Consider the following 72089-nt stretch of genomic DNA (forward strand, 5'->3'; position numbering starts at 1 on the left):
AGCACATCTTCAACAACAATAATAACCTATATTTATATAGCACCTTTAACATAATAAAACATCTCAAGGCACTTCAAAGGAGCATTATAAAACAAAACATGACACCGAGCCACAAAAGGAGATTTTAGGTCAAATGACCAAACGCTTGGCCAGTGATGTGGGTTTTAAGGAGTGTCTTAAAGGAGGAAAGTGAGGTGGAGAGGTAGAGAAGTATAGGGAGGGTATTCCAGAAGTTGGGGCCTAGGCAACTGAAGGCTTGCCACCAATGGTGGAGCGATTAAAATCGGGGATGTTCAAGAGGCCAGAATTAAAGGAGTGCAGATATTTTGCAGGGCTTGTGGGGCTGGAGGAGATTACGGAGATAGGGAGTGTGAGGCCATGGAGGGATTTGAAAATAAGGATGAGAATTTTAAAATCAAGACGTTGCTTGATGGGAGCCAATGTAGGTCAGCGAACACAGGGATGACAGGTGAACAGGACTTGGTGCGAGTTAAGACACAGACAGCAGAGGTTTGGATGATATCAAGTTTATGGAGGGTAGAATATGGGAGACCAGCCAGGAGTGCATTGGAATAGTCATGTCAGAAGTATGCTAATGGCTTGCTCAATGACACGTCTGGTCATCATATGGTTTTTATTGTATTGCTCCTGGGCCTCATTGGTTGGGTTCTTCACGGGTGTCATCAGCAATGTTTTATGTGGGTATCCCTTGTCTCCGAGCAACCAGCATGTAACTCTGCTTCAGGATGCGAAGAAATCAAGGCGGGTGGGCTGCCGCAGGATGAAAGCATCATAGCTTGGGAATCCTGCACACATCTGCAGAAAGATCTCTTTGTGGCTGCAGATCAGGTGCACATTGCAGGAATGGAAGCCCTTGCGGTTGATGAATACCCCTGGGTGATCCAGGGGTCCCTAAATTACTGTACAGTTGACGATACCCTGCACCTATGGGAAGACAGCCAGAGCTGCAATTCCAAGTGCCCACTGATTCTGACTGATGTCATCACAGGGAAACTGCACATAATTGTCAGCCTTGACAAACAAGCCATCGGTCACCTGTCTAATGCATTTGTGGGCTGCTAACTGCGAGAGCCTGAAAATCCCTCCAGCAGAGCCCTGGAAGGATCCAGAGGCAAAGAAATTGAGGGCAGTGGAGACTTAGCCAGCCGCTGCTAAAGCAAGGCCGCCAGGTTTACTTGGCAGCAGGTCTTGTTCCAGCAGGCGCCACCTGATATGAGACCCTGAGTGTTCTGAGACACTGGTATTTCGGCATGTTGAGGAAGTTTATCCTCTGCCTGTAGACCCTGTGTGTTGGATGTGGCCTGCTGTGAGCTGTACCTCTGCGCTGATTCCTTCCTTCCTGTGGAGCTGCGGGACTGTGAGGAGCAAGCTGTTGCTGCTCCTGCTTTTCCTGCTCGTGCTGGTGCTGCTGGTGTTGCCCACGCGGTTCTTGCTCCTGCTGGTGATGGTGCTGGTTCATCTCGGTCCTCATCCAACGTTAAAAGTAACACAGTATCAGCAGCACCCATGCTGACCTCATAGATCATACGAGCATACGAACATACAAATTAGGAGCAGGCGAAGGCCACTCAGCTCCTCGGGCCTGCTCCGCCATTCAATAAGTTCACGGCTGAACTGATTGCTTCACATTCTCGCCTACCCCCGGTAACCTTCCACCCCCTTGCTTTTCAAGAATCTATCCACCTCTGCCTTAAAAATATTCAAAGATTCTACTTCCACTGCCTTTTGAGAAGGACAAAATTCCAAAGACACACGACCCTCTGAGAGAAAACATTTCTCCTCATCTCTGTCTTAAATGGCGACCCCTTATTTTTAAATCGTGACCCCTAATTCTAGATTCTCCCACAAGAGGAAACATCCTTTCCACATCCACTCTGTCAAGACCCCTCAGCATCTTATATGTTTCAATCAAGTCGCCTCTTGCTCTTCTAAACTCCAGCGGATACAATCCTAGCCTGCCTAACATTTCCTCATAAGACAACCTGCCCATTCCAGGTATTAGTCTCGTAAACCTTCTCTGAACTGCTGCCAATGCATTTACATCCTTCCTTAAATAAGGAGACCAATACTGAACACAGTACTCCAGATGTGGTCTCACCAATGCTCTGTATAACTGAAGCATAACCTCCCTACTTTTACATTCAATTTCCCTCACAATAAACAATAACATTCTATTAGTTTTCCTAATTACTTGCTATTTTTTTTGATTCATTCCTGGGATGTGGGCGTCGCTGGCCAGGCCAGCATTTATTGCACTTCCCTAATTGCCCTTGAGAAGTGGTGTTGAGCTGCCTTCTTGAACCGCTGCAGTCCATGTGGGGTAGGTACACCCACAGTGCTGTTAGGAAGGGAGTTCCGGGATTTTGACCCAGCGACAGTGAAGGAACGGCGATATAGTTCCAAGTCAGGATGGTGTGTGACTTGGAGGGGAACTTGCAGGTGGTGGTGTTCCCATGTATTTGCTGCCCTTGTCCTTCTAGATGGTAGAGGTCGCGGGTTTGGAAGGTGCTGTCTAAGGAGTCTTGGTGCATTGCTGCAGTGCATCTTGTAGATGGTACACACTGCTGCCACTGTGCGTCAGTGGTGGAGGGAGTGAATGTTTGCAGATGGGGTGCCAATCAAGCGGGCTGCTTTGTCCTGGATGGTGTCGAGCTTCTAGAGTGTTGTTGGAGTTGCACCCATCCAGGCAAGTGGAGAATATTCCATCACACTCCTGACTTGTGCCTTGTAGATGGTGGACAGGCTTTGGGGAGTCAGGAGGTGAGTTACTCGCCTCAGGATTCCTAGCCTCTGACCTGCTCTTGTAGCCACGGTATTTATATGGCTACTCCAGTTCAGTTTCTGGTCAATGGTAGCCCCCAGGATGTTGATATTGGGGTTTTCAGTGATGGTAATGCCGTTGAATGTCAAGGGGAGATGGTTAGATTCTCTCTTGTTGGAGATGGTCATTGCCTGGAACTTGTGTGGCGCGAATGTTACTTGCCACTTATCAGCCCAAGCCTGGATATTGTCCAGGTCTTGCTGCATTTCTACACGGACTGCTTCAGTGTCCCAGGAGTCACGAATGGTGCTGAACATTGTGCAATCATCAGCGAACATCCCCACTTCTGACCTTATGATTGAAGGAAGGTCATTGATGAAGCAGCTGAAGATGGCTGGGCCTACGACATGACCCTGAGGAACTCCTGCAGTGATGTCCTGGAGCTCAGATGATCGACCTCCAACAACCACAACCATCTCTTCCTTTGTGCTAGGTATGACTCCATCCAGCGGAGGGTTTTCCCCCTGATTCCCATTGACATCAGTTTTGTGAGGGCTCCTTGATGCCATACTCGGTCAAATGCTGCCTTGATGTCAAGGGCAGTCACTCTCACCTCACCTCTTGAGTTCAGCTCTTTTGTCCATATTTGAACCAAGGCTGCAATGAGGTCAGGAGCTGAGTGGCCCTGTCGGAACCCAAACTAAGCGTCACTGAGCAGGTTGTTGCGAAGCAAGTGCCGCTTGATGGCACTGTTGATGACACCTTCCATCACTTTACTGATGATTGAGAGTAAGCTAATGGGGCAGTAGTTGGCCGGGTTGGATTTGTCCTGCTTTTTGTGCACAGGACACACCTGGGCAATTTTCCACGTTGCAGGGTAGATGCCAGTGCTGTAGCTGTACGGGAACAGCTTGGCTAGGGGCGCAGCAAGTTCTGGAGCACAGGTCTTCAGTACTATTGCCAGAATATTGTCAGGGCCCGTGGCTTTTGCAGTATCCAGTGCCTTCAGTCGTTTCTTGATATCACGTGGATAGAATCGAATTGGCTGAAGACAGGCATCTATGATGCTGGGGACTTGAGGAGGAGGCCGAGATGGATCATCAACTCGGCACTTCTGGCTGAAGATTGTTGCAAATGCTTCAGCCTTATCTTTCGCACTGATGTGCTGGGCTCCCCCATCATTGAGGATGGGGATATTTGTGCAGCCACCTCCTCCAGTTAGTTGTTTAATTGTCCACCACCATTCTCGGCTGGATGTGGCAGGACTGCAGAGCTTAGATCTGATCCGTTGGTTATGGGATCGCTTAGCTCTGTCTATCGCATGCTGCTTACACAGTTTGGCATGCAAATAGTCCTGGGTTGTAGCTTCACCAGGTTGACACCTCATTTTGAGGTATGCCTGGTGCTGCTCCTGGCATGCCTTCCTGCACTCTTCATTGAACCAGGGTTGGTCTCCTGGCTTGATGGTAATGGTAGAGTGGGGGATATGCCGGGCCATGAGGTTACAGATTGTGGTTGAGTACAATTCTGCTGCTGCTGATGGCCCACAGTGCCTCATGGATGCCCAGTTTTGCATTGCTAGATCTGTTCGAAATCTATCCCATTCAGCACGGTGATAGTGCCACACAACACGATGGACGGTATCCTCAATGTGAAGGTCGGACTTCGTCTCCACAAGGACTGTGCGGTGGTCACTCCTACCAATACTGACATGGACAGATGCATCTGCGGCAGGCAGATTGGTGAGGACGAGGTTGAATATGTTCTTCCCTCGTGTTGGTTCCCCCACCACCTGCCGCACACCCAGTCTAGCAGCCATGTCCTTTAGGACTCGGCCAGCTCGGTCAGTAGTGGTGCTACCGAGCCACTCTTGGTGATGGACATTGAAGTCCCCCACCCAGAGTACATTTTGTGCCCTTGCCACCCTCACAGCTTCCTCCAAGTGGTGTTCAACATGGAGGACTACTGAGTCATCAGCTGAGGGAGGGCGGTAGGTGGTAATCATTAGGCGGTTACCTTGCCCATGTTTGACCTGATGCCATGAGACTTCATGGGGTCCGGAGTCGATGTTGAGGACTCTCAGGGCAACTCCCTCCCTACTGTTGACCACTGTGCCACCACCTCTGCTGGGTCTGTCCTGCCGGTGGGACAGGACGTACCCGGTGATGATGATGGCAGTGTCTGGGACATTGTCTGTAAGGTATGATTCCGTGAGAATGACTATGTCAGGCTGTTGCTTGACTAGTCTGTGGGACAGCACTCCCAACTTTGGCACAAGCCCCCAGTTGTTAGTAAGGAGGACTTTGCAGGGTTGACAGGGCTGGGTTTTCTGTTGTCGTTTCCGGTGTCTAGGTCGATGCCGGGTGGTCCGTCCGGTTTCATTCCTTTTTATAGACTTTGTAGCGGTTAGGTACAACTGAGTGGCTTGCTAGGCCATTTCAGAGGGCATGTAAGAGTTAACCACATTGCTGTGGGTCTGGAGTCACATGTAGGCCAGACCAGGTAAGGACAGCAGATTTCCTTCCCTAAAGGACATTAGTGAACCAGATGGGCTTTTACAACAATCGACAATGGTTTCATGGCCATCATTAGACTAGCTTTAATTCCAGATTTATTAATTAAATTCAAATTCCACCTTCTGCTGTGGTGGGATTCGAACCCATGTGCCCAGAGGAATACCCTGGGTCTCTGGTCCAGTGATACGCCACCGCCTACCCATGTTAGTATGCTATACCTGCATACTAACCTTTTGCGATTCATGCACTAGGACACGCAGAACCCTCTGCATCTCAGAGCTCCGCAATCTCTCACTAATTAGATAATATGTTTCCTTTTTATTCTCCCTGCTAAAAGGGACAATTTCACATTTTCCTACATTATACTCCATTAGCCAGATCCTTGCCCACTTACTTAACCTATCTATATCCCTTTGTCACCTCCTTATGTCCTCTTCATAACCTAATTTCCTACCTATCTTTGTGTAATCAGCAAATTTAGCAACTATACCTTCGGTCCCTTCATCCAAGTCATTTATATAAATTGTTAAAAGTTGAGGCCCAACACTGATCCCAGTGGCAGACCACCCGTTACATCTTGCCAAGCAGAAAATTACCTATTTATGCCTATTCTCTGTTTCCTGTTAGCTAGCCAATCGTCTATCCATGTCAATATGTTACCGCCTATTACCTTTAACTTTTTTAGTTAACCACAGATAGCAGGTGCTCTCCTTGGAATTTTTCTTTCTCGTTTAAATGTATCGATTCTGTGCATTCTGAAATATCCCCTTAAATATCTGCCACTGCATCTCTATTGACCTATCCCTTATCTCCAAAGAGCAGATCAGACGTACAAATCGCCAAAGTTATCAAAGTTACCTTTCAGCACAAGTACTGTGAATGAAGCCTTTCATACAAGCAGGCAAGGAAGCAGCTGTGAGATTTCAGCACTGATTGTCATATTTTCCCATTCAGCCCTTTCAATTGCCATTGTGTTGTCACCTTGCTTTCACTGACGAGTTCCAGGAAGCCCGGGAAAATTCATGGACCCACAGTTAAATTGCCAAAGCCATGCTAATATCATTGTAATTGACACTGATTAACATTTTGAAATTGATGACTCGCTTCTCTGGGCTGGGATGTGTAGGGGGAGCTGCTTGCATGCAGGTTAACACGCTGCAGTTAAATGTGGAAGTCAGTGGGTTAGAGACAGCATCTCCAGATTTAACCCCACACCTACTCCTAATACTACATGTTTTTGCACATTAAAATTCAGCTGTGCATGTGCGTGTGTATGTGGCTGGGGAGGACAGCGATGTAGTTCTTTTATGATGGATGAGCTGCTGAAGTGGGGGAGAGGTGTTTTGCATTGTTTTCCACAACTGACTTTGAGATCTGTAGGTTGCAATAGATCCTTAACCAGTGCCAAGGGAATAGGAAGATATTTTCTTGAATTTGCAATGAATAATACACAGACTGGAACTTTATGTTCCTTATCCTTAACAATAACACCCATTTTTCCTACAAGTTTTCATCTTTGTATGGCCATCACAGAAAATAATTGTGACACAGAATATCTGCTCTCTGGCCTTTTTATTCATTTTATGGAAAAATGAAATCTGATAGTTTAGACTTCATTATTTCTGAACAAGCCAGCCCATTATTGAGTGTCCTTGCGTGACAATTCTCACTTCTGTCTCACTGACTTCTATTTGCAGCCTCTATTCTCTGGACATTTCCCTCTCTCTGAATCCCTTTGAACAGTGTTGTAATGATTTGGATCTTTCGTTACCACATGTATGCTGCGATTCAGAACTCCATTTTTGAAAGGGAAATCCAAATGTCAAAAAAAAAAGCATCGTCAATGGGACTTCATGTTAACTTTTATTTCCTCTTGGGCGGCACAGTGGCGCAGTGGTTAGCACCGCAGCCTCACAGCTCCAGTGACCCGGGTTCAATTCTGGGTACTGCCTGTGTGGAGTTTGCAAGTTCTCCCTGTGTCTGCGTGGGTTTTCTCCGTGTGCTCCGGTTTCCTCCCACAAGCCAAAAGACTTGCAGGTTGGTAGGTAAATTGGCCATTATAAATTGCCCTTAGTATAGGTAGGTGGTAGGGAAATATAGGGACAGGTGGGCATGTGGTAGGAATATGGGATTAGTGTAGGATTAGTATAAATGGGTGGTTGATGGTCGGCACAGACTCGGTGGGCCGAAGGGCGTGTTTCAGTGCTGTATCTCTAAACATAAACATATGGGCAACACTGATAAAGTAGTATTTATTGCCCATCCCTAATTGGGGTGAGGGCATGAGGAGACAATCACATTCTGTGGGATTAAAGCCACATGTCGGCAATGTTTCCCTCATTGAGTGGATCAGTTGTATTTTTATGACAATCCAGTAGTTTTCATGATTACTTTCTGGGACTAGCTAATTCATTTACTTTCATTGCTTGTTATGGGAGTGCTTGAGCTCACAACCTCTGTGTTAATAGACCAGTACCATAACACAGAAAGATAGAATCTAACCATCTCCCCTTGACGTTCAATGACATTACCATCACTGAATCCCCCACTATCAATTGACCAGACACTGAACTGGACCAGCCTCAAAATGTGGCTACAAGAGCAGGTCAGAAACTGGGAATCCTGCGGCAAGTAGCTCACCTCCTGTCTCCCCAATGCCCATCCATCATCCACAAGGAACAAGTCAGTAGTGTGATGGAATACTTTCCACTGCCTGGATTGGTGCAGCTCCAACAACACTCAAGATGCTCGACACCATCCAGGACAAAGCAACCCGTTTGATTGGCACCCCATCCACCACCTTCAACATTCACTCCCTTCACCATCGACGCACAGTGGCAGCAACATGTACCATCTACAAGATGCACTGCAGCAACTCACCAAGGCTCCTTCAACAGCACAGCACCTTCCAAACCTGTGAACTCTACCATCTAGAAAGACAAGGGCAGTAAATGTATAGGAACACCACCACCTGCAAGTTCTCCTCCAAGCCACACATCATCCTTGCTTGGAACTATACCGCTGTTCCTTCACTGTCACCGGGTTGAAATCCTGGAATTCCCTTCCTAACAGCACAGTGGGTGTACGTCCACTCCAAGGACTGTAGCAGTTCAAGTAGGTGGCTCACCAGCACCTTCTCAAGGGCAATTAGGGATGGGCAATAAATGCTCAGCTACCATTCCTCTCCGATTGCAGCTTTAAGACAACTGGTAAGATAAATGCGGGAGAACTGAACCTGGTCACATTTTCTAGAGATGGTGTGATGTACCAATGATGAGGAACTATAGCAATCAATAGAATATATTAAATAGAAAGAATAAAAGTGTTTGCATGTAAGTAGAGCCTTTCAAATTGTCAGGACATCCTAAAGTACCTCAGAGCCAATGAATTACCATTTAAATGTAACCATGGCAAAACAATAATTCAAATAATGATACAGTTATACTGCTGTTTTTCTATTGATGTGATGTGTCTTTCATATTGCATTGATTCAGAAACTTCAGTATAACCAGGGAATTAAGTCACTGATCTGACAGGTGTCAGACTGGCAAGCTAGGCTAGACTACCTGAAGGATATAATTTTGCATTGATTGTGCTTCCCACCGCCTGTAGCACATTGACAACTGATACAAAGTTAAACATTGAATAAAAAACAAAGAACGTGGCAGGTAGTGCAGTTGAGATTTCAGTAATTTTAGAGATTTAATGATCATCTTGACCAGACCATGCAAATTGGATGGAGAGTCGGGGCACAGGCTAAGGAAGGGAGATGAAGATGGAAGCTCCACCTGAGCTCCTTAATCAACAGGATTCTGCAGATGGACCGTATCAATGATGGAGTGGGATGGGAAGGAGGTGAAAACTATTGCATTTAGGTAGGTTTTCTTTATGTTCTCACAATTGCAAAGTACTATAGATAATTTTTTCCACATAAGTCTTTGTATGGAGTCAAAGGGCTGGACTTTGTTCTGTGGTTGGGGGGGTGGGGGTGCGGAAAATCGTTGCGGCAGCAGCCACCACGGAACCTGACGCTGGGATTGTCGGGCCCGATCTTCCCGCCAGCGGGGAAGCTCCATGGTGGACCCTCCATCGCTCTGCGACAGGACCCGACTTAGCATATTTACATTTCACATTTGCATGCATGAAAATATAAACCACAGCGATCTTACCTTCAGTTCCCGATCCTTAGCACGACGAGCGCCACTCATGCGCCTTCACTTTCCCGTCCAGGGAAAGCTGGCGCCACCGAGGTGTGGAAGGGGTGAACTCTGCATTTTGTGTATAAGGAAGGGGGGGAAGGGGGGTCAACACCGCACTTTGTTGACCTGTCTGTCGTGCTGGCAGCCTTTAAAAAATGGCGTCAGCACTGCTTCCACATCTGTGACGGCGTGAATGGCGTTGCCAATGCAATCTCTGCCATGTGATGGGGGGTGGGGGGTGGCCGCCGTGAATATGTACAGTGGCCGCCCGACGCAGAATCGTGGTGGTGTGGCAGCGCATGTCTTGCGCGGGATGGCCGCCATTTTCCACGTCCGCCACCTTTCCCAGCGGCAGGATTACAAAATCCAGCCCAATGTGTGGGCCTGAATCTGAGTAACCTAATGGTTGTGGTCAGCGAGGAAGAGCTGCAATCCTGATCTCTGACATAATCAGCTCTATTTCCACTCCTGGCCAGGGAGTCTGTGAAGCAAATGGATGGCCCATCAGTAGAGTCAAGAGAGGGGCTTGGATGATTTTAGTGGGCTTCCTTAACATGCTGCTAGCCGACTTCTCAATGATTTTGATCTGTAAGTGAGTGGGAAGCCATCGCTGTTCCTCCACTCAGGCCACAGGATCAAGGAGCAGATTGAGCCTTGCTGATATCTTTGGAGCCTGACCTACATATTTATGGACTCCCTCCTGGCTTGGAACAGGTGTCCTTGCTGCCTGTAATTTAAAATTGCAGTCCGCCAGATTGAGGTGGGCAAGGAATGGGTAAGACCCTTAGTGCATTTTAACTGTCTCCCCAACCTGGTTTCTGCTAGGATGGGAGTGGAGTGGGGGCTGGACAGAGTGGGCCGGGGGTTGTTAAAATCAATACAATAAAATAAAGTCAGACAACCATTGTAAAATGCCACCTTTTTCGAACCTGGACATCATTCTGCCATGAGTACTATTTTGTGGATAAAGAAAATCAGAGGGTCCACAGATAACTACAAATGTAATGATATGTACCCAGGTTTTGCGGTAGTAATGACATCGAACTGTCAGTGTTTGCCGTCTTTACTCCTCTGAAACTGACAGCAACTTCTAGAGTCCGCCCATGTGGAGTTAAACACAGAAATCCAGAAGTTGCCGTCAGTGATTCTACACTTCCCCACAGGGTGTGATGTTGAGGCACCAACAGCCTGCAATCAATGAGAAATCATTGCATTGATGAGAGCTTCTACTCTTACACTCTTCTTGATGGATTTTTATTCCGGTGCCGGGGGTCCCGGTGGCGGGCTGGAAGGCTGGTATTGGGGGCTGAATCCCTCTTCAGCCCTCCATCAGATCCCCATTTCAATTCCACGGCAGGCAGCCAATTAGCTGCCCGTCGTCCCTTTAAGGTATGAGCGCCCACCTCCAGAGCTTCCGGCCAATCAAAGGGCTGGCAGCACTACAGTGCCTGCAGCACCACTGGGAGTGGTGGCCACAGCTGGCATTGCAGGAAGCCTGCAGTGCCAAAGATGGAAGCGACCCCGGGACACAGGTAAGTGGGGTTGGGGTTGGGGTCGGGGGTCGCGGGGCCAGTCAGGCAGGCTCTGGTGATGAGATGGCAGGGGGGGCTTGTCAGGGGCAGCATTGATGCCGGAGGGCCCTCTGGGGGAAGTGGATTGCCCCTAAAGGAGGGACCCTCCATCTGAGCTCGCTAGGAGGCATGCAGTGGCAGGCTCCTCCATGTTCCATAAAATTGGAGCAGAGGTGGGAGGCCCTCAAATGTTCTGGGGCGGGAAGGCCATCCCGAACAAAATGACAGGGGGCCAGGACAATGTCGGGCATGGCACCCCTTGCTATCTTATGGGGGCCCCCCCTCCCTGCCTCCATTCCGTCTCCAAGGACAGGATCCAGCCCTTAGTCTTATTGTAAAAACCCTTGAAAAAAATGTCACCTTGTTGAATGAGGTATAACTATATTTTTAACAGCGTATAAATTTCATAATTACTGCTGAACACCCTCACTGGCCTTGAAAGAATAATTTTATATTTGTTGAATATCAAATTTCTCCATTATAATAAGAAATTCCCTGTATTTTTAAAATAAGGCTTTTTTGAAGTTTGTTTATCTTCTACTTTGATCCCATGTGTCTGCCCCAATCATTTATTTCATTATCTGTAAAAATTAAAAATTAAAAGTGAAGCGAATCAGTGTTTTTTTACTTCCTGGTTTGCTGTCTGTGAGAATACTTCAATGTGATTGGTTGCTTACCCTGCTAAATGACCTCATTGCTACTGGATGCCTATAGTTCCCCTCGTCTTGGAGCCAGATTCAAACTGACGTCAAGAAATGGGAAGTCTGCACCACAGAGATTGCTACATCATTGTGGGCAGCTTTCTTTGAGGTCAGCAGCAAGTTGCTTCACAGCTGACTGCAAAATCTAGGCCATTTCTTTGAAAACAAGCATCCTCAGGGAATTAGCATACCTGTTAAAATTAAACAATAATTAAAGAATTTTAAAAACATATTTAAGCCACATTTCTATCACTTCTATCTTTTTGTATGTTATAAACAATGGCCGGATTTTATGTTGGGTGGGAGGCCCCACCCATCGGCCAAAGAGTCAGGGGCGAGCCCACCTCTGCTGGACCTGGGGAGCCACACCAGGATTTTACGCTCCCCAGGACCTTAATTGGACTTGGGCGGGACTTCCACCAACTTGAGGCAGAAGGTCCCACCTCCAAGAGCTGCCAGCCAATCAGCCAGCTGGTAGCTCTTAGTCCCAGCAGCGCCACCGGGAGCGGTGGCCAATGCTGGGAATGCATCCAGCCAACAGCAGGAACTTGGATGTCGGCCCCAAAATGAATTTTGGGGTCTCGCCAGGGACAATTGGCCGGATCCCGGCGAGGCAAGGGGGTGTCAGTTGGGAGGCGGGGGGACTTTGTTTCAGTGGGGGCAGCTGGGGTTCCAGTGGGGCCCCTCTGTTGGGCACAGGGTAAGGAGGCCGCCAGTTTTACCTGTTCGCCTTCTGTAGGGCCTAAGGCGCCCGCCGGCCGCTGGTGGCAGTTAATTTGCCACATAAGGGCCTTGATTGGCCTGAGGCGGGCGGTCGTTTCTCGCCACCACCTCCCCTGGCAAAATTGCAGTGGAGGTGGGGAGGCATCGGGAACGGCACCCCCGACCTCCCACTCCATTTTACGACCCTCCCCGCCCCCAACCCACTCCTGTGGGGCGGGGGGGGGGGGGCGCTCATAAAATTCCAACCAGTGAGTATTAAATGTGACACCAATATGGAGGGATTTCTGAGCCTGGTACCGTGAGGTAATTAATTTCTGTGGAAATCTACTCAATTCATGTTAATTTTAACTGTATCTGTTAATTTCCATCCCCAAATATTCCCTCTCTACAGGGTCAGTAACTCCAATGTTGCCAACAGTCCCAATTCTCTCCCAAAGCAGTTCCTAAGTGGAAGTCTGGAGTTGGCAACACAGTGCATCCATAGGGGATGGTCCTACAGCTCTGTTTCAGCACTACCTTGAGACTCCCACTTAATTAATCACTGTGTTTTGAGAATTGAAAGTGTTAGCAATACTGTAACTGCTCCAAGATAAATTTCCCAGTGTTGTCATGAGCATCCATAAACAAAAAAATGTTCCAAAAGCCAAACGTTCCAGAGACTTGAGCACATAATCCAGGCTGGCACTGCAGCAGAGTACTGAGGGAGTGCTGCATGTCAGAGGTGCCACCTTTCAGATGAGCTATTAAACCAAGGGCCCATCTTCCCTCTCAGATGGATGTAAAAGATCCCATGGCAGTAGTCAAAGAACAAAACAATTCTGTCCAGATCAATATTTACCCCTCAACCAACATCACTGAGTTGTATAACTCGAAACTGTATGTGGAACCGTGCTGTATGGACAGTGCCGACTGTAGTTTCCACATCACTACAGTGACTAGATATAAGATTGGCTATAAAGTGCTTTGGGATACCATGAAGTCATGAAAAATACTTTCTTTCTTCATAACTAACCAGGAATCCTCTAAAACTGTAGCAATAACTAAATAAATGATAATTTCCGAACATTTAAATTGCCAGTAGTGCAAGGGATAACAAATAGTTTGATAATGAATTAAAATTACAAGTACACCATGTGATTGAAGTGATACAAAGGCTAGTCTGTCTGTTCCATGCAGTGAAACACCAGACTATTTATTTCTTATAATGATCAATTATAGTCAATTAAATCAGGCTGCTCGTGATAGGGTCTTAGGTTTGTTTGCTGTTCTTTAAAGTAGGAATTAATTTGGTGTATTTGTTTAAATGGTACTCAATGATATTACTGTGTAACTAAATCTAAGGGTTTGACAAGTGTTCGTCCCCAGAGACCAGTTCCCCTCTGGTGGGAAAGTGGGTGACTGTAACGGGAAGCTTTGTGAGATGGTTTGGTTGGGGCAGGGGGAGGGCCCGTAAAATGTGAGGGAAGGCAGGGGGTGGAGTGCCTGTTGCCTTCCTGCCACCATGTCATTTAGCCAGCGGCAGGGAAGGTGGAGGGGGGGGCCCCCCTATTCAGGCACTCTTTGGCCCATGGCTTGTTTACCTGCAGCCATCAGCTTAAGCCTGCATTGCACCAGAAGGCACTGCTAATGCCTCTCATCTCCTTTCATTGATATTGTAACATCTTATGGCTTTGCTATCCCAGCTGTGCTTCAATAAAAAGGGGAAGAATTAATTAAGAAAGAACATAACAGCATAAGAAATGTGAGCGGGAGAAGGCCATACGGCCCCTTAACCCTGCTTGGCCAGTCAATCAGATCATAGCTGATCTGATCTTGGCCTCAACTCCACTTTCCTACCTGTTCCCCATAACCCTTGACTCCCCTATATTCAAAAATCTGTTTATCTCAGCCTTGAATATATTCAATGACTCAGCCTCCACATCCCGCTTGGGTAGAGAATTCCAAAGATTAATGAGAGAAGAAATTCTTCCTCATCTCCCTCTTAAATGAGACTATTCTCCCTAGTTCTAGATTCTTCCATGAGGGGAAACATCCTCTCAGCATCTACTCTGTTGGGCCCTCTCAGAATCTTATATGTTTCAATAAGATCACCTCGCATTCTTCTAAACTCCAATGAGTATAGGCCCAACCTGCTCAGTGATTCCTAATAAGACATCCCCTTCATCCCAAGAATCAGCCTAGTGAACCTTTTCTGAACTGCCTCCAATGAAGTATATCCCTCCTTAAATAAGGAGACCAAATTGTACGCATTACTCTAGGTGTGGTCTCACCAACACCCTGTACAGTTGTAGTAAGATTTCCTTACTCTTGTGCTCCATCCCCCTTGCAAAAGAGGCTAACATTCAGGACGGAGTCCAGCAAGTTGGATGGTAGCTGGGAGGTGGCGTAAAATTGAGCGTGAGGCTCCGAGAGGCCTTCCCAGCCTGCTCCCGCCTCTACCCCAATTTATGTGGGCCGCAGGGGAGCGAGAAATGGGCCGTCTGCCCCAGGCCAATCAAGGCCTTTAAGTGGCCACTTAACGGTCACTTAAGGGCCTTCGCCTGCCTCCACGGGGATTTTACCTGTTGCATGCGGGCGTCTGGGAGACGTGAAAGGCCGCTCAGTGATACCTGGCGGCCTCCCAGTGCACTGGGGGGCCCTGACAATCGGGCACAGCATGCCCAATTGAGGGCTGCCTCTGCTTCTCCAACCACCCCAGGACCCGAGAAGCATCTTTCCCCCCAAACGACCACCCTTGACTCGCCAGGTCACGACAGATTCTCACGGCGAGGCAAACCCCAACCTACCTTCAGTCCCAGCTCTGTGTCCTTGGCTGGGCTGCAGTCCCAGCAGTGACCACCGCTCCCAACTTTTAAGTTGGTGGCCAGCTTCCGTCTGCTCGACATAAAATCCTGCCCTCCATTTACTTTCATAATTACTTGCTGTACCTGCATATGCTAACTTTTTGTGATTCATGTACAAGGACACCCAGATCCCTCTGTACCTCAGCATTCAGTAGTCTCTCTCCATTTAAATAATATTTTATTTTTCTATTCTTCCTACCAAAGTGGATAACCTTACATTTTCCCACATTATACTCCATCTGCCAAATTTTTTCCCACTCACTTAAATTATCTATATCCCTTCACAGACTTTCTATGTCCTCTGCACACTTGCTTTCCTACCTAACTTTGTATCGTCAGCAAATTTGGCTCCAATATACTTGGTTCCTTCATCCAAGTTATTAATATAGATTTTAATAGTTGAGGTTCCATTACTGATCCCTGTGGCACCCCATTAGTTCGGAGTAAATAATATTGATTTTTTTGGGTTTCTAAGACTGGAAATTATTGTTTGCAACTTTAGCCTAAATGCTAAGACAGTCATACGACATTCCTCTACAGTAACTGCACTTCATGAGTACTGATGAAGTTCTGATGAAGGGTCAATGACCTGAAACATTAACTCTGCTTCTCTCTCCACAGATGCTGCCAGACCTGCTGAGTATTTCCAGCATTTCTTGTTTTTACTTCAAAAGTACTTCATTGCCTGTAAAGCACTTTCAAATATGAAAGTCACTATATAAATGCAAGTAATTCTTTCTTTTCTTGTATAATTATTTGAATGGAGGCACAACTTATTTGAAACAAGTAACTCATCACCGTTGTTAAAATAATGAAGTAATGCCAGACAGTCAGGACGAAGTTCTAGTATCTTATTGAAATGTAGAGGGTGGTTTGCAATTAACTGAAATCCTATTTTTAACTCATGTTTGAGGAAGACAAGAGAACATATGACCAACAGAAGTAAGAAAGGATTAATGTACTTCTTTCTGCCGGCCAAAATACCTATTCCTCATTGAATGCTTTGTTACTGTCATCATGCATCCCGTTACCAATGCGAACAACCAGGGACATCCCAAGTTTCAAAGGAAACTACTATGACGAAGGGCCAGATAAACAAGGTTTCTTTAGCCTCAAAAAGAGGTGTCTTAGGTGAGATACATGACAACATTTAATGGAATAGAGTTTATCAAGGCAGCATCAGGGGCAAAAGGATACATGTTCCCACTGTGATGGGCAACTTTGTGACCGCCTTTAGGCAGAGGGTGAAGAAACAGTTGGAATGAGGTGACATGTAGGATGGTTGTAATGACATGCTCCTTACCTGTATTTACTGAACTTTTAAAAAAGTTTATTCTGTAATCTCGATATGGGCTGACACACACACACACACACACACACACACACACACACACACACACACACACACACACACACACACACACACACACACACACACACACACACACACACACACACACACACACACACACACACACACACACACCTGAAAAACTGAATTCTATTTATTCATGTATGATAAACCAATCTGTAGTCACGCCTCATCTCAAATGAGAATTTACAATTCAGCTTCTGTAAAAAGAGAACACGTGTGATGGCACCTCTGATATTACAGTGGCCAGTAAATGCAGCAGGAATATATGTTATAAACGCAGGTCACAAAATCTTTTGACTAGAATTGGGCATTAAAAGGTGCATTCTGCATCATAGGGAATACAAGGTCCGCTGATAGGAGCAATCAGAGAAAATGAACCCTAGAGAGTATCTAGCACAAAAGTGTGACAGTGGTTGAGGCCAGTACAGTGAATTTGTTTAACAAACTGCTAGGGGTTGTACTGCAAATTAAGTAGGTTTGCTGTCCTGAAATGATGAGATCAAGTGGACAAAGGGGTCTTTTTCATTAATTTTTCATTTTTCTTTGCCTTCTTCAGATCATATGAACTGGGTTTGAATCCAGGCTAGACTGATACTATAAACGTCCTAACGGAGAGGAGGCTAAGGGTTCTAAAGGAAGTTTGTTTGGGGATATCTAGAAAGAGTAGCAATTGCACAAGTTCAACATCATGAAACTGATCATAAATTGACAGTTCAGTTAAAGAGTCCACAAGAATAGCTGGTGCAAGAAGCACAAAGATCACAATGATGCTATGTAATGTGACAGTTAGGACACTTGGTTGGACCGGAGCATACAATCTGTGTCATGTTCACAGAATCATACACGACAGAAGGATGCCATCTCGTCTATAGTGCCTGCTCCAGCTCTTTGAAACAGTTATCTAATTAGTCCCATCACCCTGCACTTGCCCCATAGCCCTGCACGTTTTTTTCTTTTCAAGTCTTTATCCAATTCCCTTTTGAAAGTTACTATTGAACCTATTTCCACTGCCCTTTCAGGCAGTGCAATCCAGATCATCATAGCATTAAAAAAATCTCCAGATTTCAGCCACCCCACCCGTCCATTCTTTTGCCAATTATTTTAAATCTGTGTCTTCTGATAATCGACCCTCCTGGCAGGGGAATCAGTTTCTCCTAATTTACTCTATCACAATTCCTCATAATTTTGAACGCCTCTATTAACCTCTCTGCTCTAAGACCAATCCCAGATTCCCTAGCCTCTCCACATAACTGAGGACACGCGCCCTGGTACCATTCTAGTAAATTTCCTCTGCACCGTCATTAAGACCTTGACATTTTTCCTAAATTGTGACAGATTTTCTAAAAGCGCCCTCTCAACATGGAGCCTCGCCCTCCAGGAGTGCATACTGGAACATTATGGTCAGAAACCCTCAACTCTTCCAATATGCACTCTCAAAGGCAGCAAATACACATTCAGAAATTCAGAAACAAAAACAAGAAATGCTGGAACCACTCAGCAGGTCTGGCAGCATCTGTGGAAAGAGAAGCAGAGTTGACGTTTCGGGTCAGTGACCCTTCTTCAGAAATTCAGCCTGTAGATGCCAAATGTACTGTTCAGCACTGACGTTCTACATCTAAATGAGACTTTACCCATGCAGCCCCCACCCCCCACCACCAACAACACATTTAATTTTATTGTTGACTGCTATAAGTGCTTAGGCTCCTTTTATAGTCCTCATGGGTTTAACAGTGCAGCATGAGGTATAAAGGGTGGCAATGAGCACATTGCCAGCATTTACAATATCCTTATCTTGTACTACACACATGGGGTTAGAAGCCACACAAGCAGCATAGAAATCAATTTTAGACAGTTTGAGCTCATGTTTGAGCTATCAGCTAGGAATGCTGCTTTAAATTCTTCAAACCTCTGCGCTCTAAACAGCTTTTGTCTTTCTCATTTCGTAGCATAATACAGCAATAAATTGTATCACATTAATATAAGCATGGAGCACACTAGGAGAGTAAATGCACAATCAATATCTGTACATTCTTTATTGCCCAACTCCTGCATTAGATGGTGAAATATGTTATGCCAATTGTAGATTTCATTTATAAATAATTGTCCTTGAAACTATTGTTTTCAGTGTAACAAAGGAGCAACTTTAAGTAGAAGAAGCAATAGGATCAAGTTTGTTGCCTCCTGTCAGCTTCTATGGTCAAGCTACTACATGTGTCTGCTGTAATTCACTGAGTAGTACTCTTGCCTCTGAGTTAGATGCTTGTGGGTTCAATCCCACACCAGGACTAGGCTGCAAGTGCAGTGCTGCCGGTGCTGCCTTTCAGATCAGAGTTGATGAGCTGGAGTCCAAGCTTCGGATACTGCGACACATCAAGGAGGGGGAGAGTTACCTGGACACTGTGTTTCAAGAGACAGTCACACTCCTTAGATTAACTACCTTGAATTGGGTCAGGGATAAGAGGGTGTGGCTAGGAGTGAGGCAGGTAGACGGATCCAGGAGGTAGTGTTGCAGGAGCCTCAGCCCTTGTCCTTGTCCAACAGGTTTGAGATTCTTACTCCCTGTGTGGATGAGAGCAGGGACTGTAGGGAGGATGAGCAAACTGACCAGAGCACTGTGGTACAGGTAGCCATTCAAATGGGGGGAGAAAAGAGAAATGTAGTTGTAATGGGGGATAGTATAGTTAGGGGCATAGACACTTCTCTGTGGCCAAGATTGTGACTCCCAAAGGCTGTATTGCCTACTTGGTGCCAGGGTTCAGGATATCTCATCTGGGCTGCAGATGAACTTGGAGTGGGAGGGGAAAGATCCAGTTGTCATGGTCCACGTAAGCATCAATGATATAGGTAGAGCGAGGATATAGGTTCTGCTGAGGGAATATGAGCAGCTAGGGGCTAAATTAAAAAGCAGAAGCAAAAAGGTAATAATACCCAGATTACTACCTGAGCCATGAGCTAATTGGCACAGGGTCAATAAGAGTAGAGAGGTAAATGTGTGGCTCAAAGATTGCTGTGGGAGAAATGGGTTTAAATTCATGGGACATTGGCACCAGTACAGGGGAAACAGGGAGCTGTTCCGATGGGACAGGCTCCACCTGAATCATGCTGGGACCAGAGTCCTGGTGAATCGCATAACTAGGGCTGTAGATAGGGCTTTAAACTAAATAGTGGGGGGAGGGTTCAGTCCATGGAAAATTAGGAAGCCAAAGTTAAAGGACAAGGTAGGAGTGCAGGTTAATGATGAGGCTGATTGTCACCAGAAAATAAAAGGAAGGGACAGAACGTGTGAACGTCATATTGCACCAAGGAATCATACAAGAGTAAAGAAATTTGATAATAGAACAAACTTAAAGGCTTTGTATCTGAATGCACGAAGCATTTGGAATAAAATAAATGAGTTAACAGCGCAAATAGAGACGAATGGGTATGATTTAGTGGCAATTACTGAGACGTGGTTGCAGGGAAACCAGGTTTGGGAATTGAATATCCAAGGGTACTCAGTATTTCGGAAGGATAGGCAGGAAGGAAAAGGAGGAGGTGTAGCTTTGTTAGTAAAGGAAGAAATCAGTGCTGTAGCAAGAATCGATATAGGCACTGGAGATCAAGGCGTAGAATCAGTCTGGGTAGAAATAAGAAATAGCAAGGGAAAGAAGTCAAAACAAGAAATGCTGGAACCACTCAGCAGGTCTGGCAGCATCTGTGGAAAGAGAAGCAGAGTTAACGTTTCAGGTCAGTGACCCTTCTTCGGAACTGGGAAAGAAGTCCCTGGTGAGAGTAATTTATAGGACCCCAAACAGTAGTTCCGCAGTGGGGCACAGTATAAACCAGGAAGTACTGGTGGCTTGTAAGAAAGGTACGGCAATAATCATGGGTGATTTTAATATGCATATAGACTGGATTAATCAAATTGGCAAAGGTAGCCTCGAGGGAGAGTTCATTGAATGTATTAGAGATTGTTTTTTGGAGCAATATGTTGTGGAACCAACCAGGGAGCAGGCTATTCTAGATTTGGTATTGTGTAATGAGGTGGGATTAATTAATGATCTCATAGTTAAGGATCCTCCAGGGAAGAGTGATCATAGCATGCTAGAATTTCAAATTCAGTTTGAGGGAGAGAAACTGGAGTCCCACACTAGTGTTCTGGAGTTAAACAAAGGTAATTACATAGGCATGAGGACAAATTTGGCCCGAGTGGACTGGGCAGGAAGACTAAAAGGTAGGACAATTGATGAGCAGTGGCAGATGTTTAAGGAGATATTCAATTCCTCCCAACTAAAATATATTCCAGAGACAATAAAAGATTGTAAGAGGTGGAAAAACATCCATGGCTAAGCAAGGAAGTTAAGGATAACATAAAGACAAAAACTAAGGCATACCATATTGCAAAGGCCAGTGGCAGGCTGGAAGATTTGGAAACTTTTAAAGATCAACAAAAGGTTACTAAAAATGTAATAAAAAGAGCAATGGTAAATTATGAAAGACAACTAGCGCAAAATATAAAAACAGATAGCAAAAGCTTCTATAAGTATATAAAAGGTAAGAGAGTAGCTAAAGTGAATGTTGGTCCCTTGAAGGATGAGACTGGGGAGTTAATAGAGGGGAACACAGAAATGGCAGAGACACTAAATCAGTACTTTACCTCAGTTTTCACGGTGGAGGACACTAGTACCATCCCAATAGTAACAGGCAATGCAGAGGTTATAGAAGGAGAGGAACTTAGAAAAATCATCATCACGAGGGAAAAAGTACTGAGGAAACTATTGGGATTGAAGGCAGACTGGCCTACATCCCAGGGTCTTAAAGGAAGTGGCAGCGGAGATAGTGGATCCATTGGTTATAATATTCCAAAATTCCCTGGAGGTGGGAAAGATTCCAGTGGATTGGAAAAAGGCTAATATAACGCCCTTATTCTAAAAGGGAGGGAGGCAGAAAGTAGGAAACTATAGACCAGTTAGTTTAACATCTGTCGTTGGGAAATTATTAAGGAAGTAATAACAGGACATTTAGAAAGTCAAAATGCAAGCTATCAGAGTCAGCATGGTTTTATGAAGGGCAAATTGCGTTTGACTAATTTGATAGAGTTCTTCGAATCTGTGACAAGCAAATGGGGACCCTGTAGATGTAGTATATCACTTCCAGAAGGCATTTGATAAGGTGTCGCACAAAAGGTAAGATTACATGGGGTTAGGGGCAATTTATTAGCTTGGATTGAGGATTGGCTAACCAACAGAAAACAGAAAGTCGGGATAAATGGGTCTTTTTCTGGTTGACAAGATATAACTAGTGGGGTGCCACAGGGTTGGGTCCTCGGGCCCCAACTATTTACAATCTGTATAAATGACTTGGATGCAGGGATAGAAGGTACTATAGCCAAATTTGCAGATGACACTAAAATAGGTGAGATTGTAAGTTGCAATAAAGAAATAAGAAATTTACAAATGGATATAAAGGGCCAAAATTTGGCAGATGGAGTTTAACGTGGATAAGTGTGAGGTTATCCATTTTGGTCAGAAGAATAGAAAGGCAAATTATTATCTAAATGGAGAGAAACTTCAGAGTGCTTCAGTACAGAGGGATCTGGGTGTCCTCGTACATGAATCACAGAAAGCTAATATGCAGGTACAGTAGGTAATAAGGAAGGCAAATGGAATTTTGGCATTTATTGCTAAAGGAATAAAATATAAAAGTAGGGAAGTGTTGCTGCAACTGTACAAGGCAGTAGTGAGACCCCACCTGGAGTATTGCGTGCAATTTTGGTCCCCTTACCTGAGGAGGGATGTAGTTGCATTAGAGGCAGTTTATTTTATTTTATTTAGAGATACAGCACTGAAACAGGCCCTTCGGCCCACCCAGTGCCGACCAACAACCACCTATTTATACTAACCCTACAGTAACCTCATATTCCCTACCACCTACCTACACTAGGAGCAATTTACAACAGCAAATTTACCTATCACCTACAAGTCTTTGGCAGTGGGAGGAAACCGGAGCACCCGGCGAAAACCCACGTGGTCACAGGGAGAACTTGCAAACTCCACACAGGCAGTACCCAGAATTGAACCCGGGTCTCTGGAGCTGTGAGGCTGCAGTGCTAACCACTGCGCCATTGTTCACTAGATTGATTCCAGGGATGAGGGATTTGTCTTATGAAGAGAGATTGAGCAGTTGAGGCCTTTACTCTTGAGAGTTTAGAAGAATGAGAGGAGATCTAATTGAGGTATATAAGATGATTATGGGGATTGACAAAGTAGTCATACAGAGGATATTCCTCTTGTGGGGCAATCTAGAATGAGAGGTCATAGTTTTAGGATAAGGGGTAGCAGATTTAAAACAGAGATGAGGAGAAATTACTTCTCTCAAAGGGTCGTGAGTCTGTGGAATTCACTATCCCAGAGTGCGGTGGATGCTGGGACATTTTGTAAATTTAAGGAGGAGATACAGATTTTTTATTGGTAACGGGTTGAAGGGTTATGGAGAATGGGCAGGAAAGTGGAGTTGAGGCCGAGATGAGATCTGCCATGATCGTATTGAATGGTAGAGCAGGCTCGAGGGGCTGAATTGCCTACTCCTGCTCCTAGTTCTTATGTTCTTAAGTTTTTATGTTAAAAATGAGATGCTAAATCCAGGCCTCATTGCTCAGATGGGTGCGAAAGATCTCAGGTTGCTGTTTTGAAGAAGAGCAGGGGAGTTCTCCCTTAATCAACTTCACGAAAACTGGTCATTATCAAATCGCTGTTTGTGGGAGCTTGCTGTGTGAAAATTGGCTGCTGTGTTTCCGATATTACAACAGTGACTGTAGCATTCTGAGAATTGCATTGTACAATTTGTTCACTTGAGGCTACCTTGCACACATGAGCCAGCAGAGGAGGCTGAAAGAGAAATGGGCTGAATTTTACAGCCTGCCTGACGTCGGGGGTGGTGGAGGGGGTGGCGAAGGGGGCAAGGGGGGGGGCCCGGAAAATGCCTCTGGCAGAGGCCCTCCCCGGGCCTCCACGCTGGGAAGACCCGGCCCAACATTGCCAGAGGTGGTGAGGCATAGTGGCAGCCACCCTGCCTCTCGGCTACAGGAGCCCCATTTAAATATTTAAATATATTCAAATAAATGAATTGATTATGTACCCGCTCTCGCCGTCCATTCCGGAGCGATAGTGGTGCCGGTGGCTGGCATTCCCGTGCCATCGGATCCCCATCCGGGAATCCGAGGTGGTACACTGGGGGTGGGGGGTGGGGGGGGAGGGGGAGCAGGTAAGTTTTTCATTGCAGTGGGGGTGGTGGGAGCAGGGTCAAACTCATCTGATTGGTGTAGGGGTGGTGGGAAGGGGTAAAGTTCACAGTTTATTAATTTTGTGGGGGGAGGGAAGGTCAGCTGCACAAGGTATGTATGTTGGTGGGGGAGAGGGCAAGGAACGAATTCAATGGTTATTGGGGGTGTTGGGTGAGAGGGGTTAGAAACATTTATTTAATTTTTTTGAATCAATTTTAAATCACTATATCTTTAAAAATTTAAATTAAATGAAAGGGCTCGAAGCCCTTTAAAAATGGCATCAGCGCTTGCACAAAGGCAGCTGATGCCATTGCCGGGGAACAGGCCACTCGCCTCCTCCACGTAATTGGTAGGGGGGGGGTGGCGCGTTCCGCCCCGGCCATTTAAATGAGCCTCCGCGTTTAATATCGCGGCGGCTCCGCGAAGTACGGCACGCACGTGAGGGCCGCCGTTGTTCACATCTGCTGTCGTATAAATTTCAGTCCAGTGAAAGTATAACAGAATAAAGAAGACTCCATTATGTTCAATAGCAAGCTGTTTCTGTCTCTACCTCATATTTCTCACTAAACACAGCTAAATCTTGCTCCAGTCCCGAGAAAATCACAGTGGAACGTCCTGTGGTCATGAAAAGTGCAGTACAAATGTAAGTCTTTCTTTTTATTTTCTCACGTAAAGCTTGAAATTCCAATGGTTTAAAGGAAATAAACCTGATAGGTCTAACTGGGATGGGCTTCTTAATTTGGCACTTTAAGAAAAATTGGCAGTTTATGACATCTTCAAGTTCTTTCCTAAATTCCACTGTAAGTGAGGAAAGATATAAATTTGCCCATTGTATGGGTATGGTACTGTAGTGGTTATGTTACTGAACTCGTAATCCAGGGCCTAAGCTAATAATGTAGAGAAGGTGAGTTCGAGCCCTAACTAACTCCCTGTGTCTGCGTGGGTTTTCTCCGGGTGCTCCGGTTTCCTCCCACAAGCCAAAAAGACTTGCAGGTTGGTAGGTAAATTGGCCATTATAAATTGCCCCTAGTATAGGTAGGTGGTAGGGAAATATAGGGACAGGTGGGGATGTGGTAGGAATATGGGATAAGTGTAGGATTAGTATAAATGGGTGGTTGATGGTCGGCACAGACTCGGTGGGCCGAAGGGCCTGTTTCAGTGCTGTATCACTAAACTAAATGCCAATTCATCATCTGAATTATCTATGTAAGCTCAAGTGAAACTGTCTGGTACAATTTGAGAATCTGAATTCAGTTTAAAAGGAAAGCTGGAAATAAAAAGCTAGTATCAGGAAAAATGTGACCATAAAACTGTCAGATTGTTGTAGAAACACAATTAAATCACTAATGTCCTTTAAGAAATGAAACCTGCTGTTCTTACAAGATCTACCTTTATGTTTGACTCCAATCCCAAACCAATGTGGTTGACTTTTCACTGCCCTCTGAAATGGCCTAATAAGCCATTCTATTATAACAAACCATTGCAAAGAATAGCAGTTCAAAAAGGAGGCCCACCATTACCTTCTGAGGGCAACTAGGAAGCGTGTTACGACCGAGGCAGGAGAAGTGTACTGTTTATTCTCGTCCCACTTGTCCACAGGTCACAACATGTATTTACATTTTCCCACATACTGGGCTGAATTTTACTAGCCCTTCGGCATCAGGGGTCGTGGCGGGGGTGGCCAGGAATATTCTTCTGGGAGAGGCCTGCCATGACCCCCAATGTCAGGAAGGCCCTATCGCATTTTACTGGGGGCAGTGAGGCCTCAGTGCGGCCCCCCCACTACTCAACGGCGGGGCCTTCATTTTCATATGAAAATGATACTAAAATTAAAGAATAAATACTTATTTGGTAGCAACGGCCATCCCACGTTGATATTCCGGCCGATGGTTGAAGCTCCTGCGCCTTTGGAAGTCTGTTTGGAATTCCGAGACGTGACACTGGTGGGGAGGGGGGGGGGGGGGAGTGAAATTTTCAGGGTGGGAGTGGGGGAGGTGGTGGAAATGGCAGAATCCTATGCGATTGGTGGGGGGGGCGGAATGCTGGGTCGGGGTTGAAGGGTAAAGTGGTGAAAGTTCAGGGGGGAGAGGTCGGAATCTAATTTTTAATTTGAAAGGGCTATTCAGATATAGCATTCTCATTGGAAAGGGGTGGGTGAGGGGATTTGCAATGATAATAAAGTTTAAACTTTAATTTTTCACACCTGTTCCTTTAAAAATTTTAATTAAACTGCAGGGCTTGAAGCCCTTTAAAAATGGCGCCAGCACCTGCGCGGTGGCACCAGATGCTGTTGCCGGGGACGGTGTGCTCGCCTCCTTTACGTCAACGGGAGCGGCTGCTCTGCCCCCTCCATTTAAATGAGGCCCCAGGCGAAATATTGCGGGGCCTCAGCGGTGGCCAGTCCACAAGGGTGGACTGCCGACTTCATAGCGCACCTCTGCAAGTTGCGGCGCGCTATTAAATTCCAGCCCACTGATACGGTCAATCATATACTCTATTTTTCCCAGAATAAAACACACCAACCAGGTTTCTTTAATGAACAACAAAATTATCAGGTTATTATAAAAGAAATCTTAACCAGTAATGAAGCAAAGAATAAACACACAGATTGAGGTATAGCAGTTCCCTTTTTACCTTAGCCCTTCACATTCTCACACACACACACACACACACACACACACACACACACACACACACACACACACACACACACACACACACACACACACACACACACACCGGTTAACTAGAAAAATAAAAGGGATTTTTGTTTAGAGCTCTGTTACAGACAAAAACACTTGGGCTGAATATTTGTTCATTCTACAAGAAACAGCAGATGAGATATGTGTTCCAAAACTGGCGTACAGCCTGGCCTCCGAATACACGTAGACGGGTCACTGGGATCTTATAGAACAGCTTTTTTCAGGTGGCATTAAGAACTAATTTAGCAGGCTTTTCTTTAAAGACAGGAGACGAGATGAGTTGATACAGAGGACTTCTCAGGATCTTTTAGAGAGGTGCTGGAAAGCTGAGCTGGGTTGTGGTCTTCTTTCCTTCCTGTGAAGTTTTCTTCTGTCCTTGGAAGTTCTCTCTTTCTTCTGCAGGGTTTTTAAAGAGGTGGAACAGGCTGGGCTGAGCTGGGGTTCTGTCCATCAGTTTTATTTTTTAAAACTCCAACCCCTTTTAAACAGTTCAATCCCAAATCCAAACAATTCAAAAGTGAAGTTGGAAACAGCAAGTCCACCTTCTGACCTGTCACTTCTCTGTACACATCTTCCCCAGTTACCAGGGTTTCTGTTCTATTTTTAACGGAGTCGTGTGACAACCAGTAAATGTTGTTGTCAAACAAGTCCTTTCAGTCTCCTCTTGATGACCCTCTTGAAAGAAACTGGTCCAACCTTTCTTCAGTTTGACTATAAATCCTCAAAAAATGTTTTAAATAAAAACAGAAGCACTTTCATCACAAGGGGCAATAAATGCCAGCCTTACCAATGACACCCACATCCTAAGATTGAATAAAAAATCTAAGTTGCAGTCTTATAATTTCCATGTCTCTATCACTCCTATCACAGGGCACTGATAGGACCAAAATAAGGAGGGAAATAGAAATATACCAATCACCCAATGACAATTCATCATCTAAACCAACTGCATAAATTGATTGAGATCTGTTCAATCAGTGCAGATCAAAAATTGCATCTGGAGCCTTCCTGATGTGTATGATCTCCCTATGAGCCTGCGGGAAGCATTCTAATTTTTTTTTAACACAAATCAATAAATCCACAGCTTATTTACATCGCTTCCGCAACACCACCCCCCACCCCGCCCCCAACACACACACAATATTTTACTACAAAACCTTTGCCATAAACTTTTCAGGCTTTTATAGAATCATATGGCTAGGGCCCTACCAAATTCACAGTTGTGAAAAATGTGTCACAGACCCTGAAATCTCGGGTCCTCCGTGAAATCGGCCATTTTGCGAACTTTGTGTGTTTTCTTCATTGACATCAGGCTCATCTTGCTGATTACTGAGCATGTTGCAAACTTTGCGCATTTTAGTGATTGACACAAGGCTCAGCTTGTTGATTGGTAGATGAGGGAAGGTTTCCAGTGAAGTTTTGAGAGAAGCAGTCTCGAGTGTTAGCAGACAAGTGAGAATGCCAGAAAGAGCAAATCAAAAACGGTCACAACCATTACTGCAGCACATCGAGTGAAAGAATTTGGAAGTCAAATTCTGCATGCCGATGGTGAAATACTGCTTTGTACAAGCTGCAATGTTTCATTGGATCACACACGGCGGGCAACGGTTCAGCGCCACTTGGAGTTCAAAAGCCATCGCAGCAGAAAGAAAGCATCCAACACCGCACTGCTGGAAAATGAACACGCAAAAAAACAAGCAACGATTTCATCTGCTTTTGAGGAGTCAACAGAGAGCTCAGAAAATCAACAGTTGGTTACAGTGGAACTTGTAGATGCTTCTGCAAGCACTAACACACCATTGGAAAAACTTGATCACCCAACACTGCAGGTATTCATTCAACATAACATGCAAAATGGTGGTTGTTTGCCAAGTGCAAATAAACTATGGCAGGATGACCTACTGAAGATTTTTGCTATACATTGTGAGGATACGAAGTCTCAGATTAACGCATGTGAGTCTTTTGCAATTATTGGTGCTGAGTCCACCGATGAGAAAGACAACTATGTGCTGCATGTTTTGTTTGATTTTATGTCTGGTAAATATCGTGCAGATTTCAAGAAAGTGTCTGCTTTCATTAGTGACATTCAAATGAACATAACAAATCTTTTAAATCTGTGCTCCAAGGTATAATACCTAATGCTGTCCATATTACATGTAAGTTACATATAGGGCTGGATTTTAAGAGCCCGCTGCTGATCTCGGCGGCAAGCTCAAAAAATGGTGGCCCGCATGTGGGGGCCGCACGCCAAAGAGCCACCGCAATCTCAAGCGGGTGGCTCATTTAAATAGCCGGGGCAGCCCACCCCAAACTCATGGAGGGGGTGGGCTGTCCATCCCTGGCAATGGCATCAGCTGCCTGTGCGCAGACTTGGCGCCATTTTTAAAGGGAAACCAGCCCTTCCACCTAATTTAAATTTTTAACGACATACCCACCAAATTGAAATAAATAAAATTCCATCCAAATGTGATCTTCCCCCCACATACAGCACAAAGTTTAGAGTTCACCCCTTCCCACCATCCCCTACACCCATTCCGTTTGTCTGACCCCGTCTCCCCCCCCACCCCCCATAGAAAATATTAACCTCTCCCCTCCCCACCAGTGTCACGCCTGCTTTCCCCAGATAGGAGTGCCGGCCACCACACCAAAGATCGTGGTGGGTCCTCAAGGTTGCAGGTAAGTCTATGTAAATGTATTCATTTTATTCATTTGAATATTGTAATTGAGGTCCCGTTGCCCAGCGTGCAAGAAGGCCGCCACGGAGCCTCGTCGCTGCCAGGAGGATCAGACTGGACCCTCCTGGCATCGAGGTCTGTGGCGGGCCTCTTCTAGACCCATCTTCAGGTACCAACCCCCGCTCCCCCCCACCACGGAGCATGACGTCGAGAGCTTGGTAAAGTCCAGCCCATAATTTCTCTTGTCAATGAGCTGTGGAAAAGAGAGTTTGGTAAAGTCGATAAACCAGTCAGCTACATTATTAAGATCTTCAAACACTGCCCTAGCTGCAAGCTTCGATACAGGCAATACATTGCAAATGTTGCTGAAATGGGGAACAAAACATTACCTTTCCTCCATAGCCAGTAATTAGACGTAGGAATTCTGGTTTTCAGGAAGTACAGGATCATGTAGCTCACCTGAAGTACTACTCAGACTTCATCTCAGAAGAGCTCACACTGACGCTGAAAACACAGGTTTTAACGACATTGTAACTCTTCTAAATGATGCTCTGCTTAATGAGGAGGTTCAGTTTGCTGCCAAGAATGCTACGCAACTGATGCACCTAATCACTTAGTTTGACTTTCGACATGTCACAATCCACAAAGCTTACAATAAAGTGTACTGTTCTGGGCTGAAGTACAGTCAGACGAACAACACTCTGATGATGCTGAATTAAACGCCTGTGCTCAACAGGTGTTTTCTTGCATGGCAAAGAAGCTCAAACAATCTTACTGCTACGGGGTAGAGTCAAACGGTGAAGAGAAAGCGGTGCAGAGGTTTCAACAACCTTCTGTGGCATTCCTGAAAGCTGTGCATATTTTGACTGTACAAACGCATTCATAAAATCAAACCAAACATGCAGCACATAGCTGTCTTGCTAATCGGTGGACTCATGTTGATGCTGATTTAAACTCGTTTGTTGCAATTCCTGGCTTTAACAAAAACTGCAGGCTGGAGATTCCTGCTTATAAAAGCATTGCAAAAGAAGAAGATTGTACTTTGCCTGTGCTGCAGTTTTGGAACTCTGTGGAATGCAGAATCCCCACCTCACAAGGCTAACACGGTGCTATCTGACAATGTCAACAAACTCTGTGGACACAGAGAGAGCTGTGCCTAAACATGGACAAGTGTTCACAGCGCAGAGACAGGGAATGAAGAAAGAGACAGTTGCAGGTTGCTCCATGCTCATATTCAACCACTGACTTCAGTGAGTACAGAATGTGACCTGTTTATAGTCAGCTTTTTACTATAGTTTTTGAGTAAACAATAAAGGCCATTTGAAACCAGAAACCTCCTTTGTCTTTTTTTTTTGTTTTAAATAGATCATTTTCATGGTTTGTTGCGACACCGTGAAATTTACAATTTAAATATGTGACATTATGAAATTTACAATTCTTAAAATGCTGCGACCGTGAAATTTGTAAAATTTGACCGTGAATTTAGTAGTGCCCTACATATGGCATAGAAAGAGGCCATTCGGCCCATTGTGCCTGTGCTGGCTCCTTGAGTTATTCAATTAGTCCCACTCCTCCGCTGTTTCTCCGTAGACCTGTAAATGTTTCCTTTTCAAGTATATAGCCAGTTCCCTTTCGAAATACTTCCCTTTCAGGCAGCACATTCCAGATCATAACAATCGCTGAGTGGAAAAAATTTTCCTCGTCTTCCCTCTTGTTTGTGCTGCATCTGTACCAGATAATGCAGTAAAACTCAGTCAAAAGGCAGTACCTCTTTCTTTATGTCAAATCCATCCCTTCTTCACTGCCCTTTGGGGCTGGTTAAATTGCAAGTCTTCATTTATCATCATCTAGTATCAAATTAGGAGTAACATTAACCTTTATGAGAAAATGCAATGAAATCATCAATCTATTTATAGTGGGATTCAGTTCTTAGCAACCATATGACGTACACGGGAGTAATCCATTCTAGGAGAGGGCAGCATTACCCCCAGCTTACATTTTTAGAACATTACCCATAAAGAATTGAATTAATTGGCCAAGAAATTCAATTTTGCTCAAAAATGGGCATGAAAGGGGAAGGGGTGGTCCCAGTGATATTTGTGATATCAGCTCATTACCATGAAGCAGGCATACAGTCAGTGCCACTCACTCTATTCACTGACTGTGTGACGGTTTTTGTGGGGGGGTGATGGGAGAGGGCAGGAAACTAGGCTTCATTGACACCACTTAAAGGCAGCCAACCTCTCTTAAAAGGGAGCTGCACCCTGGTTGCTGACACTAGGGAGCGCGTCTGAAGAAAGTAATGGCGGCAAGACATGCAGATTAGGTCGTCAAGTTCTCTGGTGCCATTTTGAAGGCCCTGGTCCAGCTCTTCCTGCATTAAAGGTCCAATTAAATGCCAGTTGTTGTCGTTCTAAGGAGCCAACAGGTCCTGTATCAATGCATGTTATTTCTTTCTTACGTTCCCTTCTCTATTCTGGGAAATATTACCCAGCCTTTTGCCATTGCCTGTGCCCTCCATTCCTCTGACAGAGTTACTGCATGTGGCCTTTCCCATCCACCCCATCATCAGAGGCTCACCTTTCAGCCACGGTGCCTCTGCTCTCTGGACTTCCACAAAACAACTTTTTTTAACCACCTCTCCATCTCTCACTGACCTCTATTCCAGCCCACACCCTCCCCAGCTCAGAGATATTAGCTCAGATTTTCTGATCAGGGCATTACGTCAGCGCTAGCTGGCTTTAAATGATTGCATTGATATCAGGATTTAAATAATGTTGATTAGAAAACCTAGACTGTTGTTTTACATGAGAAATGCTTTTGTAAATGTGAGTTGCAATTTTTAGAATGCCATTACATGTTGGCAATGTATTCTAGCCAGTGATGTGACTCCGGTGAAGTGGGTAATAAAGCAAGAATGCAGTTTTGTCATCATAATTCTCATAGGAAGAACTAGCTGACTTGAGCATCTATCATTAAAATTATTTATGAATAATTAACGTCACCTAATGGTAGTTACCTTTGCACATTGCTGTTTTTGCACATCTTTCCTTTGAAATGCAGTGTAACTGGTATTCAAATTTAAATGTCCCTTCAGATTATATAAATTCTATTTATCATGTAACCGGTATTCATTTCTAAATAGGCCTTAATGTATCATAAATTCTAATATTTATTGGGACGTGATGATCGATACCTGTAACTTGGTACCATTAACTCATGTGTTGATTAAAATTCAGTTCTTTGTATTTTCTTTAATGCAACTTCTGATTTATTCTTTTGTGAAAAGGAGGTGATTATAGCACATTTCTTCCACTGCTTGACACACATTGTTCTCCATTTACTTAGTGTGATCTGCTTCATCAGTTTCTTAATCATTCGGCCGTACCACCTTGTTATATGTTTATTTAGTATTTTTACCGTCTGTCTCTGAAATGTCTCAAACTGCTTTACCATACTTTGATGTGCACCAACAGTTGTTTTGTACATACAAACATACGAACTAGAAGCAGGAGTAGGCTATTCGGCCGCTCGAGGCTGCTCCGCCATTCCATAAGATCATCGCTGATCTGTTTGTGGACTCAGATCCACATTCCTGCCTACCCTCGATACCCTTTGACTCACTTGTTTGTCAAGAACCTGCCTACCTCTGCCTTAAAAACATTCAATAACCCTGCCTCCACCGCTCTCCGGGGAAGAGAGTTCCACAGACTCACCACCCTCAGAGAGAAATAATTTCTTCCCATCTCTCTCTTAAATGGGAGATCATTTATGGTAGGTGTGCCTGGCGGCCATTTTGTGAACAGTGCAAGCCCACAAAACATTATGAAATGAATCACCACTTAATCAGTTTCTGGTAGCATTAGTTGAACGATGAATGTGGGCTGGAACGGCAGGAGATTTACCTGCTGTTGTGCCTGGCACAGGGAATTGTGACCCTAGTTGAAGAACTGCATCTCCAACAATTCTGGTCATTGGAGCATGAGCCAGATTAAGTCCTGGAGTTGGGCTTAAATCCATAACAATCTGACTCAAGATGGAAAGATAGATTTGCATTTATATCATGCCTTTCATGAGCTTAGGATGTCCCACAGCACTGCACAGCCAATGAAGCTTTTTTGAGGTGTAGTCACAGTTCTTCTTCTTTGGCCTCCTTATCTCGAGAGACAATGGGTAAGCGCCTGGAGGTGGTCAGTGGTGTGTGGAGCAGCGCCTGGAGTGGCTATAAAGGCCAATTCATGAGTGACAGGCTCTTCCACAGGTGTTGCAGAAAAATTTGTTTGTCGGGGCTGTTACACAGTTGGCTCTCCCCTTGCGCATCTGTCTTTTTTCCTGCCAACTGCTAAGTCTCTTCGACTCGCCACACTTTAGCCCCGCCTTTATGGCTGCCCGCCAGCTCTGGCGAACGCTTTATAATGTGGGAAATGGGGCAACTAGTTTACCGATTTGTGCACAGCAAGCTTCCACATACAGCAATGTGAGAATGACCTGATTTTAGTTAAGGGATAAATCTTAAGAAGGGCACTGAGGATGACTCCCCTCCTCATCGACAGGCTTCCTTGTTTTAATGTCTCATCCAAAAGACAGCACCTCCAACAGTAATGCACTGGAGTGTTAGCTCAGATTTTGTGCTCAAGCCCCTGGATTGGAATTTGAATCCACAAGCTTGTAACTCAACAGCACAAATGCTGTCAACTGAGCCAAAAAGGCATCTAACTCATCTCTGTTAGCATGGCATTTTTCTGCTAAGCATAGGCAAATTATATCAACGCAGAGTTGAAAATTCCTGGATGAATCCTGCCATGGTATTTTAAGTTAACGGTTGTTGCCTTGACGGTTAGTTTACCACAGAACACAAGTGTTCAGTTTGCTCATGATTTTGAAGAGATGTTACGGTAAGCCAGGCAACCTAAACAAATAAGAACAGACTCTTCCGACCCAAGTGGAAGAAAGAACTGAGGAACATTCACAGTAATTAAATGGAATGGGTAACATACTGAAAGGAATATTCTTATCAGTGAAGGTAAATTATTTTCTCATACTAGGCCCCTTATTGTCCACTCTGTGGCTCCAGGTGAGGCACAAGAGCATTGTAAGGGACAAGCCTCACTATTGAAAAAGGCAATTTTGCAGGTTTCCCCAGCAGTTTACTGGATTTGAAGTAATTAATGTCACACTTGCAATACGAGTCATTATGACGAGGAAAGGTTGAATTCTTCAACTTTTAAAATCCTTTTCAATAAAAATGTCTAACTGCATTGGCAGCTGGGTTCCCATCTCCATTTGTCTGACAGATGTTTTGATTATTGTGAGAGATGAAATGTCACACTAGTACAGCATGGGTTGGTGTCATGTCGTTGGGGGATAAGATGCATGTGGGGAGCATTTCCTCTGTAATTAAATTATAAACTGCCCTTTAGGAAGGGGTTTGCAATTCTGTTATGGAGTGAAATCTTCCTCTAAATGTGGAGGTAGAATAAACTGTGCTCAGTTCCTGGATCATGCTAAACTGAATAGGGGAGTGCTTACTTTAAAAATATATATAATCGCCACAGCACTGACATCCCGACTTTGACAGGCACCAAAGCAAAACGGATCACCTTCAGGTCACCAATAATAGATCTTTCGCCCCATTGAATTAACATTAGTGATTTTACATCAGATCCTTTGTATTGCTTGATTCCAGATATAGAATAAGCAGGGCTTGGATTTTGCATCACTATAGCTGCAGACTTTGCATTCTGGCTTGAAGAATCAACTGTGACACTTTTCAGATGATTTGCTGGCATCAAACTAGATGCTGGAAGCTAAGCATGACCTCTTTTAGAAAGAATGTGAACCATTTGGGCAGGAATGGGCCATACGTTCTCTCAGGTCCACTTTACTGCCTTATTTTATACCCCATTCTGTCACTTTGATTACATGTCTCGCCACCATCTAATACTCATTAATTTAATGGAAGATTTCAACATTAACTGAAATGACTCTATGTTGATGATCTATGTAGGTAATGATAGCTCTGGTCTCTTTCAGATGGTCATAAAGCCAACCTTAGCATTTCACTAGCTCAAGATCTTAATTAATCATTTTTACAGCTCTAAATCCAAATTTGTCTTCTTTCTTTACTTTTTCAGTGTATTCTGCAATTCTCTTAATCATCACCATCTTGTGGTCCATGAGAACCTTTATTGTACATGAGGGTGCACATGAAACAATGAAGAGAATGGGATGGATGAGATGACGTTTGTTTCTTTGAACCAAGAGAACGCAATAAAATGGTATTGAAGTCAATGGCACAATTGCTTCTTGATAGAGCAAGCTCATCTCTGCAGTTTTGCCCTCAATCCCTTTTCTCTCTGAAAACACAGCTAATTGATTTTTAAGCACACTTGTGCCATTTGCTTCAAGGCCCTCTCTGCTAACATAGTAAAAAGTTGTAAAAAGTTCTGTCTGATTTCATGGACTGATATCTTTTCGCTGATAGTCAATTCCACCGCTGGGTCTGAAAGCGGGAGCCAAGTCAGCTCCAGTAGGCGGCAGGACCCTGGGCAGCAATTTGCTGGCGGTGGCTAATTAAGAGGCCAGCAGCCCGCCCCCAAGAATTGCTGGCCCAATCAGAGGGGCTAGCAGCTCGGTAGTCTCAGCAATGCCACCGCTGGCAGTGGCCATTGTAGAGCCTTCATCATCAGGGAGAAGCGATCTCGAAGAATGGTAAGTTTGGTTTGGTTAAGGGAAGCCGGGCCCAAGCAGGCAGGCCCCAGTGATGAGTGGGGTGGAGAGTCGTGGTGCACCAGCAGCACCGTTGCTGCAAGGGCATGGCCGTGGGATCCCTCCGTGGGCCATGAGTTCCCATCATGGGTTACCTGGCGGTCTCCCCCTGCAGCGGCAGGTCCTCCCAATGTAGGTAAAATGCCCGTGGGGGCGGGAAGTGGCCCTTAATTGATTACTTGAGTGGCTCAATTGGCTGCCCATTGGGCTGCCATGCTGCAAGTGTTCCCGCTGCTAAAATATGATATGGCGGCAGAAGACATCAGGCTCCCCTCCCGATACCTTCCCCCGCCATATTGCCAATCTTCCTGCCTCCCAGCCTGTCTCCAATGGCCCAGAAAAATTCAGCCCCTTGTTTTTACTCCTAACATTATCAATCTTTTAAAATGTTGTTGTTTTGTAACTTGGGCATTTGATAGCTTCCCAATAAGAAGATCAACTTTGTCAATCCCAATTGTTCAAAGGGTCAAATTCCCCCAAACTCCCCCCCAAAATAATAAAAACAAGCCCAACCTGCTCAACCCATCCTCATAAGTTAAAATCGAGACACCCAGAGTCATTGTCCTTATAGAGGGATGGCCATAAGACAGGATGGAAGGGAGCTGAAAAGTCTTGGGTTAAGACAGAATTTTAGCAGATATAATGGCTTAGTGCTAGTGCAGGAATCTGTAATCCAGCAATACCTGTACAGGGCAAATATCTTAGAATCTCAGAAACACGAGCTGACACTTCTCCACCAAATTAGAACGCAAAGAAAGTTTGAGAAAAACTCCCAGCTAGTTTGTTTGGTACTATTGACTGTACAGACTAAGTGTGCTGGTCTCGGTTGTTTGGAAGTGCATTAGCCTCATACCCTTGGGCGAAAGTTGAGGTGGGGGTTGGGCTGAGTGGCAGTGAAGCTTGAGATTCTGCTGTTGATTGCTATCAAGTGGCTTCTGCTGGAAATCATGCATGCATGGACATTGAGTGAGGATGGGATTGGCCTAGGCTGTGATAAGTTGTGAAGAACTTTGCAACTCACTAGCCATACCCCTCTCTTCCCAGACAGAAGAGAAAATGTGAATGCAAGTACGATTAAAGTGAAAAGGAATTAAGAGTGGCAGAGAAAAGGTAGAGTTGAATTGCTCATCCTGATTCAATGCAATTGGCAAAAAGATCAAAATGAGGAGAAATTGCCAAGCGCAGTGAGTTATTATGATCTCAAATGCACTGACTGAAAGAATGATGGAAGCAGGTTCAATCGTAACTTTCAAACAGAAATTGGATATATACTTGAAAATTTGCTGGGCTATGAGAAAAGATTGGGGAGTGTGAGACTAATTGAATAGCTCTGTCAAAGAACCGACACTGGCACAATTTGCCAAATGGTCTCCTTCTGTGCTGTATGATTCTATGATTCTATAATATCCTTTGTGACTAATTCATTTGAGATGGTTTGGCGAGTTTATCCAGTGAGTGGCTGAGTTTAAAGACCAGGAAGGCTCTAAGTTTGATCTTGAGTGAGCTCATCTCAACCAGAAAGGTGGGAGAGATATTACGGACAACCTCTGCATTCCTGGCTAGAAGGGGCAAAACTATATAAAGATTGGTCGTGGTCGTTACTTCTGATGGCTATCCAGAGATTTCTGCTGCAACTGTATGTGTACGAACTTATAAGTAAGGGCAGAATCAGGCACTGCTGTGATGTCCCATGACGTTAGCTAGTCGATCAACGTTTACTGTGGAGGCTCACACATAAATAATAGCTATTTGGTGTAGCACTGGAAGGCAACTAGCATCCATGGAACCAGACCCCAGGAATGGATCAATACCTTCAGGAGGAGAAAATTGGCAAATTGATTTGTTTTTTTGTGAAAGCACTGAAGGTGAAAAAGTGGGGGGGAAAATCTTGGATAGTAGACAAAGGTTTTAATTGAAACAGGGGTCAAGAGGTGAATTCGAGAAGAGAGCAAAGAAGGAGCCATAATTCATTAACTTGAGCTAAATATAAAATTACAAGTTCAACCTGGCACAACAAAGCATGTTTGTAGATGATGAATTCGAAACACCCTGCGTCAACAAGAATGAACAGCCTCACCATTAATCTGTACTCCTGGTAACATTTGATTTTGTTATTTTCGGAGGAAGCTTGTTTGGAGCATGAACACCGGCACAGACTAGTTGGGCCGAATGGCCTGTTTCTGTGCTGTAAATTCTATGTATTCATTCTCAAGATGTGAGCAAAACTGCCAGGGTCATGTTTCCCAGTTGCCTCTGACATAGCATTTGCTTGTACAACCGACTGGTTTGTTCAGCCGCTTTAAGAAGGTATTGAGAGTAAAGTGTATAATGTGGACTAGTCTCAGGTGCAGGCTAGACCAGGGAGTGGTGGCAGGTTCCCTTCCCTGAAGGACATTAGTGAACCATTCGGGTTTTTAATAATAGCTTTCATGTTTTTTTTTTCCTGTTACCAGACTTAATGAATTTAATTTTACAATTTGCCGTGGTGGGATTTCAACCCACAATCTCTGGGCTAATAGTCCAGTATTACAATCATTATACTGCTGGGTTTTGTTGTTCTCATGTCTATTGTATCTTTGCACTCTCTGCTTGGTGAATAGTGTGAGGTAGTGGAAGGATGCGAAGGCTAATTAGCTGTTTGACAGGCCGTGATAAAAGCAATCCATCCATGGCCGTAAGCATCATCTTGCCAGATGATAGAGTGAATAGTCTTAAATAGCTGTAGGTTTTTATGGGTTCCCACATCCCAAATGATGAGACGGTGTGGTGGAGGGGGTGGGGCAGTGGTAGTGGTTACTCATGGAACGCTGGCATCCCACAGGACGTCAACTCAGAATTCAGAGCTGGAGATCCACTAGGTCAGAGCAAAGTTTGAATGGTGCATCTTCTGATTCAGAGGCAGGAAGACTACCATTCAGCTAATGGCTGTCTCACAATGTACATGGCTGGACGTGGTAAACCAGAGATGAATTTGTCACTAATGTGTCTTTAGTTTACTCTCCACCATGGTTTTAAATTGAGCCCATATTCTGGTCAAGAAGTAAAGAATTTAGTTCTGAAATGAGGAGTCATCAACTCTGGTCACTAGACAATTGTCATTCAATTTGCCTACTGTAGTAAAGAGTCAGTTTCTTGAGCTCTTGGCCACATTGCTAAAACAGTGGTCTTAAAGGATCTCATGACTTGGTGTAGGGTGTCCAAGCTTTCTGCCTTTTTGGTTTCCATGAAGCCTCAGGGAAGCTGCATTACAAAAGTTGAAATCTGTGATCCCTTTTGTATGCAGTTTTTTAATTGTTCATTCATGAGCTATGGGTGTTGCTCATGAGGCCAGCATTTATTTCCCGTCCCTAAATTGCCCTTGAGAGGGTGGTGGCGTGACAACTTCTTGAATACACCTGAGTCGCTTGCTAGGCCATTTCAGAGAGCAGTTAAGAGTCAATCACATTGCTGTGGGTCTGGATTCACATATAGGCCAGACCGGGTAAAACCAGCAGATTTCCTTCCCCAGAGAACGTTAATGAATCAGATGGGTTTCTACAACAATCCAGTAGTTTCATGCTCATCACTTCTGATACCAGCTTTTACTTCCAGATTTATTTAATTGAATTTATATTCCCCAGCTGCCTTGGCAGGATTTGAACTCACCTCTTCAGATCATTAGCCCAGGCCTCTGGATCACTAATCCAGTAACATAACTCTATGTTACCATAGCCTATATACTTCATGTTGCCAATACTGACAGATCTATATAGGAATACATAGAATTTAAAACATGGAAACAGGCCATTTGGACCAACCAACCCATGTTGGTGCTCGCTCTCCATGCAAGCCAATGGTTTTAATCACACTGACCTGACCTGTTCCCATATCTCTTCATTCCCCTTTTCTTTATCCACTTATCCAATCTAATCTTGAATGTTGACATTGATTTTGCTGTTCTAGTGTAGGACTTATCAATGGGTGAATAGTACTAAAAATAGCTTATTCCAAACTCAGCCCACAAAATTCATATCGGAGAAATCAGCAAAATAATCAGCAAAATATAAAATTACAAAAATAAGTAAATAAGGAAGCTTGGATTGTTCTCATTAGAACAGAGAATGTTAAGGGGAGATTTAATAGAGATGTTCAAAATTATGAAGGGTTTTGATAGAGTAAATAGGGAGAATCTATTTGCACTGCCAGGAGGGTCAGTAACCAGAAGACACAAAAACCATATGACAGATGAGAAGAATTCATTTTACATATTAAGTTGTTATGATCTAGAATGCATTGTTTGACAGGGTGGTGAAGACAGATTCAATAGTAACTTTCAAAAAAGAAGTGGCGATAAATAGTTAAAAACGAAAAATTTGCAGGGCAATGGGAAAAGAATAGGGTGGTAATTGAATAACTCTTTCAGCAAGCTGGCACAGGTAGAATGGGCCAAATGTCCTCCTTTGTGTTGTATGATCCTATAAGTACCAAGAGGATGGGAATGCCTGGGCTATGTGGGTGCCAAATTGCTGGACACACCTGACATAGTAAGTTAATGTACCATCTGGTAAGTACAGACCACTGAGGACCTATAGTAAGTCCCTGTTCTGTAGTGAGTCAACTGATCACAGCCATGATAATGGTTAGAGTGCGACAGTGTGCTAGGGAGGAGCTCCCTACTCCTGGTTGCAATCCAGTGATCATTGTTGGAAAGAGCGCATGTGTGGGATTTGGGCAAGGATAGGATCATGCTCTGAGGTTCCCCCCCAACCCCCGTCACACCTTAATGGAATAGCTGACCAGTTGCATGCAATATGAATGACCAGTTAGATGAACATGGGAACAAGATTGGTCCATTCAGCCCCTTGATTTTGTTCCACCATTGAGCTAGATCATGGCTTATCTGTATGTGACCTTTATCCACAGGCCTTGGTTCCATATCCTTTTTAACCCATAGCAAAAAGCTATGAATCTCAGATTTAAAATTATTAATTGAGCTAGTTCTTACTGCTTCTTGTGGAGAATTCCACACTGCTGCCAGCCTTTGCATGAAGCAGTGTTTCCTAACTTCTCTCTTGAATGGCCTGGCTCTGATTTTAAGGTTATGTTCCCTTGTCTTGGACTCCCCCCACCAGCAGAGAAAGTTTTTCTCTACTTCCCTTATCTGTTCCTTTCAAAATCATAACAACTTCAATCAAATCACCTGTAAACACCCATGGAATACAAGCCTAGTTTACATAAGCTGTCCTCATAATCCAACCCATGGAGCCCTGGTAACAATTTGGTGAATCTGCACTCCTTCCAAGGCCAAAACTAGGTGCCTGTGCCCAAGCAATCAAACTACAACATGAACCAAAGCCTTAGTGAGAATTATAGAGAAGAAATGCAGCAATTAACCAAAATCCATTAGTCTTCCTTTCTGTTTCAGTTGGCATTTTAATGTAGAAATTAAACATTTGACATATAATAAGTATCAGTTATCTGCAAACTTGGGACCAAAGGCATTCAGAAAAGCAATTAGGAATCCAGTGGGATATAGTCATCAATTGTACCATTGAATTTCATTATATTATGAATGGGTGACAAAAAACTAAATTGCATCTGCTTCAGATCCCTAATTTATTGCTTTAATAAACATACACACCAGATGTCACTTTGCCTTAAATGAGATGCCTGTACAACACCATCAGCAGAATGTCTCATTATCAACAGGGAAAATAATGGGCAGGCAAAAGCACATTGGCATAAGTTGGGAATAAATGGAAATACTTTGTAAGTTGTAGATATGGGGTGAAGAGGAATGATAGTTCTTTTTATATATGATGAAGAAACACCAGCCACCCCATGTCTTTGTTTACCCTAAGGGATGATTTTGAAAGCAGCAAACTCTGATTCAGTGCCTGCAGGTTGCAGCTGCTGGATATCATCATTTGAACCCTCTCTAAGAAGGAATTTTAATAAACTAATCAAAAAACTTGCATTCACAACCTCAGGGTGTCACAAAGCACCTTACAGCCAATGTAATGTTTTTTTGAAGTTGAAATGTATGACATCCAAATTGTTCACAAATAGTAATGTTATAATAATCAGATCATCTGTTTTAGTGATGTTGCTTCAGGAATAATTATTGGCCGGGACACCAGGGAGAACTCCCCTGCTCTTATTCACCATAATGCCATGGGCTCTCTTACATCCACCCAGGCAACCTGGGCCTCAGTTACCATCTCATGCGAAAGACAGCACACCTTCCAACAGTCCAGTACTCGCTCAGAACTGCGCAATTGTCAGCCTTAATTTTGTGCTGAACTCTCTCAGGTGGGACTTAAACCCACAACTTTCTGAATCAGATGCAAGAGTCCTACCACTGAGCCATGACTGACACCATGGAGACCCTGCAAGTGGAGACCACCATGGATAGCCAGATGGCAAGGGAGGATTTGTTGATTTGAAGTTTACAATTTGGCTAGATCTAGTTCACAGTATTGGCCCAGACTCTCCCTCTTTACAGTTTTTAAAAAGTATATGTTACCATGTTAATTATCTTCAGTTGAACAGCAGCTGGACTGAAGGGGAACATTAGGAGCAAGATTTTTGATCAAAAGGAGCAAGTTAACCCCAAAACCATGAAAGTATATAAAATGAGATATATCAAAAAGGAAACATTTTAAAATCAGAATACATGAGTCTCGATCCAGAGGAGTGAGACTCGATTGGTTTTCCATTGATAAGGCTTTGAAGATAGTGGCCAATCAATGGACACATTCATTTGTATGTAATATTGTAAATATAAAACATCTGAGTGTTTTTAAAAAATATGGAAATAGGGTAGCTTGGGCAAGAATACTTGAGCCTAAAGTCATTGAAACGTCATTTCCTGGAGCAGCTCTTGAATTCAGAACTGGTTTTCAATTTACCCCTTCTTACTTCATTACATAGGTTGCCGTGTGGGATTAGGCTGGTAATGAAACCAATTTGTTAACTTTAGAATTGCAGCCTTCAAATTGTATATGGGGTTGATATCTCTTTCTATCATTGTACATTGTTTAATTAAAATCAGATCCTATCATTTGTGAGGAAATTGAAAAATCAGATGGGGTGTGTTTCACAAGAACTCTTTACAGTGCACTGGCCAGTGAGAAACTAATACAATATATGAGTATACCATAGACTGATTTTATTGCTTCATAGAAACTTCTTATGTCACCAGTATCAGTGTACAGTTGTGTTTTTTCTACAAGTGCGATCCACCAGTCATTTTGGATGTTCCTCAGTTTACACTGAAGGGTGCTGCATGCTTGACGGTAGGCTGTCTTTTTCTCTTGGCTGACCGGCTGAGCCAGGTGAGCTTGATAAGCTGACCTTTTTATTTTTAGCAGATCTTGAATTCCCTTGTCATTTTCATCCAACCAGAACAGCTAATGTGATCCCACTATTTAAGAAAGGTTGTAGAGATAAGCCAGGGAACTACAGACCAGTGAGTCTCACGTCAGTGATAGGGAAACTACTGGAGAAGATTCTGAAGGAGAGAATCTATCTCCACTTGGAGAGGCAAAATTTAGGAATAGTCAGCATGGCTTTGTCAGAGGGAGGTCATGCCTAACAAATTTGATTGAATTTTTTGAGCATGTGACCAGGTGTGTAGATGAGGATAGTGCAGTTGATGTAGTTTACATGGATTTCAGCAAAGCCTTTGACAAGGTCCCACATAGGAGACTTATCAAGAAAGCAAATGCACATGGGATACAGCGTAACTTGATAAGGTGGATTCAAAATTGGTTTAGCTGTAGGAGACAGAGAGTGATGACAGATGGCTGTTTTAGTAACTGGAAGCCAGTGTCCAGTGGCGTACCACAGGGATCTGTGCTGGGTCCCCTATTGTTTGTCATTTATATAAATGACATAGATGACTATGTGGGGGGTAGGATCAGTAAGTTCGCGGATGACACAAAGATTGGTCGAGTGGTTAACAGTGAGGTTGAGTGTCTTGGGTTCCAGGAAGATATAGATGGGATGGTCAAATGGGCAGAAAAGTGGCAGATGGAATTTAACCCTGAAAAGTGTGAGGTGATACACTTTCGAAGGAGTAATGTGACACGGAAGTATTCAATGAATGGCTTGACACTGGGACGTTCCGAGGAACTAAGGGACCTTGGCGTGTTTGTCCATAAATCTCTGAAGGCAGAAGGGCAGGTTAATAGGGTGGTGAAAAAGGCATATGGGACACTTGCCTTTATCAATCGAGGCATGGACTACAAAAGCAGGGAGGTCATGTTGGAATTGTACAGAACTTTGGTAAGGCCACAGCTGGAGTACTGTGTGCAATTCTGGTCGCCACATTATAGGAAGGATGTGATTGCACTGGAGGGGGTGCAGAGGCGATTCATCAGGATGTTGCCTGGGATGGAACATTTAAGCTATGGTTGGATAGGCTTGGGTTGTTTTCATTGGAGCAGAGAAGACTGAGGGGTGACCTGATCAAGCTGTACAAGATTATGAGCGGCATGGACAGGGTGGATAGGGAGAAGCTGTTCCCCTTAGTTGAAGGGTCAGTTACGAGGGGAAACAAGTTTAAGGTGAGGGGCAGGAGGTTTAAGGGGGATTTGAGGAAGAACTTTTTTATCCAGAGGGTGGTGATGGTCTGGAATGCACTGCCTGGGAGGGTGGTAGAGGCTGGTTGCCTCACATCCTTTAAAAAGTACCTGGATGAGCACTTGGCACATCATAACATTCAAGGCTATGGGCCAAGTGCTGGCAAATGGGATTAGGTAGACAGGTCAGGTGTCTTTATGCATCGGTGCAGACTCGATGGGCTGAAGGGCCTTTTCTGCACTGTATTATTCTATGATTCTATTCTATGATTCAGTCCCTATTCTTCTTGGTGCTGGGTCTGATGACCTCATTGGAAGTATCCTGTGCTGCAGCTTTGATGTGTTCACAGAATTCTTCTGCAGGGGAATCAGCAGTGAGATCAGAATGTTGCAGTCTAGTCTGTAAGGTTGCTTGATATCTATTTCTGTGTTACGACCTAGTGAAAAGGGGTCTAGGGTTCCTTCTCAGCCTTCACCTGGTCTTACCGTAACCGGGTTTAATTTTTTAACGCACATGTTTATTTTTAGCTCCCCCTTAGTGAATCCTCGTTTACTAACTTCCAATTATAAGGCAAAGAAAGTAGTTAAACAGATTTTCTTAGGTTTAAAGAAAACGGTTGAACTTTATTAAACTTAAACTCTAATTCGATTAACACCTACGGATACGCAACGCACCCACGGATACGCAACGCACCCACGCTAACATGCATGTGTGATACACACATGCAGGTAGAGACAGAAAAGAGACAGAAGAAATAAAGTGGAAAAGTTTGAGGCACTATCTGAAGATGGTTTTGGTTACTGTTCTTTGAGCTCGCTGTAAAGTCCTTGAATGTAGGTAGGTCTTGCTTTTCGTTGGGGCCCAGTATTCCTCTGAAACCTTTTTTGATGTAGGAGACTTTTCTCTCTTGAAGCCCATGTGTCCTCAGTGGGTCCAGAGGCTTGTGAGAAAGAGATGGGAGCAGACAGAAGAGGTGTTTTCTCGGTTCAAACTCTTTGTACAATTCAGAAAAAATCCGGGTCGCCAAATAGGTTTGTTCTGTGACTAGCTGGTCTGACCACATCTATTTGTGGATTCTCTTGTCTTAGCCAACCCTGGAATGTCTCTTCTTACACACAATACCTGGTGCTCAAAGTCCATTGTGGGTTAAATTGGAGCAGGGAATAGCCCCTTTGTCCCTCCAAGCACTGTCTGTTAGTATGCAAAAACATTTTTACAGCCAAGTGTCTGGCGATATTTTTAACAAGTCTTTTCTTCACTCCAGTAACAGTTTAAAATCAATGGTCATATGACAAAATTAATATGCCTCATTCTTGGCAGGTGGGGGTCTGCATGACATTTGCAATGTGAGGTTTGCAGGTAGCTGACTTGAAATTTCTTTAATGGGTTGTCTCTAGGCCTGTTCTTGTGCTTAGTCTTGAAGTGGAAGTTCAGCTTTGAATGAATGAGCCGGTGGTCTGTATGACAGTAAGCACTGGGCATGACTCTGGTATGCAGGACACCCTTTAAGTCACACTGGCGCACCAAGATGTAATCTATCAGGTTCCAGTGTTTAGAGTGGAGATGCATTCATGTGGTCTTGAAGCGATCTTTTTGTTGAAGGTGTTGGTTATGGGCAGCTGCTTTTCTGCACAGAGTTCTAAGAGAAAACATCCTTCTTAATTATAGTTTCCAACTCCATGGTTTCCGAGCACTCCCTTCCATGCCAGGCTGTCGCGGCCCACTCAGGCGTTGAAATCGCCAAGGATGACAATTTTGTCCTTGGGAGGGGAATTCTGGATGAGATCACGGAGATCTGTGTAGAGCTTATCTTTGTCAGCTGGGTTAACCTTCAGGGTTGGAGCATAAACACTGATGAGAGTTGCATGCTGCTGGTCTTGGAGAGGAGGCGCAGGGACATGCTGCGTTTGGAATGGCCGATTGGCAGGCATGAAAGTTCAGTAGCGATAGTCTTCTTCACCATGAAGCCGACAGCGAAGAGGCATTGTTCACCTTGAGATCAGACCTGCAACGTATAACAACACATTTTTCCGAGGCGGCACAACTCTTTGGACTAAAAATCAGTTTAAAGAAAACTGAGGTCCTGCATCAGTTGTACCCCAAGAAGAATATAGACCACCAAGCATTGTCATCGAGGGAACGAAGCTGAATGCCTTCAAGCAATGTACTTATTTGGAGAGCATCACCTCATTTGATGCCACCATAGACAAGGAAGTGGACAATAGGCTCTCAAAGGCAAACAGTACATTCAGCAGACTGTACAAACGTGTGTGGAGCAACCACAGTCTCAGAGCACAGACCAAACTCAAACTGCACAAAGCCGTAGTACTCACCACCCTTCTGTATGGCACCAAGTCATGGGTCCTATACCAGCGTCATGTACATCTTCTAGAGCTCTTCAATCAGTGCTGCCTCCGCAGAATCCTCAAGATCCGGTGGCAGGACCGCATCTCAAACATTGAAGTCCTGGAAACATCACCAGCATTGAGGCCATCCTCCTGCAAAGCCAACAGCGTTAGGCAGGACACGTTGCCTGGATGGACAACAATCGCCTGCCCAAGATCGTGTTGTATGGAGAGCTGACCACTGGTAAAAAGAACAGAGGGGCCCCATGCAAATGTTTCAAGGACTCCCTGAAGAAGTCCCTCTCTGTGTGCCACATTGAACATCACCAGTGGGAAGCGCAGGCCAGAGATTGTGCTGCCTGGAGATGCTACATCAGTAGGGTACAGACACCTTTGAGACTGAGCAAAGAACCAGCATGAAAGAGAAAAGGAGGAGAAGGATAGATCAATTTGCCCCCAGCAGCGACTACACCTTCATTGGCACCTGTTGTGGGAGAACCTGCCAGTCACAGACAGGCCTGAACAGCCACCAGCGGGCCTGCAACCGATGAGTACAACCTTCTCAAAATCTTCGTTCATGAAGAAATGTCAAGGGAAACATGAGTATGCTATTTCCTGACTTGAGATTTACTCTTAACAAAATTGGTTCAGTCTCCAACATAACATTGAGCATAATGACCTCCCTTTTCCTCAACTGAGGATTTCCCCCCACTGTGGTTGACAGGGCCCTCAACCGTGTCCGGCCCATTCCCCGCACCTCTACCCTCACCCCTTCCCCTCCCTCCCAGAACCGTGACAGGGTTCCCCTTGTCCTCACTTTTCACCCCACCAGCCTCCATATCCAAAGGATCATCCTCTGCCATTTCCGCCACCTCCAGCGTGATGCCACTACCAGTCGCATCTTCCCCTCCCTTCCCCTGTCAGCATTCCGAAGGGATCGTTCCCTCCGCGACACCCTGGTCCACTCCTCCATTACCCCCACCACCTTGTCCCCGTCCCACGGCACCTTCCCCTGCAATCGCAGGAGGTGTAATACCTGCCCATTTACCTCCTCTCTCCTCACTATCCCAGGCCCCAAACACTCCTTTCAGGTGAAGCAGCGATTTACTTGTACTTCTTTCAATGTAGTATACTGTATTCGCTGCTCACAGTGTGGTCTCCTCTACATTGGGGAGACCAAGCGTAAACTGGGTGACGGCTTTGCGGAACATCTCCGCTCAGTCCGCAAGCAGGACCCTGAGCTTCCGGTTGCTTGCCATTTCAACACTCCCCCTGCTCTCATGCTCCCATCTCTGTCCTGGGATTGCTGCAGCGTTCCAGTGAACATCAACGCAAGCTCGAGGAACAGCATCTCATCTACCGATTAGGCACACTACAGCCTGCCGGACTGAACATTGAGTTCAATAATTTCAAAGCATGACAGCCCCCCATTTTACTTTCATTTTTAGTTATTTTTTTTCTTCTTTTTTTTTACATTCCTTTTTACATTTTTTACAATCTTTTTTTTTTGCATTTAGTTCATTTCATCTTAGTTTGTTCAGTTTGCTTACCCACTGTTTTTTTTCAGGTTTGCACTTGCTGCTGTTCAATATTCAGTGTATTAACAGCTAATCTGTACTAATGCTTTGTCTTTCAACACACCATTAACATATTGTTTGCCTTTGCTCCGTGACCTTTTGGTCAGCTATGTGGCCTGGTCCAATCTAGACCTCCTTTGTTATCTCTTGCCCCACCCCCACCTCACTTGCTTATAACCTGTGACTTTTCTAATATTTGTCAGTTCCGAAGAAGGGTCACTGACCCGAAACGTTAACTCTGCTTCTATTTCCACAGATGCTGCCAGACCTGCTGAGTATTTCCAGCATTTCTTGTTTTTATTTCAGATTTCCAGCATCCGCAGTATTTTGCTTTTATAACATTGAGCATGCAAGAAAGATTGAATTTTCCCTTTATCATGGTGGCTTGATCTTGTTGCTGTTAGGCCCGGATTGAACTGACTGCAGCGAGCTCAGGTACTTTGAAAGTACTTTTACTCTGATTAGGAAATTTTACAGTTAATCTCCACAGCAGGAGTTCCACTGTCAGTAATCTGTTTTCCAAAAGAAAAGTGACAACAATGCATAGAGTGCCCTGGTGGCTTAGTTGATTAAGGTGGTAAGTCCTAGATTCAATCCTTGTTCAGGCTGTGCTATCTAGTCACAGCTGGGCTTGTGATAGGGATTCTATAATATGTAGAAAGGATGTTTCCTCTTGTGGGAGAATCTACAACTAGGGTCACTGTTTAAAAATAAGGGGTCTCCCATTTAAGACAGAGATGAGGAGAAATGTTTTCCCTCAGAGGGTCATGAGTCTTTGGAACTCTCTTTCTCAAAAGGCAGTGGAAGCAGAGTCTTTGAATATTTTTAAGGCAGAGGTAGATTCTTGATAAGCAAGGGGGTGAAAGGTTATTGGCAGTAAGCGGGAATGTGGAGTTGAGGTTACAAATCAGATCAGCCATGATCTTATTGAATGGCGGAGCAGGCTCAAGGGGTCAAGTGGCCTACTCCTGCTCCTAAGTTGTATGTTCGTATGTTGTTCAGTTCTTTCTAGATTAGAGAGGGGAAACTCAGCCCGGGTTCCGATTGCTGGTTGCTGTGACCCCTGCTGGATGTGCATGCATGTGGGTGTCAGGTGAGAACAGAATCAGATTTGCTCTGATGGCCCAGTGGTCGATTAGCCAGGGAATCTGTCATTTCAAATCATGGCAATTCAGTTCATTTGCACATTTTCACCAATAATGATACTTCTACTACATGAATAAATATAAGACCGATAAAATAAGGAACATTCCAGGACATATAACAGATGGCAAAGCTCTAAATAAAAAAAGAACCTTTACAGAAACGTGTACTTCATTATAAAAGCAAAATACTGCTGATGCTGGAAATCTGAAACAAAAACAAGAAATGCTGGAATCACTCAGCGGGTCTGGCAGCATCTGTGGAAAGAGAAGCAGAGTTAACGTTTCGGGTCAGTGACCCTTCTTCGGAACTGACAAATATTAGAAAAGTCACAGATTATAAGCAAGTGAGGTGGGGGTGGGACAAGAGATAACAAAGGAGAAGGTGCAGATTGGACAAGGCCACATAGCTGACCAAAAGGTCACGGAGCAAAGGCAAACAATATGTTAATGGTGTGTTGAAAGACAAAGCATTAGTACAGATTAGGTGTGAATACACTGAATATTGAACAGCAGCAAGTGCAAACCTGAAAAAAAAACCTGAAAAAAACAGTGGGTAAGCAAACTGAACAAACTAAGATGAAATGAACTAAATGCAAAAAAAGATAGTAAAAAATGTAAAAAAGAATGTAAAAAAAGGAAGAAAAAATAACTAAAAATGAAAGTAAAATGGGGGGCTGTCATGCTCTGAAATTATTGAACTCAATGTTCAGTCCGGCAGGCTGTAGTGTGCCTAATCGGTAGATGAGATGCTGTTCCTCGAGCTTGCGTTGATGTTCACTGGAACACTGCAGCAATCCCAGGACAGAGATGTGAGCATGAGAGCAGGGTGGAGTGTTGAAATGGCAAGCAACCGGAAGCTCAGGGTCCTGCTTGCGGACTGAGCGGAGATGTTCCGCAAAGCGGTCACCCAGTCTGCGCTTGGTCTCCCCAATGTAGAGGAGACCACACTGTGAGCAGCGAATACAGTATACTACATTGAAAGAAGTACAAGTAAATCGCTGCTTCACCTGAAAGGAGTGTTTGGGACCTGGTATAGTGAGGAGAGGGGAGGTAAATGGGCAGGTATTACACCTCCTGCGATTGCAGGGGAAGGTGCCGTGGGACGGGGACGAGGTGGTGGCGGTAATGGAGGAGTGGACCAGGGTGTCGCGGAGGGAACGATCCCTTCGGAATGCTGACAGGGGAAGGGAGGGGAAGATGCGGCTGGTAGTGGCATCACGCTGGAGGTGGCGAAAATGGCGGAGGATGATCCTTTGGATATGGAGGCTGGTGGGATGAAAAGTGAGGACAAGGGGAACCCTGTCACGGTTCTGGGAGGGAGGGGAAGGGGTGAGGGTAGAGGTGCGGGGAATGGGTCGGACACGGTTGAGGGCCCTGTCAACCACAGTGGGGGGAAATCCTCAGTTGAGGAAAAAGGTCATATCAGAAGCACCATCATGGAAGGTAGCATCATCAGAGCAGATGCGTCGGAGACGGAGAAACTGGGAGAATGGAATGGAGTCCTTACAGGAGGTAGGGTGTGAAGAAGTGTAGTCGAGGTAGCTGTGGGAGTCGGTGGGCTTATAATGGATATTGGTAGACAACCTATCCCCAGAGATGGAGACAGAGAAGTCGAGGAAGGGAAGGGAAGTGTCAGAGATGGACCATGTAAAGGTGAGAGAAGGATGGAAATTGGAAGCAAAGTTGATAAAGTTTTCTAGTTCGGGGCGGGAGCAGGAAACGGCACCGATACAGTCATCAATGTACCGGAAAAAGAGTTGGGGGAGGAGGCCTGAGTAGGACTGGAACAAAGAATGCTCGACATATCCCACAAAAAGACAGGCATAACTAGGACCCATGCGGGTACCCATAGCGACAACTTTTACTTGAAGGAAGTGCGTGTCGTTGAAGGAGAAGTTGTTCAATGTGAGAACAAGTTCAGCCAGGCGGAGGAGGGTGCTGGTGGATGGGGACTGGTTGGGCCTCTGTTCCAGGAAGAAGCGGCGAGCCCTCAAACCATCCTGGTGGGGGATGGAGGTGCAGAGAGATTGGACGTCAATAGTGAAGAGGAGGCGGTTGGGACCAGGAAAGTGGAAATTGTCAAAATGACGTAGGGCGTCAGAAGAGTCACGGATGTAGGTGGGAAGAGACTGGACCAGCGGAGAAAAGATAGAGTCTAGATAGGAAGAAATAAGTTCAGTGGGGCAGGAGCAGGCTGACATAATGGGTCTGCCGGGACAGTCCCGTTTGTGGATTTTGGGAAGGAGGTAGAAGCGGGCTGTCCGGGGTTGTGGGACTATGAGGTTGGAAGCCGTAGAGGGAAGATCTCCAGAGGAGATGAGGTCAGTGACAGTCCTTTGGACGGTGGCTTGATGTTTGGTGGTGGGGTCATGGTCCAGAGGGAGGTAGGAAGAGGTGTCTGTGAGTTGGCGTTGAGCTTCTGCAAGGTAGAGGTCGGTACGCCATACAACAACAGCACCACCCTTGTCTGCAGGTTTGCTGACCATGTCGGGGTTAGACCTGAGAGAACGGAGTGCCTCAAGTTCAGAGGGGGACAGGTTAGAGTGAGTGAGGGGGGCAGAGAAATTGAGACGACCAATGTCTCGCCGACAGTTTTCAATGAAGAGATCAAGAGCGGGTAAGAGGCCAGGAGGAGGGGTCCAGGCAGAGGGAGAATGCTGGAGGCGGGTGAATGGGTCTGCTGGTCGGGGGGAGGACTCCTGGTCGAAGAAGTGAGCCCGGAGGCGGAGGCGACAGAATAAGAGCTCAACGTACTTTATTATTCTTTGTGTTCCAGTCTTGAAAAAAAAATCAGGCAGAATTCATCGCTATGCTAGTGGAAATGCACATTAGGTAAAGAATAGCTGTCCTGTTGGCCAAAAGCCCTATTGTCCATCGTAACCTTACAAGGTTTTCTGCTCTCAGAATGTGTGTCATGATGAAATAGATCTATCAGCAATGCTGCACAGAACTGAACTCTCCATAAAGCTCATAAATCTGATATTGTAGTACCCATGATCTGCGTTTTGGATCTTTCCTAGCATTTGGTTTCCCTTCAACCCCTTGAACCATTTGCAACCAAAATTATTGGTCTGTGACAATTCTTTTATTTGTTCATGGAATGTGGGCATTGCTGGCAAGGCGAGTATTTGTTGTCCATCCCGAATTGTCCTTGAGAAGGTGGTGGTGTCTTCTTGAACCGCTGAAATCCATGTGTTGTAGGGACACCCACTGTGCTGTTTGGAAGAGAGCTCCAGGATTTTGGCCCAGCAATAGTGAACGAATGGTGATATAGTTCCAAGTCAGGATGGTATATGGCTTGGAGGGGAACTTGCAGGTGGTGGTGTTCCCATGCATCTGCTGCCCTTGTCCTTCTAGTTGTTGGAAGCCAGGGGTTTGGAAGTTGCTGTTGAAGCTGCCTCGTTGAGTTTCTGCAGTGCATCTTGTAGATTGTACACACTGTTGCCACTGTGCGGCAGTGGTGGAGGGAGTGAATGTTGAAGGTGGTGGCTGGGGTGCAAATCAAGCGGGCTGCTTTGTCCGGGATGGTGTCGAGCTTCTTGAGTGTAGCTGGAGCTGCACTGATCCAGGCAAGTGGAGATTATTCCATCACATTCCAGACTTGTGTCTCATAGATGGTGGACAGGCTTTGGGGAGTCAGGAGGTGAGTTACTCGCCGCAGAATACCTAGCCTCTGACCTGCTCTTGTAGCCATTGTATTTATGTTGTTGGTACAGTTAAGTTTCTGGTCAATGGTAACCCCCAGGTTGTTGATAGTGGCAGATTCAGCTAAGGTAATGCCATTGAATGTCAAGGTGAAATGGTTATACTCTCTTTTGGTGGAGATGGTCATTGTCTGGCACTTGTATGGCACGAATGTTACTTACCACTTATCAGCCCAAGCCTGAATATTGTCCAGGTCTTGCTGCATGCAGGCACAGACTGCTTCAGTATCTGTGGAGTTGTAAATTGTACTAAACACAGTGCAATCAACTGTGCACATCCCCACTTATCTTATTGATGAAGCAGCTGAAGATGGTTGGGCCTAGGACACTGCCCTGAGGCGCTCCTGCAGTGATGTTCTGGGACTGAGATGATTGACCTCCAACAACCACAACCATTCTCCTTTGTGCTAGGTATGACTCCAACCAGTGGAGTGTTTTCCCCCTGATTCCCACTGACTTCAATTTTATTAGGGCTACTTGATGCCACACTCGGTCAAATGCTGCCTTGATGACAAGGGCTGTCACTCTCACCTCACCACTGGAATTCAGCTCTTTTGTCCATGTTTGGACCAAGGCTGTAAGGAGGTCTGGAGTTAAGATGTCCTGGCAGAACCTGAACTAGACATCAGTAAGCAGGTTGTTGCTGAGTAAGGGCCGCTTGATTGCACTATCAAAGACACCTTCCATCACTTTTCTGGATGAGGCGATAATTGGCCAGATTGTATTTGTCGTACTTTTTGCAGGAGGGACCCATACCTGGGAAATGTTCCACATTGTCAGGTAGATGCCAGTGTTGTATCTGTACTGGAACAGCTTGGCTAGTGGCGTGGCTAGTTCTGGAGCACAAGTCTTCAGTGCTACAGCCGGGATGTTGTCAGGGTCCATAGAATTTGCAGTATCCAGTGCCTTCAGCCGTTCCTTGATATCATGTGGAGTGAATCGAATTGGCTGAAGACTGGCATCTTGATGGTGGGGATCTCAGGAGGAGACACAATGTGTTCACAATGTGAAAACTCTCCATTTCTTACTAAAGCCATTCTATATATACAGTCCCTCTCTATATTTGTTAGCACCTTGGGCTTGAAAGGATTTGCACATCACAGGGTCTACAGACTGTAAACATCCAACAGGTTTGGTGCTTTAGGCCACGTTTTGTGCTTCTGAGGAGACAGATGGTGCCATAATCAATTGGTTCACTTCTCCAAGCTCAGCAGGAGAGTTACATTCTCTCTGGAAAAGCCATGTGACTTAGTCACTTTGTATAAGAATAGAATCTGACCAGGGCTGTCTGGTATGTCTAGACTGAGCTCTCATTCAAAGAAATCACAGTTTAAGCTCCAGTCTCGATGGTCATTCTTTCTCAAATGGGCAAATTTGGCTAATTTTCCAGCCAATTCCTTATTGAAGAATTTCAGGTTTACGGCGTGCTCACTCTCAGGGAAGAGGAGAAGCTTCCTTGTTACCTTGCAGTAGTGTTGGCACTGCTTGTGGAGCAGAGGACAGCAACAGAAAACTAATGCCGATACTCATTTTTACCCTAAAGGAGAAAACATTATTATAGGTGACAACGTAGAAAAATTAAATAGAGGGAAAATATAAAACAAATAGAATAACTTGCTAAGACATACTGGCCAGGAATTTGTGGGGGCTTTGATGACATACTGTCAGTGTTCACCATCGTTACCTCTTTGATTCTGACCCCAGCTTCAGGATTTAACGCATGCGCAGATTAACACGGAAATTCTGAAGTTGAGGTCTGTCACTCACTGCTCCACAACAGGTTGCACTGCTCCCCGCCCCACAAACCTGCAATTAGTGAAATCAATTGAGCAGATGAGAATCTCCCATTACCGTTAGAAAACCCATAAAATGTTAAATCTTGTTCAATGAGATATAACTATGTTTTAACGGCAAATTGAGTAATAACTATTGCTGAACAACCAATCTGGGCCTGAAAAAAATAATTTTAGATTTGTGGAATGTTGTTAAATGCCTACATTATGGCCAATACTAAATTTTTTAAACTAGATTTTTTAAATAATTAAAAAAATTAAAGTTTCTTCATGATGTTTGAGATTCAATCTTCACCCCATGTGTATGTCCCAACCTTTATTTTGATCTCTGTAAAATCTTTAGAAAGTGACTCGATTGTTAGTGCTTATCATTTCCTGGTTGGCTGTCTGTGAGAATTCTTCAATGTGATTGGTTGCTTGATGACATTACTGCAGCTCGACATTGGGAATCCCCATCAAACTACAACAGCACAGATTTCTTCAAAGTCAGTGGCGAGCACACTTGCTTAGCTGCTGACTGCAAAGTCCTGGCCATTCAAGCTTTAGTTGCTCTACTTTAGGAAGGATGTCAAGGCAATGGAGCTGGCGCAGAAGAAGTTCATTAAGATGATATTAGAATGAGAGATTTGATTATAAGAAGACATTTAGAGAAACTGGGCTGGACGTGGCAAGCTCAAAAAATGGTGGCTGCACGTATGGGTTGCATGCCAAAGAGCCACCGTGATCTTAAGCGTAGCAACTCATTTAAATACCCAATGCAGCCCTTCCTCCCCACCAATCATGAGGAGGGGGTGGGCTGTCCGTCCCTGGCAATGGCGTCAGCTGCCTGTGCGTAGGCGCTGACGCCATTTTTAAAGGGCAGCCAGCCCTACTGGGATATTTAAATTTTTAAAGACATATTCCCCCATAATTACATAAATAAAGTTCCAAGGCCCAATTCCCACCCCCCCCCCAATAACAAATCCATGAACTACTTTTCCTTTCCCCCAAAAAACACTTAACTTTAACATCTGTCCTTCCCCCTAAACTACACAAAGTTTAAAGTACAAGCCTTCCCACCATCCCCTTTGACATTTATTTGACCCTGCCCTCCCCCTCCCCACCGGACTGATAAACTTACCTCCCCCTCCCCACCACTGTCGCGCCTCGTTTCCCTGGACAGGGTTCTGAAGGTGCGGGAGAGCTGGTCACCATGCCGAAGGTTGCAGCGGGCTCTCAAGATCGCAGGTGAGTATATTTATATTAATTAATTTTATTGATTTGAATATTCAAATTGTGGTCCCATGGCACAGCGGTGGGGTGGCCACCACGGAGCCTTGCCGCTGCTGAGAGGATCAGACCGAGCCCTGCCGTCGTTGAGATCCATGGCGGACGTCATCAGGAGCCATCTTCAGGCCATCCCCCACCCCCCCTGCTACAGATCACGACACGAGGACTGCTTAAAATCCAGCCCACTGAGAATCTTCATTAGAAAAAAGACTAAGAGGAGATCTAACAGAGGTGTTCAAAACTCTGAGGAGTTCTGGCAAAATAGATACAGAAAAGTGCATCAATAACTAGAGAATATAAATTTAAGATCACAACCAAAGGAACAAAGGGAAAGGTTAGGGAAAAGTATATATTTTTTATATACAGAGGGATGTTTAGAAATAGAATGCCCCATCAGAAACAGTGCTGGAAGCAAAATCAATTTTAAACTTCTAAAAGGGTGGTGGGGATAAAGATTTGAAAAGTTAAGATTTTAAAGTGTATGGGGAAAGAGCAGGTCGATAGCACTTTCAGCGAGCTAGCACAAAACATGATGGGCCAAAAGGCCTCCTACCGTGCTCTAAACGTCCATGATTTTATGATTCAATTTAGGTGTGTGACTATATTCTAAATAAGACATTTGTCCAGTCAAAGCTAACTCAATATAAAATGTTGTTAGTGTTACTATCATTTTGAGACTACAGTATACATTACACAAAACTGGAGATTATAGAGGGAATAGGCTGTAATTAAATCTTGGTATTTATAGACATTCACAGCCCACTCAGGTTCTATTCATATAATTCTAGGAGTCCCAGAGTGAATCACAGACTTATTTCTCACTCCCATCCATTTGGATTTGATATTTCTATCATTTTTTTAATTATATAACTGCATGATAAGGTTTAATAAAGTTCACTCACTGCAGAATAGCACAGTGTGACTTGATTGTTATAAGGTATTGTGAAAAAAGGCAGAGTTGGGCTCCCATACAATTTCTGATGGCACAGTACAGTTAGCTGTTTGAGCTATTTACGTGCAGTGCAAAGTGACTGGTTATCCAATTTTATCTCTCTCTGTGTCTAATCTCCATTCTGCACCTTCCAAAATAATTGGAAACTCATATTTAGGAAATCATGTTCCCAAGCTGAGGCCCCGTCAATTGTTTGTAAACTGAAGCATGAAGTGGGGAATTCTGAAAGGGCAGGGGAGTTTTTAAAATGGCGTAACTCCATTTCCTGCTGATTTTGGATCTAAATACCACTGATTTTGTGCCTCATAAATTAATGCAAATGAGGGTCGCATGATGTCAATGGGACGCTGAGCACATTTTAACCCAGGCCTTAGCGGAAAGCCACTCTTGGTCTCCCATTGGGAGGACGAAGAGGCCCTCCACAGTAAGTGGAAAATTCTGCTTTGCGGGGGCAGGGAGGAGCTAGAAAGGAAGTTGGGGCCTCCCCTGCCCCAAAATCCCCCTTCCCTCCCAGGAAGCCCTCCTGAGCCCACCCACCCCCCTTCCCCCACCACCCATGACTTACCTGCTTGCTCACAAGACATTCTTTAGTGCTGGCTGGAGTCATTTGCCACCCAATTCAGGCTAGCAACTGACTGGGCAGCAAGCATTTGAGGCTGGGGAGTGAAAATACCCCAGTCCTCAAACTTAGGCCTGCAAGTATGTTTTGCCCTTGGCCACCTGAAACCCATTGGGGGTTAAAATTTATCTCAGAGTTACCTGAAATTTGCAAAATATCTGAATGATCACCAGGATACTTTGCTGTCCTTTAATGCCCAATTCCGCCAGTTCACCAAGAGCAATCTCCTTAATACTTCTGACCTTGTTAAAACTCATTACACTACTCATTTGGACTATCAAGTAAGTAAAATGCATTACTGGTTCTATATTGGTTTATTAGTCCAATAAAGTGTATTTTCCCACATTTTAAAGAAATAAGAAACCACAATTGGCAGCTCAGTTTGGCCCAAATGCCTAATCCTAGTCCTTGGTACCACACCCACCTCTGAACCAGAGGTTTTATGGATTTAAGCACTGCTCCGGGATGTTTGTGCATAACCAAACCAATTTGCCAGTGCTATACTAATGGCATGTTGCATTGTCGGAGGCGGCATCTCTTAGATGATGCTAAAGTGAGGCCCTCAATGCCCTTTCCCATGGTTCAGTTAGATATTACAAATAGCCTGGAACTTCTCAAAAAAAAATAGGGAGTTCTCTTGGTGTCCAAGCATAATATTCCCTCTCCCAACCAATACCGGTAAATACGGATTAACAGCTCCTTCATTTTCATCCTGTTGTTTATTGCAACTTTCTGTGTGCATAGGGAAGGGGCCAGGCTTGCCTACATAACAGTGACTGCATTTTGTTGCAAGACTTTGGAGATGTTTCTGATTGACATGATAAGGCACTATATAAATGAAAGCATTCAAAAACCCTTACGTCTGGATTCTTGCACTTCAGCCACTGTATTTGTGCTTTTGTTTTAACTCTTTAATCCTGCTGATTAATCCTCACATTTTAAAATCTCAAGTGTAAGCTCAGAGATCTAAGTGAGTCCAATACATTATCATAGCAACATAAGCTACTAGGCAAACACCATTACCCATTTAAATAAAGCACGTTCTGCAAAGCTTAGGACATGTTTTTGGCCAGGCTCTTTTCAAGGCAATTGGACATAGACTTGAAGAGGACCAATTTGCAGGGCCATGGGGATAAAGCTGATGTGTGGGACTAATATGGACAGCTCTTTCAATGAGCCAGAACAGGCATAACCAGTCAAATTGCCTCCTGTGCTGTAAGATTCGATGATTTGGACGTTTTGCCATAGCTGCAGTAACACATTTGTGAAGGATTGGACTACCTCAATTCTTTTCTCACCCATTCCCTGGTCCATCACCACTCTCTGTGCCCCCACCAAACAGACTTTTTAACAGACATATGATTATTGGGGAAGAATTGCAAAATTAGTTTATGAAATTTAACACAATTACAAAAATCATGTGGAAATTAATAGATGTATCATTTCATGCAAGCCACCCACTCCCCAGTGCATTCCCTTCTTCTGTTAAAGGTGCCAATTCAGTGTGAGATATGGGGCTGGATTTTCATCTACTGTCCTGCCCAAAACTAAGCAGGGTAGCTGCAGAAAATAGAACTACATGATGAGGCAAGGCCTATAGTTGCCTCTCTGACAACATGATAGAGACTGGGATCCAAGATTTTCTGATGCTGCAGTGGTCTAGTTCTGGTCACTGCACTTAAGGAAGGATGTGAGAGTCCTTGAGAGGGTGCAGAAGAGATTTACCAGAATGGTTCCGGGGATGAGGGATTTTAGTTACAAGGTTACATTGGAAAAGCTGGGGTTGTTCTCTATGGAGTAAAGGAGATTGAGGGGTGATCTAATAAACGTGTACAAGATTAAAACAGGCTTAGATAAGTTAGACAAAGAAAAACTTTTCCCAGTAACTAATGGTACAAGGACTAGGGGGACACAGATTGCAGGTTTTGGGCAAGAGTTGCAGGGAAATATGAGGAAGAACTTTTTATGCGGCAAGTGGTAATGACCTGGAACTCTGCCCATGAGGGTGGTGGACAATCAATGATTTCAAAAGGAAATTGAATGGCCACTTGAAGGAAATAAATTTACAGAGCTACGAGGATCAAGCGGGGGAGTAAGAATGACTGGAGTGCTCCGTAGAGAGCCAGCATGGACCTGATGGGTCGAATAGCCTCCTTCTGTGCCGTAAATAACTTTATGACTTTCTGACTCTCTGCCTTAACCTCAATTTCCCTCACTCCTTGCCCTACCAAGGTGGATACTGATCACCCCTTCTCCACCTTCTGGGCTGAATTCTATAAGTTTGCCACTGAAATCAGTGGCGGCCAAAAAAAGGTCAAAGAGTCACAGCGATTTCAAGCACAGTGTCTCATTAAATAGCCATGGCGGGCCGCCCCCTCCCATTCCCTCCCCTCCCCTCCCTATCATATGGAGGGGGTGGGCTGTCAGTCCCCAGCAATGGTATTGGCTGCCTTTGCGCAGGTGCTGACACCATTTTTAAAGGGCCGTTAGCCCTACTGGAAAATGTAAATATTTCAAGAAATATTTATTGAAATTAAATAAATACATCTCTTTTGCCCCTCTCCCACTCCCCAATAACAAATAAATTCAATATTTGCCGTTTCCCTCCCGAAACACCTTTGCCATCTGATCTCCCCCCATCTGCACTCTCCCCGCCTTGCCAATTGCACAAACTTTAAACAATAACTCTTGCCACCATCCCCTACACCCATGACATTAACTTGACCTCTTCCCCCACCCCTGTACTGAGAAACTTTCCTTCATCCCCCTCCCCACCAGCGTTGCGCCTTGTTTCTCTGGATGGGGATCCGAAGGCGCGGCAGTGCTGGCCGCCTGGGTGAAGATCACGGCGGGCCTTCAGGAGTTGACGGGAGAGTAAATAATGTAGGTATTTTAATTTTAAATCTTTAAATTGCGGTCCCGTTGCCGAGCGGCGGGGGGGTGCTGCCACAAGGCCTCGCCGCCACTGGCAATATCGGGATGGGCCCTGCCAGCGTCAAAGTCCGTGACGGGCCTCATCCGGGGCCATCTTCAACATCCCCCGCCATGGATCCCAACACTGAGGGCTCTGTAGAATCCAGGCCTCTGTGTGTAAACACCACCTGGATGATGGGGTCTGGCAAGCTTTCTCCATTTGCACCTTACCTCGGCCAGGGGAAAGGTGATGGTGGGAAATATAAGGGTCATGGCTGTAAGTCCTCCAAGTTAACTCATGGAGAGAGAGATGGCCTAGGAATGGGCCTTCTGTCTCCATATGGGCCCTTTAAATGATCACTGCTACCTGGTCATGAGGAGGCAAATCCAGCCCATGGTTCCTTTAGAGATGAGAACCACTATTTCAGTAACTTTACCAAAATGGCCGCACTTCATGCCACACCTATTCAACAATCAACAGCATCCCAATCCAGCACGATCCTGTTCTCTGGCAATGTCTGCACACTTGCACTTTCCAACAAAGGGGAAGGGTGGCAGTATCCTTGGAGAGCAAGAGCAGAAACCACCCTGGCTCGACACTCATGCGAGTGTCAGGCTCCCAGCACAGGCTCAGATGAGATCAGTTATCATGGCACCAGCTAAGCAGCTCCCATCCTTTTCTGGTTGGCGTGGCTCAGTTACACAGTGGCAGGTGGAGAGTTTGATAGGGGCAGTACACGTGTCACACTGCTTCGCAGGTGTCCTTAGAGGAGCTGCCAGTCCACCAGTTGAACCATCATGAGAACTGGGAGATTTCTTCTCCCTCTCTCTCGAAAAAAGAATTGCTAAGCTTCCTTCTTTTGAAATGCCAACCCTTTTTAATTTTCAATCAACTTCTGCTCTGTTTGCTTGCAAGCACCAACACTGAGTAAAATGCTGCATTAAACTCGAGGCTCATTGCCCCGTCTGTTGGATTTTTTTTTTCCTCGTGTGTAATTTAAGTAAAGACAGGGTGTAGTGGCCTTAATAGCATCATTGTGCTAAGTACCATTTGTTATTTTCAATGGATGTGATTTGGCAATATTCAATTTTGCTTCAAATATATGCATTATCCTCTCTTTTTCCACAGCTCACCACTGTTGTTCACCAGTGTGGCTCATATGATAGCCTTAAAAATAATTAGAAAACAACACAGTGCAGTGGCAATTATTTAAAAATGAAAACTCATGCACACACATGATATTTGTGACACACTTTTATGGAGAGATATCTTGTGTTTGCTGCTCAATTTTCTGGTCTAGCCACTGAAGTGACAATGTCAGTGTTGATGTTTGAAGTGTAAGTTCTCTGAATACCCGCTTGCACAAGGAATTAATCCAGTATCAGAAAAGGAGCTGGTCCGGAAAGGAAGGTTAGATGAAGTGAAATCTGAACGATGAATAGAAAATGCTAGAAACATTAAGCAGATCAGGCAGCATCTGTGGAGACAGAAAACGTGTTAATTTTTTGTCATAATTGGAACATGTTAGAGATGAACAGCACCATCTCTTTTGTCATTTAATCACTCCTGCCCTCCACCCTGATTATCCCCCAATAGCGGTCTGCTGTATCTTATACAGAAACAGAAAATGCAGGAAATACTCAGCAGGTATTTCTAACTTAGGGTTGGGCAATAAATGCTGGCCTTGCCAGTTTTGCCCATATCCTGTGAATGAATGAAAAAAACCCACCATCGATCTCTATAGATCTCTGTCTTTTGTTCTTCCCTACTCTCCTTTCCCTGGTTCTAGACGTGACTTAAAAGTTATTCCACTCTTCCTGTTCTGATGAAAGGCTTATTGAACCGAAACATTGGGCTGATTTTTCTGGGAGGGTCGCAATTCTGATATCGACCTCAATTCTGGGTCGGGAACCCTCCAATTAGGGTGACGGCGGGGAGGTCCATTCAGTGAAGCCCATGGTTATGGCTGGTTATGGCTGCTGGCCGCCCTCATAGCGTGGGTACTTCTGAGGGACCAGCTTAAGGAGCGACAGCCGTGCCATGGAGGCACCTTCAGTAGGCGGTGGAGTCATTGCAGCAAGAGCTACATTAGCGGAGACATCAGTCTCCATGTAGTGGCTGCAATGTCATGCCTTCTGCATGGGAGCCCTGAGCAGTGCGATTTAATGCCAGCAACTTAATAAAAGGCCTCACACATTTCGCTGTTTGGACCGCCTGCTGTAAGCTGCCTCCGCTCCATTTCCAGTGTCCTGACACAACGGGGGCCCGTGCACCGTCGGAGAAATTTCAGTCCAGTTCCACAATAGGGACTAAAATAAAAGCAAAATACTGCAGATGCTGGAAATCTGAAATAAAAACAAGAAATGCTGGCAATACTCAGCAGGTCTGGCAGCATCTGTGGAAAGCGAAGCAGCGTTAACGTTTCAGGTCAGTGACCATTCTTCAGAACTAGCAAATATTAGAAATGTAAAAGGTTATAAGCAAGTAAAGCAGGGGTGGGTCAAGAGATAACAAAGGAGAAGGTGTTGATAGGACAATGTCACAGAATAGCTGACCAGAAGGTCATGGAGCAAGACAAAGCATTAGGACAGATAGGGTGTTAATGGATTGAACGTTGAACAGCCGCAAGTACAAACATGAAAAAAACAGTGGGTAAGCAAACTGAACAAACTAAGATGAAATAAAATAAAATAAACACAAAAAAAAATTTTAAAAAGGAAAAAGAAAAAAAATTATTGAAAATAAAGGTAAAATGGGGGGCCCGTCATGCTCTGAAATTATTGGACTCAATGTTCAGTCCGGCAGGCTGTAGTGTGCCGAATCGGTAGATGAGATGCTGTTCCTCGAGCTTGCGTTGATGTTCACTGGAACACTGCAGCAATCCCAGGACAGAGATGTGAGCATGAGAGCAGGGGGGAGTGTTGAAATGGCAAGCAATCGGAAGCTCGGGGTCCTGCTTGCGGACTGAGTGGAGATGTTCCGCAAAGCGGTCACCCAGTCTGCGTTTGGACTCCTCAATGTCGAGGAGACCAGATTTCACAGCATGACGGGCCCCGCATTTTACTTTTATTTTCAGTTATTTTTTTCTTTTTCCTTAAAAACAATTTTTTTTTGTGTTTATTTTATTTTATTTCATCTTAGTTTGTTCAGTTTGCTTACCCACTGTTTTTTTCCATGTTTGTACTTGCGGCTGTTCAACTTTCAGTCCATTAACACCCTCTCTGTACTAATGCTTTGTCTTTCAACACACCATTAACATATTGTTTGCCTTTGCTCCATGACCTTCTGGTCAGCTATTCCGTGACATTGTCCTATCGACACCTTCTCCTTTGTTATCTCTTGCCCCACCCCCGCTTTTCTTGCTTATAACCTTTTACATTTCGAATATTTGCTAGTTCTGAAGAAGGGTCACTGACCTGAAACGTTCACTCCGCTTCTCTCTCCACAGATGCTGCCAGACCTGCTGAGTATTTCCAGCATTTCTTGTTTTGATTCCACAATAGGGACTGATTGCCCCACTAATTAGCTACTCACCACTGCCAGGGTGGGGTAGCTGTCACTGTTGGGAGGGCGAACAGAGGCAAGAACATGCCATGGAGCTGGCCCAATGTGAGTTGATTGAATTTTCCTTGGCCCACCATCCTCCCCAACCATCCCCCCCCACTCCACCTTTCTCCAAAGCCACCTCCACGGGACTGGGAAAATTCAGCCCCTGGCGCCTGAACTATGTCCAGGTTCATACGGTTATATTGATGCTATTAGAATTGAGATTCCAGGAGACTGTGTTGATGAGCTAGTCCCCTTAAACTGGCAGTAGACATGAAGACTTGCAAGAAACTGCAGTGGATTCAGCAGTAGTAAAATTGGGAGCTAGCACTTTGATGCCAATCTGTCAGCAGCCCTGCAAGATAGCTCCAATATCAAAGCAAGTAATGTTGCAATTTAGGACCCAATCAGATCCAGACTGGAGCTGAACAGTCTGCAACAAGGAGCTTGTAAATTAGCAGTCAGCTGTTAAATGTAAAGTAGTTTCGCAACCATAATAACTACGGGTATTTTTTTCCTTTTGTGATTCAATACTGAATTCTTAGATGGGCCCAACAACTTTTTCGGGAGCAGAGTGTGAGCGAGTGAGCAGCTGGGAAGGTCAGTTTGAAAGTAAACTTAGTTTCCTTTTGTTTTCGGCGGAGGCCAGGGGGCTGCTGGGTAAGTAAAACACTATATATTTGGGTGGTTTCTGAACCCGAGACACCAAACTTGTAGTGTCTCCCACCCGCCCTCCTCCTCTAACCAAAAAAAAAGGACTCGGTGGGGTGTTTATAAGATAAGGCCTTTTCTATTTCTCTGGTTTTATCGTGATTGGTAAAAACTTTTCGTTCCTTTTTCATTTAACTAAATTAAGCTTAAGATTAAAAATGGCAGGAGATCTCAGACCCGTGTCATGCTCCTCTTGCTCAATGTGGGAGCTCAGGGACATGGCTGATGTCCCTGACTCCTTCACGTGCAGGAAGTGTGTCCAACTGCAGCTCTTGTTAGACCGCATGAAGGCTCTCGAGCTGCGGATGGACTCACTTTGGAGCATGCGCGATGCTGAGGAGGTCGTGGATAGCACGTTTAGTGAATTGGTCACACCGCAGATTAGGATTGCTGAGGGAGAAAGGGAATGGGTGACCAAAAGGCAGAGAAAGAGCAGGAAGGCAGCGCAGGAGTCCGCTGCGGTCATCTCCCTCCAAAACAAGTATACCGTTTTGGATACTGTTGAGGGAGATGGCTCACCAGGGGAAGGCAGCAGTAGCCAGGTCCATGGCACCGTGGCTGGCTCTGCTGTTCAGAAGGGCAGGAAAAAGAGTGGAAGGGCAATAGTCGTAGGGGATTCGATTGTAAGGGGAGTAGATAGGCGGTTCTGTGGTCGAAAACGAGGCTCCCGAATGGTATGTTGCCTCCCAGGTGCACGGGTCAGGGATGTCTCAGATCGGCTGCAGAACATTCTAAAGGGGGAGGGTGAACAGCCAGTTGTCATTGTGCACATAGGCACCAATGATATAGGTAAAAAACGGGTTGAGGTCCTACAAGCAGAGTTTAGGGAGTTAGGAGCCAAGTTAAAAAGCAGGACCTCAGAGGTAGTAATCTCAGGATTGCTACCAGTGCCACGTGATAGTCAGAGTAAAAATGAAAGAATAGTCAGGATGAATGCGTGGCTTGAGAGATGGTGCAGGAAGGAGGGGTTCAGATTTTTGGGACATTGGGACCGGTTCTGGGGGAGGTGGGACTATTACAAATTGGACGGTCTACACCTGGGCAGGACTGGAACCCATGTCCTTGGGGGTGCTTTTGCTAACGCTGTTGGGGAGGGTTTAAACTAATGTGGCAGGGGGATGGGAACCAATTGAGGTCAGTTGACAGTAAGGAGGTAGTAACAAAAGCCTGTAAGGAACTAGATAATGAAGTCAGTGTGACTAAGGGGAAGAGCAGGCAGGGAGCAGATGATGAATATAAAGGGACTGGTGGTCTGAGGTGCATTTGTTTTAATGCAAGAAGTGTAGTAGGTAAGGCAGATGAACTTAGGGCTTGGATTAGTACCTGGGAGTATGATGTTATTGCTATTACTGAGACTTGGTTGAGGGAAGGGCATGATTGGCAACTAAATATCCCAGGATATCGATGCTTCAGGCGGGATAGAGAGGGAGGTAAAAGGGGTGGTGGAGTTGCATTACTGGCCAAAGAGGATATCACAGCTGTGCTGAAGGAGGGCACTATGGAGGACTCGAGCAGTGAGGCAATATGGACAGAACTCAGAAATAGGAAGGGTGCGGTAACAATATTGGGGCTGTACTACAGGCCTCCCAACAGCGAGCGTGAGATAGAGGTACAAATATGTAAACAGATTATGGAAAGATGTAGGAGCAGCAGGGTGGTGGTGATAGGAGATTTTAATTTTCCCAACATTGACTGGGATTCACTTAGTGTTAGAGGTCTAGATGGAGCAGAATTTGTAAGGAGCATCCAGGAGGGTTTTCTAGAGCAGTATGTAAATAGTCCAACTCGGGAAGAGGCCATACTGGACCTGGTGTTGGGGAATGAGCCCGGCCAGGTGGTTGAAGTTTCAGTAGGGGACTACTTTGGGAATAGTGATCACAATTCCGTAAGCTTTAAAATACTCATGGACAAAGACGAAAGTGGTCCTAAAGGAAGAGCGCTAAATTGGGGGAAGGCCAACTATACCAAAATTCGGCAGGAGCTGGGGAATGTAGATTGGGAGCAGCTGTTTGAAGGTAAATCCACATGTGATATGTGGGAGGCTTTTAAAGAGAGGTTGATTAGCGTGCAGGAGAGACATGTTCCTGTGAAAATGAAGGATAGAAATGGCAAGATTAGGGAACCATGGATGACAGGTGAAATTGTGAGACTAGCTAAGAGGAAAAAGGAAGCATACATAAGGTCTAGGCGGCTGATGAAAGACGAAGCTTTGAAAGAATATCGGGAATGTAGGACCAATCTGAAACGAGGAATTAAGAGGGCTAAAAGGGGTCATGAAATATCTTTAGCAAACAGGGTTAAAGAAAATCCCAAAGCCTTTTATTCATATATAAGGAGAAAGAGGGTAACTAGAGAAAGGATTGGCCCACTAAAGGACAAAGGAGGAATGTTATGCTTGGACTCAGAGAAAATGGGTGAGATTCTAAACGAGTACTTTGCATCGGTATTCACCGAGGAGAGGGACATGACGGATGTTGAGGTTAGGGACAGATGTTTGATTACACTAGGTCAAGTCGGCATAAGGAGGGAGAATTCTAAAGGGCATTAAGGTGGACAAGTTCCCAGGTCCGGATGGGATCTATCCCAGGTTACTGAGGGAAGCGAGAGAGGAAATAGCTGGAGCCTTAACAGATATCTTTGCAGCATCCTTAAACACGGGTGAGGTCCCGGAGGACTGGAGAATTGCTAATGTTGTCCCCTTGTTTAAGAAGGGTAGCAGGGATAATCCAGGTAATTATAGACCGGTGAGCCTGACGTCAGTGGTAGGGAAGCTGCTGGAGAAGATACTGAGGGATAGGATCTATTCCCATTTGGAAGAAAATGGGCTTATCAGTGATAGGCAACATGGTTTTGTGCAGGGAAGGTCATGTCTTACCAACTTAATAGAATTCTTTGAGGAAGTGACAAAGTTGATTGATGAGGGAAGGGCTGTCGATGTCATATACATGGACTTCAGTAAGGCGTTTGATAAGGTTCCCCATGGCAGGCTGATGGAGAAAGTGAAGGCGCATGGGGTCCAAGGTGTACTAGCTAGATGGATAAAGAACTGGCTGGGCAACAGGAGACAGAGAGTAGCAGTGGAAGGGAGTTTCTCAAAATGGAGACGTGTGACCAGTGGTGTTCCACAGGGATCCATGCTGGGACCACTGTTGTTTGTGATATACATTAATGATTTGGAGGAAAGTATAGGTGGACTGATTAGCAAGTTTGCAGACGACACTAAGATTGGTGGAGTAGCAGATAGTGAAGGGGACTGTCAGAGAATACAGCAGAATATAGATAGATTGGAGAGTTGGGCAGAGAAATGGCAGATGGAGTTCAATCAGGGCAAATGCGAGGTGATGCATTTTGGAAGATCCAATTCAAGAGTGAACTGTACAGTAAATGGAAAAGTCCTGGGGAAAATTGATGTCCAGAGAGATTTGGGTGTTCAGGTCCACTGTTCCCTGAAGGTGGCAACGCAGGTAAATAGAGTGGTCAAGAAGGCATACGGCATGCTTTCCTTCATCGGACGGGGTATTGAGTACAAGAGTTGGCAGGTCATGTTACAGTTGTATAGGACTTTGGTTCGGCCACATTTGGAATACTGCGTACAGTTCTGGTCGCCACATTACCAAAAGGATGTGGATGCTTTGGAGAGGGTGCAGAGGAGGTTCACCAGGATGTTGCCTGGTATGGAGGGCGCGAGCTATGAAGAGAGATTGAGTAGATTAGGATTATTTTCATTAGAAAGACGGAGGTTGAGGGGGGACCTGATTGAGGTGTACAAAATCATGAGAGGTATAGACAGGGTTCTGAAGAAGGAATTTTCCTCCACACAAGATCAGGGGGCAGGTTGTTCAACCTTGCCCGTCTAAGAGCGAAGTCTAAAGTACGGAAAGTCCTCATCAGAGAACTCCTCTTTGCTGACGATGCTGCTTTAACATCTCACACTGAAGAATGCCTGCAGAGTCTCATTGACAGGTTTGCGTCTGCCTGCAATGAATTTGGCCTAACCATCAGCCTCAAGAAAACGAACATCATGGGGCAGGATGTCAGAAATGCTCCATCCATCAATATTGGTGACCACGCTCTGGAAGTGGTTCAAGAGTTCACCTACCTAGGCTCAACTATCACCAGTAACCTGTCTCTAGATGCAGAAATCAACAAGCGCATGGGTAAGGCTTCCACTGCTATGTCCAGACTGGCCAAGAGAGTGTGGGAAAATGGCGCACTGACACGGAACACAAAAGTCCGAGTGTATCAGGCCTGTGTCCTCAGTACCTTGCTCTACGGCAGCGAGGCCTGGACAACGTATGCCAGCCAAGAGCGACGTCTCAATTCATTCCATCTTCGCTGCCTTCGGAGAATACTTGGCATCAGGTGGCAGGACTATATCTCCAACACAGAAGTCCTTGAAGCGGCCAACACCCCCAGCTTATACACACTACTGAGTCAGCGGCGCTTGAGATGGCTTGGCCATGTGAGCCGCATGGAAGATGGCAGGATCCCCAAAGACACATTGTACAGCGAGCTCGCCACTGGTATCAGACCCACCGGCCGTCCATGTCTCCGTTATAAAGACGTCTGCAAACGTGACATGAAATCGTGTGACATTGATCACAAGTCGTGGGAGTCAGTTGCCAGCATTCGCCAGAGCTGGCGGGCAGCCATAAAGACAGGGCTAAATTGTGGCGAGTCGAAGAGACTTAGTAGTTGGCAGGAAAAAAGACAGAGGCGCAAGGGGAGAGCCAACTGTGCAACAGCCCCAACAAACAAATTTCTCTGCAGCACCTGTGGAAGAGCCTGTCACTCCAGAATTGGCCTTTATAGCCACTCCAGGCGCTGCTTCACAAACCACTGACCACCTCCAGGCGCGTATCCATTGTCTCTCGAGATAAGGAGGCCCAAAAGAAAAAGAATAGACAGGGTGGATAGCAAGAGGCTTTTTCCCAGAGTGGGGGATTCAATTACTAGAGGACACGAGTTCAAAGTGAAAGGGGAAAAGTTTAGGGGGGATATGCGTGGAAAGTTCTTTACGCAGAGGGTGGTGGGTGCCTGGAACGCGTTGCCAGCGGAGGTGGTAGCTGCGGGCACGATGGCGTCTTTTAAGATGTATCTAGACAGATACATGAATGGGCAGGAAGAAAAGAGATACAGAACCTTAGAAAATAGGCGACATGTTTAGAGAGAGGATCTGGATCGGCGCAGGCTTGGAGGGCCGAAGGGCCTGTTCCTGTGCTGTAATTATCTTTGTTCTTTGTTCTCTTTGTTCTTTGATACACCAAAATAATAGAGTCCATGTATAGAGAATAATTAATTGTATGCAATCTGTCCAGACGCCTACTTGTTAAACTTGGTGCATTCCATATAGGATCTGGTACACAGAGGCATCCTAAAATTAACAATCGTTAGTTATGGTATTCTTGACATAATCCACTGGGGAATGACTGATTTGAAGCAAATTAAATATCTTCTGGCATTACATTCCTTCTCCATCTCTTTTCCACCCCACCTGCAAAAGCCAACTAGATGAAGGTATGTAGTGAGGTAGACTGCTCTGGGAATTAAGCCCGGCAGATTGACGTGGGGCCTTTAAATTGCGATAAGCCCTGATCCCTAAATTAAAGGCTAGTTGGACTCAATGCTATAGTCTGTCAGGGACGCAGCTATAATCATCCTTCCCTTGCAGAGAAAATAATCACTTTAATGCTTAAGCCTTCAACAGCAGAAACCTGACCTACTTACACCACTGTACAAGCAAAATTAGCCAATCCTCCTTCTAGATAAAATCAGCTGATCGCTGCAGGTGGGAAGTCACAGAACGCAGCACTATTCTTAGTGGTTTCTGAGTCCATTGAAAAGAAGCCAGGCATTTTGCTCAAGGTGCTCCTGACGATGGGTTTATTGCTGGACTACTTGTTCATCTTATTTAGATAGCTGAAAGACCGATTAGAACAGATCTCAACATTTTGGAGAATTCGAAAGTAAAAATAGAAAACATTGCAAATGTGTCGTGGATCTGTCAGTATGAGACAGAGGAAAGTCAATAGTTTGGGTGGGTGCTTCATCAGAATTGGCACAGTCAGGCAGCAGAGTGCATTTTTAGAGCTAACCAAAACAAGGAGGGAAGGGAAAGGGAGATAGAGGTCAAGAGTACAGATACACAAACGACTGCATAATGACAGTAAATGGGTTTAATAGACTGTAAATCAGTCTGAAAATGTTGCATTGAGCTGTAAAACTCTCTGTACTGTAAAGGAAGGGGAGGTGATACCAGGGATGTTAAACATTTGCTTGCATGTTAATCTCATCAAGGAAAGCACTTTGGAAGTAGCCAGACTTGGCCTAATGCAATAGGCACTCTTCTCCCTGGTTTCATTCACCCCAGTTTAAATGTAATAAAATAGCCACCTTTTTAATTATGAGTTGGTTCAAAAGGTTTCCAATAATGGGAAGATTGAATGTAAATAGAACAATAACCCCAAGGGAAAGATTGACTATTTGAGACTGCTTTTTTCTATTCAATGTAATTAGCTTTGCATGAATACATTTTACAATCCAAGGCAAGTCTTTGGGCTTGTCACACAGTGGGGTTGATCTTGACTCCCCGCGTCTAGCGTTAATGGGGCAGTATCGACCTCAAAATGTGATCAGTGGCCTTACTGCCTCATTGCCACTGGCAATGCAGCCGGCTCCACTTTAAAATAGGCCTACCACCGGGTGTGCAAAGCGTCCATCTGTTTCAGGTATTAGGCCCCTTTCAACTTGGTAATTGTGGTCCCATGGTGTAAATAGGATGCCAATTGTCATTTGTGGGCTGAACTAGCTGGTGCCTGGGTCTGGGCAGGCAG

Source organism: Heterodontus francisci, chromosome 23 (genome assembly GCF_036365525.1).
Source record: "Heterodontus francisci isolate sHetFra1 chromosome 23, sHetFra1.hap1, whole genome shotgun sequence".
Classification (NCBI taxonomy): Eukaryota; Metazoa; Chordata; class Chondrichthyes; order Heterodontiformes; family Heterodontidae; genus Heterodontus; species Heterodontus francisci.